This window comes from Bidens hawaiensis, unplaced genomic scaffold (assembly GCF_021521415.1).
Source record: "Bidens hawaiensis isolate Kalapana, Puna unplaced genomic scaffold, B.hawaiensis_p1.1 tig00021364_1, whole genome shotgun sequence".
NCBI classification, from domain to species: domain Eukaryota; kingdom Viridiplantae; phylum Streptophyta; class Magnoliopsida; order Asterales; family Asteraceae; genus Bidens; species Bidens hawaiensis.
Window position 1 is genome coordinate 189,398 of NW_027493315.1, and position 72,089 is coordinate 261,486.

At 37.1% G+C, this 72,089-nt stretch overlaps 1 protein-coding gene across 1 annotated transcript; it reads right to left on the reverse strand.

The window, feature by feature from the left end:
• Positions 1–33,531: 33,531 nt before the first annotated feature.
• On the reverse strand, positions 33,532–40,669 carry LOC143563348 (phospholipase D gamma 1-like). Its single transcript, XM_077050911.1, has 10 exons — positions 39,128–40,669; positions 38,925–39,041; positions 38,601–38,792; positions 36,812–37,060; positions 36,658–36,726; positions 34,989–35,136; positions 34,761–34,909; positions 34,431–34,607; positions 34,001–34,198; positions 33,532–33,928 (listed from the first exon to the last, which is right to left on the reverse strand). Exons 1-10 carry the CDS (start codon positions 40,667–40,669, stop codon positions 33,635–33,637), a joined length of 3,135 nt encoding a protein of 1,044 aa, XP_076907026.1. The 3' UTR covers positions 33,532–33,634.
• Positions 40,670–72,089: the final 31,420 nt, after the last annotated feature.

A 72,089-nucleotide genomic window follows, 5' to 3' on the forward strand; every position in this document is an offset into this window, starting at 1 on the left:
TATTTGGATTGATTTATGAAGATTCCATCTGTCTTCTACTGCACTTGCAATCCAAGGAAGAAGTTCATTTTTCCTATTGAACTCATTTTGTATTTTGACTTCATCACTTTTTCAAAATCCTTGCACATTTGTTCATTTGTTGAACCAAATATGATGTCATCAACATACACTTGAACTAATAGTAGATCTTTCTTCCATCTTTTGTAGAACAATGTCTTGTCAATTGCTCCCTTACAGAATCCATTGTCCAACAGATGATTTGATAGCTCATCATACCAAGCTCTAGGAGCTTGATGTAGTCCATACAATGCTTTGCTCAACATGTACACCTTGTTTGGATGATGTGGGTCTTCAAATCCAGGAGGTTGATTGACATACACCTCTTCATCTATCTTTCCATTCAAGAAGGCAGACTTGACATCCAATTGATAGACTTTGATGTTCATGGATGTTGCACATGCTAAGAAGATTCTAATAGCTTCCAATCTAGCCACTGGAGCAAAGACTTCTTCAAAATCTACTCCTTCTTCTTGTAAGCATCCTAAAGCCACTAGTCTTGCCTTGTTCTTTATCACTATGCCTCTTTCATCCTTTTTGTTTCTAAAGACCCATTTGGTTCCTATTGCATATTTTCCTCTGGGTTTGTCAACCAAATCCCAAACATGTAAGTCCCTTAATTGAGCTAACTCTTCCTGCATTGCTTCCACCCAACTGTTATCCTTCAAAGCCGGATTGATATTCTTGGGTTCAACTTGGGATAGAAAATAGGCATAAAGACAGATGTTTGCACTTTCAGATCAACTTGTTGTCACTCTTTCATGCAAGTCACCAATGATATTTTTTGCAAGATGATCTCTTTAAACTGAGGAGGATTGTATGATCTGACATGCCACAATTTCAGTGTCCAAGTTAGAGATGTTTTCAACAGGAACAACAACCTGAGTCTCTACTTCATTCTAAGCAGATTAGTTGTTGACATTTCCTGATGTAGATGCTTCAGCATTTCCAATTTGTAGTGAGTCAAAAAGTGATTGAAATTTGTCTTCAAATATATTTGTCTCTTCTGAATGACTTTGCATCTGATCACTTTCTGCTGCACTTGGACCATCATTTGAAATTTCAACCACAGGATCAGGTCCAGCACATTCAAATTCAACTAACTCATGTGTGCTCTTTTCAAAGTTGAATTCTTTGTCATCAGAAGCTACCTTAGACCATAGTCTATTCAGATCAATCTGTTTTTGTTTCCCTTATTCATCTAAACTTGTTCTGAACATGCTTTCTTCCATATCTTCAGTGTAGATCTTGAATGACTTGATTAACTTCTCTAGATCAAACCACCACTATGGTACATCAACATTGTTAAAGTGGTTTTCATTGGAAACAATGTCCGAGGACTCAATGACACACATATTTTCCTTAACATACACCCTGTAAGCCTTGGATTGAGATGAATATCCCACAAAGAAGCATTCCAAAGATTTGGATTGAAACTTGTTGTGATAGCCTTTTGTGTTCAGAAGTGAGCATTTACATCCAAATGGCTTCAAAAACTTGACATAAGGTTTTCTTTTGAACATGATCTCATAAGGAGTCTTGTTTTGAGTCTTGTTCAATACCACCCTATTCTGAACATAGCATGCAGTATTAATGGCTTCTGACCAAAAAGTCACTGATAAATTTGCATCAGCTATCATGGTTCTTGCAGCTTCAATGAGTGTTCTATTTCTTCTCTCTACAACTCCATTCTGTTCAGGTGTTCTGGGTGCATTGTATTGCTGGAATATACCTTTAGAAGTGCAGAATTCTTCCATTGTTCCATTCTTGAATTCTGTTCTATTGTCACTTCTTATTACCTTCACCCTTTTATCAGAAGAATATCCATTCTGATTACACATCCCTTGATCAACTCAGGTGTTTCATCTTTTGTTCCCAAGAAAAATACCCATGTGAATCTTAAATAGTCATTTGTTATTACAAGGCAAAATCTCTTCTTGCCAATGCTTGGGGCACTAACAGGTCCAAACATATCCATGTGTAACAGTTCAAGTACCTCACCAATTGAGTTAATCATTTTTTCTTTTATGAGAGGACTTGTGTTGCTTTCCTTTGATGCATGAAGAGCACTTTTCTTCCAGCGTGAATTCTTTTGTAGGAAGTCCTATAACATGCTCTCATTTCACCAATCTGTTAATGTTATTGAGATTGGCATGGCACATCTTTCTATGCCACATCTTTGTTTCATTTTCAGTTGCCTTAGAAACAAAACATGCACCTCCACTAGAAATTGTATTCTTCATTCTCAGTTCATAGAGGTTTCCATTTCTAGGAGCCATCATCATTATCATTTCTGGTGGTATTATGAATTCAGGCTTTAGAATGAAACAATGTGCATTATTAAAGGCAACCTTGTATCCTTTATCACATACTTGAGAAATGCTGAGCAGATTGTATTGTAGTCCTTCAACATGCAGCACATTCTCAAAGGATACTTTGCCATTAGTCAGTGTGCCTCTTCCTACAATCTTCCCTCCATTTTCATCACTGCCAAAAGCTACTGGTCCTTCAAATTTGCTCTCATAATTGATTAGTGCACTTCTGTCACAAGTCATGTGCCTGGAACATCCACTATCCATGTACCATATGTCATTCATATCAGTGGTTTGTCCCTGCACATTCAAAAGACAAGGTGATTAGTTAGTGTCTAGCTTGCAAACCTCAACTGTTTGCTCATCAGAATCATTTGACAATACAAGAGAGGTAGGAACTTGATCCTCATGCACTACTTCACATGAATCATCAGATTCATATCCATACTCAACATGTGCATTGACATTCTCAGTTTCAATTTGCTCAATCACAGTTTCTTTCACTTTCATCACCTCCTCTTTTGTTTTCCATTTGAAGCCTCTAAATTCAAAACCCTGCTTTAGGAGAAAATTTTCATCTCCATTCAACACTCATGGTTTTAATTTACCCTTTCTTTTCATGCTTGACTTTCTTCCCATGACAGTCTTGTCTGATTCATTTGATACTTCATTGATCTTCATAACTGACTTCAGTATGTTCTCCAATTTCAGTCTATGATCTTCATCATCAGATGGATTCTTTTCTTCATTCAGGTATCTCTCATACATCTCCTTGTATTCCTTCATGTCTATACCACAAAAGGTATCAGGAATTTCAAGTATCTGTTCCTCTTCTATCCAACACGAATTAGTGTGATGACCATATGCATCACACTTCTTGCACCACACTTTAGCATAACTTCCAAGATCTCCTAGCAGTTGTTTGTCTTTGATTCTGTCACTAGGTCTTGGAAAGTCAAAGCCTAAGGAGGTTTTTGGGTAGAGAGATTTACTGAGCTCCATCTTGATTAGTTTGTTCACTTCAGGAATTTGTGGATACTTCTCTTTCACAAACTTGATCAACTTTAGCTTTGTTGAAGTGTTTGATGAGCTTGTTTCCCTTTCATCTACATCTTCTTCTAGGAGCATATTCAACATCTCCTATGTCAAATAGTTCATGGTCTAAGAACACAGGGTAGATGGGAGCATAAAATTGATCATTTGAGTGGCCTCCAGATTGGTTATTCTTGTTCTTGGATTGAGGCCTCTCACAAATATCAAACACTTTATGTTCCTTTCTCATCTTCTCATGATGTTTCTTCATTTTGGGAGTTAATTTTGGCAGCCTTGGAATTTGTTCACTACTTTTCTTCTTTGAAGTCTTTTTTTTCTTCTTGTCATCTGATGAACTTTAACTTTTTCAGCTGCAGGTGCTCTCTTCACTGGAATATTCACTCCATTTCTTCTTGGCTTCAACCTGCTTCTCTTCCTTTTCAGATGGTTTAATTGTTTCCTTCATCATAAATACACCATTCTTATCAACAATAACATTGTCATACATTTCCACAACTTTTTCTTATCGTCAAACACATTCTTGAATTGCTTCAAGTATTCTTCTCTGCTCTCCTAGTCAACTTTGAGTGGATACTTGTCACAGAAGGGTGGTGGTACCTTCTTGTATCTTTCTTCTGGTTTTATCTTCTCAATGTGTCCAATAATATTACCAGTTGACACAAGGTTCTTGAGAAAATCTATTTGTATCTAAAGTCTGTATACAACTTCTTTAATACCTCAATTTTAACATTTAACCTTGACTGAGTATGATAAGCCTGCACACAATCTTCTTCCAGGCTCTTTATCTGATTGTCATAGGTTATCTCACTTGATGCATAAATATTTAAAATTGCTTCTTTTCTTTCACACTCGCTCTTCCAATTCTCAACCTCTCTGTTCAGATTATCAATAATAGTTAGAAGGTCAGGAATAGAAGGTTCAGTGGTTACCTGAGTGTTAGGAGATTCCGCAGTCTCATGAACTTTTGCCGTATATGCTACATTTTCCTTCTCAATGTCAACAGCATGATTACTCCAGTCAAAGTTCCATCTTGAGGCAACATTGTGACTGCAACATTTCCTTGGTCTCTATTCTGATTCACCACATTGGCAGCTCCTCTGTTCTGATTCCCCTATATCTGCAGCTGGTTGTTTCTGAACTGAGGCTGTGTTTGCTGTTGCTGGGGCCTATTTTGATGGTGATAAGGATTTTAGTTTGTGGGTTGATTTCTCTGTTGATACCCCTGATGATTCTGATGTTGGTTTTGATAGAATTGAGCTTGATTCATCTTATTTCCAAACTGTTTTGGAAGACTACATTCTCTGGCGAAGTGTCCAGGATTCTGGCAGTTGTAGCAGATGGCTTTTGATTTATCAAAACCGATTCTATCATTAGGTCCAGAGAAGGTTGATCTTCCTGTCCTGTTGTACAGTCTTTTGCTTCTCATAGCCAACATTGCAGCATGCCACTTCAGATCCATGTCTTCAAGATCATCTGCATCAATTTGTTCTAAATCCTTTTGCACAACACTTGTGTGTATCAGATTTTTTGCAACAAAGGCATTGTAGGAATCTGTAAACAAAGAGAATAATGCTTGGTAGTCAGTCCCATGACTTGAATTCTGAGCATAGGGAGGATGTCCACTAGCTGTTGAGGCATTGTCATCTTCAATCATTTGGATGTTGAATATAGGCTGGCTTCCTCCACAGACTGATCCTGTCTCTGATGGTTCTTCTATGATTGGTTGACTCTGATGATTCTTGACAAAGAGATTGTTCATTGGTGCCACAAGACTATTTGTAACAGGAAAGCTTAGCTTCTCCTCTTTAATCATGTGGTTCTTTATCATCTCATGTTCAGCAACTTGGAGAAAGGATATAACATCATCAAGCTTGAAATTTGGAAAGATCACTCTCTCTTTTATAAACTTGCTAGATGTATACCATTCACCAGATAAAGAGAAAAGCAGTTTCTGGTTGAGCTCAAAGTCAGAAATCTGCATATCAGTTGTTCTGGTTTCATTAACGATGGTCATAAATCTCTGCAGCATTGACTTCAGTCTTTCACCCTCTTTAAACTTGAATCTGTCTAGCTGTTGCTTCAATCTGTCCTTTTTATGTCTCTCAGCTCAACATTTCCCTCAAACATCTCTTTGACAGCATTATACATATCCTTGGCATTTGTGTGATGAGTCTTAGTGGTCAATATTTCCCATGAGAGCCCTAATTTCAACATAGACAATGCTTTCTCGTCTCTCTTATTCATTTGTCTTTCAACTGCTTGATTGTTCCCAGATGATTCAGTAGGAACATAGGGTCCATCTCTAATAGAACACCAAAGTTCTGTTTCGTTATAGTTCATAGCAGCTTCAAACAATACTTTTCATTTAATGTAATTTTCTTGACCGAGTAACCTTGGAATCTTGTTTATAGACAATTCTTGGTCATCCATGTTCTCAGATCTGGGCTTTGACAAACGAAAACTCTGTATAGCTTCAAACTTTATCTCAAAACCTTCAGTCCTGTGGCCTTCAGCGAGCTTCCAGAGCTCTGATACCATTTGTCAGGAACATTCCTGGTGCAAACCTTATTAGGTTGACAAGAACACACAGATCTAATAAAACCAAAGGCCTCCTGAATATCCCGGGAGAATCAGTATATTCAGGGGATGGGAGTGAATGTATGAAATATATAACGAAACAATAATAGATTATCAGTAATAGCAATAAACAAAGACAAAGATTCACTGCGTTGTGTCATTAATGTAACAGTGAAAGAAATGTCTAGGGTTTCGTGAAGGCGGCGACGGTATGAGGAGACAAAGGGAATATTCGTTAGAATGTTTGTGCTCTCGTAATTTGTGCCTTATTCATGCTTACAATAATGGAAACCTGGGACGCTATTTATAGGCCCCGACATTCCTTCTAGAATACCCTAATCATTAAATAATGAGTAACAGAATAAATACAAGTGTAAAACAAGTCTTCGAGTATGATGTATCTTGTTCGAGCAGACTTGATATGCACAGCATGCTCGATGCAATTCTTCGAGCACACTTTACTTAGAATATTTTCAGATAGAAAATATTCTCCTCTAGCATGCTTCAATCTTCTTGACCAATCCTTGATTTGCTCTAATGAGTCACTCGAGCAAGCATGTTCTTCTTGATATCTTCAATCCTGCCTTGGAGACTTATTTGAACAATCTTCAACATGCACGAATGCAAAGCTTGCTCGGGACAGAACCATGCTCGAAGTCTATACTTAGAACATTTGATATCTTAATTATTGTATCCATGCTCGACCCACCAACGTGCTCGGATCACTTGGTTTAAGATGGATAGATCAAGTTGTTTGCTCGATTGGAAATCCTTACTCGATGAAAAGAACTCTTGCTTGAGGAAGTGTAGCTTGCTCGAAGCCTTCAACACTTAGAAGATTTCTCTGAATCAAGTCTTATATCTATTAGACACCATGCTCGAGGTAGTAAAACCATGCTCGATGGTCCTAGCTTGCTCGTAGTCCATACTTAGCCGTTTCTTTGAGGAGGTTGAGAAGATTCCAATCTTCCTTTGCAAATATCTGACTCAACAATCTCCCCCTAGATTGATTTTCTGGAACAAAATTTCTTCAACCAGGGGATGATGTGATTCTTGATTTTCTAGAAACTAGATTCAAAGTAGTAAGTCATAGAATAAAAAATTACTCATAATCATCAAAGTATAATCGAATTATATCATTAACAAACGTCAGAAACAATTCTGCCAGCATACAAATTTCAATCCAAACTTATGTAAAGCATGTTTCTAACAATCCTTTGGCTTTAAATCACCAATGAATCATTAATCACAATAAATATCCATATTTTTTCCATTAATTACAGAAGTAGTTTTAGATCATTTAGGGGTTTTATGTAAGTCGATAATCAACACAACAACAATGATCAACATTAACCAATCTTTCATCTTTTAACTTTTAATTGTAATTTCATAGTTTACACATCATTTGGATAACAGATTTTTCCCCTAAACAAAAGTATAAAAATATAAATCGAATCATTAGACAAATACCACTTGATTATATTTAATGAAATTAATAAATCCTTTAACACCTTGATCTTAATCCACCAAGTGAGAGATATGTATGTGTGTGTGTGTAATATGAGAGAAAATGAAAAATGAATAATGTATGTGTTTGTGTAAACTTACCGCCAAAGTGAAATAAAATGCAAGCCAACAGTTAACCAACTTAATTGGTCATAATTTAGATCATAAACTCTCATAATTGGTTGTATAAATGTCATACTTAATGCATTCTCTTTAATTATTCTTTAAATCATCTTATACTAACATTAATTTAATATAAGTGTGATATGTAACATCTTTTATAATACCTTTTCTCTATGAAAACAACATTGCATAACTATGTAATACACATAACATGTAACATGTAGCAATGTAACAAACGAAGTCATGCAACATTCTATAGCATGTAGCACATGTAACATTATATATATAACCAAGTTCACGTATAACATGTAACACTTATATATATATATATATTTGTATATACTCTCCATTATTCTTATTAATAACATATTTCTCTTGTTAGGTCACCAACGTACTCGGACTGACTCGTGTGTATGCTCACGTGACATGTGACATGCATGTGTATTTTCTAACGGATTTAATGTCAGGACTGGACTTTGTGCAAACCTTAGTAGGTTGACAAGAACTCACAGATCTAATAAACCCAAAGGCCTCCTGAATATCCTGGCAGAATCAGTATATTCAGGGGATGGGAGTGAATGTATGAAATATATAAACGAAACAATATAAGTAAATCAGTAATAGCAATAAACAAAGAAAAATATTCACTGCATTGATTATATCATTAATGTAACAGTGAAAGGAATGTCTAGGGTTTCGTGAAGGCAGCGGCGGTACGAGGAGACAAAGGAAATATTCGTTAGAATGTTTGTGCTCTCGTAATTTGTGCCTTATTCACGCTTACAATAATGGAAACCTGGGACGCTATTTATAGGCCCCGACATTCCTTCTAGAATACCCTAATCATTAAATAATGAGTGACAGAATAAATACAAGTGTAAAACAAGTCTTCGAGTATGATGTATCTTGTTCGAGCAGACTTGATATGCACAGCATGCTCGATGCAATTCTTCGAGCACACTTTACTTAGAATATTTTCAGATAGAAAATATTCTCCTCCAGCATGCTTCAATCTTCTTGACCAATCCTTTCTTTGCTCGAATGAGTCCCTCGAGCAAGCATGTTCTTCTTGATATCTTTAATCCTGCCTTGGAGACTTATTTGAACAATCTTCAGCATGCTCGGATGCAAAGCTTGCTCGGGAATGAACCATGCTCGAAGTCTATACTTAGAACATTTGATATCTTCTTTATTCTATCCATGCCCGATCCACCAACGTGCTCGGATCACTTGGTTTAAGCTGGATAGATCAAGTTATTTGCTCGATTGGCAATCCTTACTCGATGAAGAACACTCTTACTTGAGGAAGTGTAGCTTGCTCGAAGCCTTCAACACTTAGAAGATTTCACTGAGTTAAGTCTTATATCCATTAGACACCATGCTCGAGGTAGTAAAACAATGCTCGATGGTCCTAGCTTGCTAGTAATCCTTACTTAGCCGATTCTTTGAGGAGGTTGAGAAGATTCCAATCTTTCTTTGCAAATATCCGACTCAATAGTTAATGTATTTAACTGAGTCAAGTTAACGGAGTTAACCTAACAATATCGGGTGTCACATCATCCCCTTGTTGAAAGAATTTTCGTTCCAAAAATTTGTATGTTCCAGTAAGTGAACTAAAAGACTTCCCGTCTATATCTATGATCAAAGTGAGCTCGTTAGACTTCCCGGAAGTCTATATGTATGATCAAAGTGAGCTCGGTAGACTTCCCGTCTATATGTTTGTACCACAAATGTTTGGGCAGTGTTGTCAGTATTTGAGCAAAATTTTTGGTTCGTCACATCATCCCTTGTTGAAGAAATTTTGTTCTTGAAATTTGGATTATGATATATTGAAACTATAATCGTAGTTTACTAATAGTGAAAGCTTCAGAACGCATGATAATACAAATATGCTGAAACTGCTTTGCATTAACGATTATGAGGTCGTTTGCTGAGAGGTTTTCTTTAAGATTATCCAACCGAGGTTTGTAAAAGTTGACACACTCAACTATGACTTTTTAGGACTTAGGGAATCCATTACCAAATAAGCATACATGAATGTAAAGAAAATGAAAAAATTCCAGTAGGCATGAAGGTGTTGAGTCTCGATAGTTTGATCTTTTTCAATGGTAAATTGTACTTTGTATCATGCCTGATAGAAGGTACAACCATCATTGCTGAAGTGATACTAATGTTAACGATTAAGCGAATGGAGCTACTATAGCTCAAGGAATAATGACACATCAAATTGAATTTGGATATCGAAGTTTCGAATACCGACAAAGTCAAGATATCGAACAAAAAATACTAATACGAGTCGTTTTGTATTTGGTCTGAAGCACAATTTGCGCTCATGGCGGCTCATTAATGAGAAAGCTTATAACAGGTTGTGATAGCTACACGTGTTTTCACAAGAGTCAGAAAACTATTATGCCTTAGTAGTGGTTGTAACGACTCGGCTTTCCACGTACAACTTATATCCATTTCCCGACCCGTTTTATGGTTCAAGAAATTTTAACATTTGAAAATATCACGTTTATCGAGGAATTTCTATAAAAGTTATATTTATATAATATATTTACTTAAAATATATTTAACTTTCAAAAATGTACATATTTGGCCCAAATGTAAACTTTAAACCCATAATGTTTCCACCTTTAATCTACAAGAACCAGTTTGCAATTTCTGCATATTAGGTTAATAACCCATTTACCCAGAACCCGTATCCATACCCGAATACCCAGATCCGTGACCCGTTTAGTTACTTGAAGCATAATTAACGTTGTAAATTAGGAATTGAATCGTGTTTATGAATCATAACCAATTAAGAAACAAGATCAAATATAACTTATATTGATATAATTTGATAAACCGACTAAACATAAACAAGTTATATAACCTCGGATTAGTAATAATTCAATTCATCGCATCTGAAGCACCTTTATACACCAACGATCAATAGCTGTAAACTTAATTACCCTAATTCTGGCCGCTACCCTCTATTCGGATCCCTTTATCGCCGCAACTACGAGTTCGTCGTTCTCACTTAATTCATCATCTTTTGAGGTAATTAAATCATGTATTCAGTTCATCTAAACTCGATTAACAATAACCCTAACATTAATTGGATGAATGATGAACAGATTGATTGATTTCATATTCTAGGGTTCTTAATCAAAGTTTGGGTTTTTCTGTTTCTGTATATAACTTGTAAGGCCCCGAACCCCGGGAACCCTACAGTTGGTATTCATATAAAATACTTGTAAAAATGTTTAAACTTGAAAATAATTCATTTCATTAAAATAACCAATTCAGAGTATAATTCAGCGGAAAACATAAATAATAAAATAAGTTCCCAAAAACCTGGGAATTATGCCCAGAACCAATTTAAATATAATTTATAAACTTTTTAAAATAAAATGTTCAATGATGAAATCTTCTATCCACGTATGCCCTTCACTGTCCAAGTAGCTTCGCGCACGTCTAAGCGATAAGGCATCCTCCTCCTAACCTGAAACTCACACTAACATGCACACAAAGTCAATTTGAGCTGAGTGAGTTCAAGTTTTAATAAATAACATCAATAATAATACTCATAATAGTCATTCCAAGAGTTTAAAAGTAAAACGAGTACATCAGTTAAGCCATCATGATTGGTAAATAATCATTCTTATATATATATATATATACACATACATATATATAAACATCCTTATAAGTACATTCCTATATATACATAATTATATATATAACATCCAAGTAATAACATCAGGGTCGAGCAAACGTACAACCCAAACACGTAACATCTCATCAACGTATGCAAACACAAAGTAGGCATACGTAACATCCGTAGTCGATACGACTACAACATCGCCGAATATTGGCCATACAATAATATATATATATACACACACACACACACACATACTATAACATCCCAAGGCCTACCATATACTAGCAAACCTATATAAAATGGTTTAAACGTTTCATCAAGCAAATCGCTTAGGTGTGCATGCTAGCCCAAAAACTTAAAAAGAGTTCAAAAGGTGGCATCATGAACTCACCTGACACGAGACACGGATTCACCCCGAGCTAGAGAATCCCTAAGTAATCCCAAGACTCAAACACCTGCCGGTTTACATTCAATCAATACTAATAACATCAAGATGACTCGTTTATCCTACGAGACGTTTTAACGGGGCTCGGGTCACCTACAGCCTCGACCTCATCAAACTAAATCACAAAAGCCCCCGAGGCCTCACATTCACCAAAATGACCCTTAGATACTCCCGGGAATAAAGAATTCCCAAATTACCCCCAGAAGCACTAGGTGATACCAATACGCACGTTTAAATCCCTCAAAAAGAAGTAAACGGACAAACACTCGTATCCCACATAGTCAGGATTCAATCTCGAACAAATCAATCACCAATTGAAGAATAATAGCAGTCTTCAACTCAGTCAAATGTAGCTTTGCAATCACGTTTTACCACCCAAATTGCAGTAATTTTCAAGAAACCCTTGCAAAGGTAGGAAGATACCAATCGAATAAACTCATTGAAATTTTTATCTCCCCCTTTTCTTAACAAATTCGGCAAGGTCTTGAACAAATCTTTTAAAATCTTCAATAAAATTCTCGTTAACTTAGTCGGTTACTCCCCCTCGGCCCCTCGATATGCGTGAAAAGTCAGCAGGAAAATATATCATCAAACTTTTCAAGAAGAGTGTCCCGCATATTTGAAATATCCCCGAAAAATTTCGTTTAAGAAAATTTTCCGAAAATACTCTTTTACTCCTCATACGTTACAATGTTCTTCATTCGTTTGAACAGTAGCACATTCATACACCTTGGTCTTCATTCGTTAACCATGATTTCACATTCGTTACATTTGGACGAATGGGTCTCATTCGCTAAACCCCATAACGAATGACTTATACGTTAAATCCGCATTCATTACCCTTGAAGGAATGGGTCTCATACATTAAATCCACATTCGTATGAACAATACACAAATGAGGTCTCCTTAACGAATGAATCTCACATTCGTTAAACCTTTAACAAATGAGCTCATTCGTTAACACTCCGTTAACGAATGAGTTGTTAGGGCGGTTACTATAGCACCTAGCTGGAAAAATCAGTTACATTCATCGGAAAAACGGTTTTCTCGCCAGAAAACGCAAATCTTCAAGCTCTAATAATGGCAGATTGATCAAATCTTCATAACTAACCACCAAAATGTATCCGTGGCTCGGAATTTGATTAGGAACACGAATGTAACATCCAATTCATCATTCATTCACAAATTCAATTCAATTTCGATCAGATTCATACTTCCATGAAGAACACGAAGATACGTATCACGAGCAACTTCCAGCTCTAATACCACTTTTAAATCCGTTATAGAGCCTAGAAATCTAGTCGCAATACTGATACGTGATTCGTGTTAATGCATTAACGGAATACTTTATTGATCAATACATTAGAGGATGAATACATTAATGGAGGTTTGGAGAAAATCCGGCATGGTAACAATACTTTAGACATAAATATGACATGGATCTCTAGGTAATTCGTTATGGAAGGCCTATATATAGGCAGGTCTCATTCGTTGTAATGTTAACGAATGAGGCCTCTCATTTGTTAGAATAGTACAAAAGAATGAGGCTTCCCCATAACGAATGACCCCCCATTCGTTAAACACCCTTAGCGAATGGGTATACCTTAACGAATAGCCCTAGTCTTTATGAACGAGACCTCATTCGCTAAACATACTCAGCCTTTATACATTAAATGTGAAGACTAAGCTACCCCTAGCCTATTCGAACAGCTGTGGACATCAAATCTGTGCACTAACAAAAATACTATTTTTATACCCCAAGCCTACATACTATTGTGATAAACCAACCCTTTAAATATATAATGATAGTCAACTGAAAAAATTTCTGACCCCTATGAGAATTTCCTGGGTTCGTCACTGAATTTAGAATACTCCTGGGTTAAAAAATCTACATACTTTTAAGTATCAAAATAGTATAAGGACTTGATTGTAATAGTCGAATAGTATAGGGTGTCTTTGGTTAGTTGTTAAACTGGTTCTGTACTTAAAGCAGTAAGAACGAGTCTAATTTAATTGGTATCTATGATTTGAGATTACTTCTTCTTCGATCTTGTGCTTGATTACCAAATTGTATCATAACAATGGTATCAGAGCTTACTTTCCTCTCAACCGTGTGGGTTAGAGTTAGGGCAACATATTTCTACATCAATAATCAAAATTAGGGCAAGAAACCAAACGGATTGGGCCATCAATTTGATCTTTCACAATAGCATTCAACAATCAAGAAATCATTTGAACAACATGGAAATGGCTTTGGAAAAGATTATGTCAATATGGCAACAAGGTCCGGTAAATGAGTATTGTGATGAATTCTAGTTTCTATTCGATCAAGTCAAAAACTCAGAAGAAATTAATGAAGGTTATGCAACAGGTCTCTTCATTTTTGGCCTTAAACCAGAAATTGGTGATACTCTTATGAGGTATCACAATATGCCTAAAGGTTTAAAGTTAGAGCATGCGTTTTCTTTGGCTAGATTACAAGAAATGATTCTAGATGGGGTTTCAGTTCAAGGGTCAATTCAAGGGATATCATCAGATCTTGAGGTAAACACTTGTACTTTACAGCTCAAAAGAAGCACTGTTACTTCTAGTGAGAGTGAAAAGGGTTTTGAATCGCCATATTTCCCTCAATTTACAAAGATTAAGACTGCACCCAAGGTATATGATGAAATGCCTGGGAATGTTGATACTGAAATAAAGGAAGTTTTGGGTGCTGATTCAAGTAAAAATGAAACTAATAACAGGAAAGATGTGTTTCATATTAATCTTTCTAATGATACACATGAAAATGATGCTTTAAATCATGACACGAGACTTGAATTAGAAGTGAGTCTCCCTAATGTAGCAGTTTGGAATCAAGAAATAATGGAAATGAAGTAAAAAATAGTGGGTGGAAAGATCCAGTTATCTCTTTTGTTAGATAATCTTGTAAAGTTGAATGGGTATGTTAGAATCTTGGTTTTAACAAAAGAATTTAGTTTAGGGAAAAAGAAGGAACAATTAAATTGGGTGGATACTGGTTGGGTTTACAACATGAAATTTAAGGGCAATAAAACTGAAGATGCTACTGATATATCTTCAATGATACGCCGCTTTATTTTGTTAAAGATATATAATGGATATTACCCTTATGATGCTTATGATGCTGATGCTGATGCTGATCTAAGACATCTAATTTTTTTTACTGTTATGGAAGGGCAAGCTTAATGCACCAGGGAGGGTTTCTGCAACATATAGAATCTATGATGAAGGAAATTCAGTTTTTAAAAAATAGAACTTTCATTAGCAGAGAAAAAGAAATTGCAGAAACTGAAGTTCTTTGTGGATATGGGAATCTTTAAGAAAAAGAATTTGGATGGTCCCATGGTTTAATGTTGTTGATACTAATAGAAATCAACTAATTGATGTGATCATGAAAAATGAGGTTGCTCATTTTGAGGTTAGCATGGAAATAAAGGCCATGTTAGGCTACCAAAATTATGATGAAATTGGTTTGTATTTGTGGTGCACCAGGGGTCTTGTACTATACATCTTTCATGGGAGAATTTTTCTAAGGAATGACTGGTAGGATGGAAACTGGTATACAAGCTTCTTACCAATATATTAGTATCTCATTGGAAAAGAGTAAGGAAGAAAAAGTGGGACAAAAAGAGCCAGGAAGAACTTATATGCAAGTATAAACCGAAGTTTGCTACTGTTTTGTAATGAAGATGGCATCCAAGCTTTAAGCATGCAAAACTGTTCAAGTGAGTCACCCTTAGCTGGCATATTTGTTTTGGTTATTGGTGTTGTTGATGGAAAAGCACTTGCTTATGGAGCGAAATAGAAAATAACCAGAATTAGTTTCAAAACTCACTGACTATCAAGTACCATTATTGGGTCAGACGAGGGTTAAAGGAGCAATAAATTAATGTGTTGTTGGAGTATTGGTATAGTGACATGGAAAGACATGAGTGTGCACTTAGTGATCTAAAAGTATTTCAAGATGCAATTGAATTAATGAAGGTCTCATCAAATGACAAAAATAGGTTGCAGTGAATGAGAGACTATATATTGTTTTCACAATTTGGGTTTGATACTTTCGATTAGCAATTTTTTTTCCTTTTCCCTTGTGATGTTTGTGGACAAAAATATTTTGAGGGGGAGGTAATGCTAGGTATCAAAATAGTAGGACTTGATTGTAATACTTGAATAAGTATAGGATATCTTTGATTAGTTATGAAACTGGTTCTGTACTTAAACAGTAAGAACGAGTCTAATTGGTATCGATGATTTGATATTTCTTCTTCTTCTTTTTCTCTTTATCGATCTTGTGCTTGATTACCAAATTGTATCATAACAGATACCCTGTATTTTTCTTCTAAATTCTCTTACTTCTTAAACTTATGTAGTTCTGAGCGTTCCTATTCCGACACAATAATTCCCAAATGTTTTTTTTCCCTTTATCCTTTTCCATGCATTTCTTTTGTTAAATATTAGGTTAATTAAATTTGAAATTTTTATAATAGAGGAACTTCAGACAAAATAAAGAAAATCAAATTCAGTTGTGTAATGGTGAGAAGCGATTCCGTCATCACGTACTACAAGCAAATTAAAAGAAAGTAATTACCTTCGCGCTGTTGGATGCTGAACCTTCATCTGAAGCTTTTGAGTGTTCCTTCAATACAAATTACCACAATGGGAAACAAATTTGTAAACACAAAAGTAATTATGAAAAAATGATTAAAGAACAAAAACAAAAGGCGTGCTTACGAGATTTGTGTGTTTCCGCTTAAGTTCCAACAACTCCTCAAGTTCTTTGATGATCTGATCCATAGTTGGACGTTTCACCTGTTGTTGATTCAAGCATTTATAAGCTAAGTCTTTGAACTGTCTCAACGATTCTGTGTCCATCTGTTTCCTTAAATTAGGATCAATTAGCTCTTCTGGAATGCCATCGTCTGTAGTCACTGGTTTCCTCCCACAAAGGACTTCAAACAATAGCACACCAAAAGAGTAAACATCATACTTCGGTGTCATATTGTCGGTGCCAAAGTAGCGTGAATAGAGAAGACGATGCCTCCAACTTTGAGGATATTTTGTGGAAAGTTCAAAACCATATATCTTCGGTTCCCAATCTTCATCTAAAAATATTTTTGAGCTGTTGATATCACAATGTATGATATCATAATGGATGTAATTTAGTGCGCATGCAACACCTAAGCATATTTTAAGTCTTTGGGACCATGTGAGAGTTTGATCACTTGGATGTTGGTCAAGAGTTCCGTGAAATGCTTGCTCGTAAATGATGATCTTTTCATTATTCTCATCATAATGCCCAAAAATGGAGCTGATATTTTCATGTTCGAGGCTCTTAAGCATTGAAACCTCCGTTTGCATCTCATCTCCTTGCACGTACGTACAATCTAACCTTCGTACGGTAAAATTCAACTGAATCCCATCCCATGAGAGCTGTCCTTTGTACACCTTTCCTAATGTACCTTCGGTAATGAGATTTTCATGAGAAAAGTTGTTGGTTGCGGATAATATCTCTTTATGTCTGCATTTCTAAGGAAACCAAGAGGGAAAAATTTGAAGGATATGGATGAAAAGGTAAACACTAATTCACTACATTTATTGTTTTGAAACAAAAAAGATTAAATATCTAAATATTTGTTATGTTTTATATGCTTCAAATTCTTAAATGATTCTTAATATCTATCTATAATAAAAATAAGTGAATGAGAGCGTCACTTGTCATAACTGTGTAAGCCCCCACTTATTTTTACTGCTTCTCGTGATTCACTTAATAAATAAGTTTGTTTACCGTTTCTCTGACGGTTTGGTATAAGTGGCAACTTTGACAGTTTGTTACAGATAATTGATAGCAATAAAAACTTAAGATGTTGCAATCCGCCTAAGTTGCCTCATGGTTTTGATTTTTTCACATCTTTGTACCTGTATCAAGTAGAAAGGTTAGTACCTGTATGTCATCTATAAACTGTAGTGGCCCCTCATGTGCGAAAAGTAAAACTCTTATCTTCTCCTGCAAAAGAAAATATCGCTTTATATATACTTTTGATTCAATTATCTGGATTCCATATATAGCGAACACATTCACAAGTATGCTTACATAAGTGGGTACTCAATGACAACACACGTAAATGAGTCACCACAAGTTGTTTAGATTGAAGGTATAACAACAACAAAAATGGTTATGAAATTTGAACTCTAAATCCTTTAAAAATTATGGACCCCTTGAGATTAGCAGCAACAACAATATTCAACAAATCCCACAAATATGCTGCATTTGAACTTAAGTTTTTTTTTTCTTTTTTTTTGGCTTAACTGAACAAAACGGAACCTACATATACTGTGTTGGAAGTATGCATAGCGCCTGCTTGATAAATTGTCTGTGCCAAAATTGCATGGTATGATGGAGATGATATGAACTGTGAATATGATGATTATTAGCTTGGTTTCTCACTCTAGCTAGAATTTTCAAATTGGAATGAACTTGGGGATGTCGTCTGTTATTATTTAAGAGAGTGAGTTTGTGCATGTGATATTTGTAAACCAGAAGTAATTTGATAATATATCAGTCATTTAAAATATTTTAGTGTTTTTTGGTAATTAAATATGTTCAGAATTTTATAATTTCTCCCGAAATTTGGCTGTTTTAAACCATTAGTCACACTCTGGGGAGTTAAAAGATAGTTAAGTTTATCCTAAACATAGGTTGTAATCATGATATGTCTATTGTCAAAGAACCATACAAAGAATAATGCATAAGTAGAGATCAGACTTCTATCATGTCATATCATGTGTGGTACCACAATACACAACCATTTTAATGTCTTACAAGTTAATTGTATGTGAACTGTGGTCCTAAGGTCAATCAATCATACCCAGTGGCTAGGGGTATTCTTCGGGCGTTTTTCGGGTTTCGGGTTTTTCGGGTTTCAAAGTTTTAAATCTTGACCCGAAACCTAACCCAAATCTCTTACGGGTTTTTCGGGTTCGGGTAATTCGGGTTCGGGTTTTTTCGGGTTGGGTTAATCGGGTTTCGAGTATCCTAGAAAACAAACAAAACAAAAGAAAAAAAACACAAAAAAAGAAAAAAAAATTAAGAACGACAATGCTAAAATTAAAACAACATATTCTTCTTTGCTTATAACAAAATAATTAAATAACAAACCAACATAGCTTGATAAAACAATTCAAAAGAAGAGTAAAACTAACTCGAGCCTTAATCATATTCAATCGGGCGTGATTTGGTTGTTCAATTTCGGTTGCTATTAGTAATAAACGGAAAACATAAATTAATAATAAACAATCGATCCATAATAGTTAGAATGACAACAGTCAATTAGAACTAGATTATGATAACTTTAGTGGCTAAGACTTAGCTTATTATACATAAAGATATATTTAATTTTAAAACTAGAAGTTTATTCGGGTTTTTTGGGTTGACCCGAAACCAATGTTGAAAAAGTCGCTAGGCGGTTGACTGGGGACTTGGGTGTACTCGGAGTATTCGGGGAGTACTCGGAGAGTACTCGGACATGGTAAATAAAAAAAAATTAATTCTTGGATATTATATATATGTCAAATATCATTATTTTACTAATATTTATAATAAAATATGTAAATATCAATAAAATAGAAGAAATACACAATAAATTATTCTATGAATTACTAATCATTAATTAAAAAAATGATATTTGTTCTTTAATATTATATAAATAAGAATTATGTTTTATTTTTTAAGTCAAAATCGGCTCAAGTCCACCGACTAAATGTGACTCTGGCTGAGGTCGACCATCTTTGATTGATTCTTAGTAACTAAACGGAGTTAAAGAAACTCCCATCGGTGACGTGCCTTGTAGCGAGTACTCGGAGAGTACTCGGCCTTGTAAACCTACTGTTACAACATTGCCCGAAACTTATAAATCAAACCCGAGAACCAACCCAAATTACTTCGGTTTGGGTTCGGGTTAGTCTTTTATCGGGTTCGGGTTCTTCAGGTCGGGTTAGTTCGGGTTCGGGTATGGGTTTTTCGGGTCGGGTTTCGGGTTTCGAGTAAAAGTGATAGCCCTACCAGTAGCAATCCCATCAATAGCAAAGCTATAAGTAGGGTTTGGGGAGGGTGGGATGTAGGCACACCGTACCCCTATCCAATAGAATAGAGAGGTGGCTTCAAAGAGACCCTCAGCTCTAAAAATCACATGCATAGGAAAATATACAAGGCAATCAGCGTTTAACAGTAATATATTTAATAATAGCACTTAGTAGTAGTAGTAGCACTTAGTAGTAGTAGTAGTAGTAGTAGTAGTAATAATAATAATAATAATATATAGATATATTAAAATACTAAGAATAAAATACAAAAAAGAGACTACACAATATATATGAAAAGAAAATAACATAATGCCGTGCGACCAAAAATAAGGTAAAGAGAAGCCCCTAGGGTATTATTTTCTCCCTAAAAGTCAATAGCCTTAATTCTACGTCTCCAAGAATTCCTATCCTCAACCATGTCCTCAGAGAGGTTTAGGTCTAGCAAATCATGCCTAATCCTCTCATCCCAAGTCAATTTAGGTCGGCCTCTACCCCTCCTCCCCTCTATAGTAATGTTTTCTACGGATCTAACAGGATCCGTTGCCTGTTTTCTCTTCACATGTCCAAATCATCTCAATCTCCACTCTCTTATTTTGTCTGATATGTTAGCCACCCCTAATCTCTCTCGAAACACACCATTTCTTATTCGGTCTATCCTTGTGTGCCCACACATCCAGCGTAACATTCTCAACTCTGCTACCTCCATCTTCCGCTCTTGTGCCTTCTTAATGGCTCAACAATCTGTTCCATATAACATTGCAGGCCTAACTGCGACCCTATAAAACTTTCTCTTTAGTTTAGTTGGGAATCTCCTGTCGCACAATACACCTGTGGCTGCTCTCCATCTACACCATCCTACCTGAACTCTATGGGCCACATCACTGTCTAACTCCCCATCGCTCTGGACAAACGATCCTAGATACATGAACTTCGTTACTTGCGGAACCACTTGCCCTTCAATGGTGATCTGGACGTCCTCATTGTCATTTACTCCACCAAAATCACAGTGAAGGTACTTCGTTTTAGAGCGACTACACGTGACACTATTTTTGTGACCATAATAACATTAATTCATTAATAAGCCATGTAACACAAGTTCAAATAAGAATACAACTTGAAATCAAATCATAATCAAAACAAATGTCTCGTTTATTAAATAACCTAGGTATTCTAAGCGTCTTCTTGTCATTCATCCTCTAATCACGGTACCTGTAACATATATATAAAATATGGTCAACTATAAATATAGCTGGTGAGATTTCCACAGTTTAAATACTACGAAAAAACCATACAATTCCATGAAAACTTGTGAAAAGCACATAAGGGTTCTTTACACTCGATGCAATGGACCTGAGTGTAAAGAACAAACGAAGGTCCTTTCCAGTTGGGCTACCAACATACTTGGATAATGAGGTCCCTTTTCCACTCGATACAAATGAACCTGAGTGCAAAGGGGGGCGTATGATCATACTTAATGAGGCAACCACTTGAATTCCACGTATATAACAATTAAAAAAATAAGCACACAAGTCCATGATTGAATTGTAGTTTGTAAGTAATCGAAGTAATAATACTTGAATTTCATAATGGATACATATGCCACCCCAAAACATTAAAACATTTAAAAAGGGGTTGTGAAAACTCACCTTAGTAATTGAAGTGAAAAATGAATAAGAATAACTCAAAGGCGTCAAAGGAAACGGAAGCGGTCAATCCGTACGAACTATAAATAAAAATAAACACGACTTTTAACGACTATTCTAACGGGATTTTAAAGTTGGTTGAATGAATAGATTTAGAAGTTAGTTATTGTTTTATTACAAACTTTACGGCTCTTTGATTATTATATTATTATTTATGTTTTAACGGAAATCGGTTATTTTAAGTATTTTAACGGCGAGGATAGGAAGTTTGTATGTTTGAAATACTTGAACTAATGTTTACAAGTCGAAAAATATAATTTTTGTTTTAACAAAATGATTTTTAATATATTAAAGTTTACGTCGCAATTAATATACGATTTTTAGTTACGGCTTACGAGAATGAAAAACTCGATTTCTAAGTGTAAAATGGTGAGATTTGTTTTATAGTTAATTTACATAATTTTTATTTAATTTAAAAAGGGTTTTATAAATTTATTTTGATTTTTAAATGATTAAAAGGATTATAATTAGTTATTATAATAAACTGAAAATTTAAATTAAAAAAAAAAGTGAGTGACCAGGGTTTCGAACCCGGGTCTCTGTGAAAGTCATGTGTTTTAACCAAGCGTTATGAGGAAGATCATCCGCTATGATTTGGTTTTCAAATATATTTATATACTAACCAGTTTAATTAATAATAATAATAATAATAGTATATAACCTGCTCAAAAAAGAATAAAGGATGCGTGACCCGGGTTTCGAAACCGGGTCTGGAGCTTGTAACGTGAAGGCCTTAACCAGTTGATCTGTGTGAAACATTCATTATAGGTTTAATAAAAAATATATACATATAATATTTCAGGTTCTTCTTCTTCAAGAAGAACCCTAGATTTGCAATTGAGTAATTCGTTCTATGTTTGATCAAATTAGTTTAGGGTTATTGATTATAGGTTAAACGACATTAACAAGCATATATTAGTTACCTTATAATGTTTTGTTTTGACCGAAACCCAGTTGCCGGAAACGAATTAATAAGAACTCCCAATTACAGATTACTCAGTGTATTAGAGGGGGATTGGAGAGAATGAGCAAGTTGTAATGAGGGTTGGGTCTCTATTTATACAACGAATTGGAGCGTATACGCGTTAATTACATTGATTTGGTTCTCGTAAATTCCGGCGACAATCGCGGGTTTGATTCGCGGCTACAAGTGTTATACGATGATTAATATGATAGATATCGATGTTATTTGACGACAAAACGCGTTAAACTAAAGGTTCGGGTCAAATATTAAGGTTTAAGGGGTGTTTGGGCTTTGCCGACGCCGCCACCGACGACGGCCGGAAAAACGGGCAAGGGGCAGGGTTAGGGTTAGGGTTAGGGTTGGGTTAATTTTAAATAATATAATTTAAATTATAATTACAGTTTTAGCCCCTCAAGTTTCATAAACATTATAATTGAAACTTAATATCTTTAAGTTAAAAAAAAGTATTTAAAGTTTACATTTTCAACCCTAAACTTTATAGTTAAATTTTAAGGTTTTCGATTTTAGATTATTTACGTGTCTAAACAGTACGGCTCGATTATTTTAAGGTTCGGAACTTTATAAACATTTGAATGACAACGAACATTGAACGATCAATATCGGGAACACTTTTATTAATGATCAATAATACAACGAAACGACCCAACGGGTCGGGTTAACAAATACAAATACGAATCGAAAATTGACGAATGTCACAGCATACCCAAATAGTTAGATAGATCAGCTGGTAATTCATGTTGGTGTAGTCATTAGGACCTGGACCCGGGCTCGAGTTCATTAATGATCAATAATACAACGAAACGACCCAACGGGTCGGGTTAACAAATACAAATACGAATCGAAAATTGACGAATGTCACAGCATACCCAAATAGTTAGATAGATCAGCTGGTAATTCATGTTGGTGTAGTCATTAGGACCTGTGCCCGGGTTCGAGCCCGGGTCATGCCATTCCTTGTATTTAATTTTTTTTCTTAAACATTCTAGCTTATTATAATAATCAAATAAAGAAATATATATATATATTAAAAAATCATAACAAATCAATCATTAATTAAAGATCAAAATAATATAAATAAAAATTATTTTTAAAAACTAAATAAAATTTTATAAATTTAGTATAAATTACATTTTATCTTTTCCACTTAAAAACTAACTTTTCATTTCCGTTTCGCGACAAACCATTAAATATTATGGCATCTTATTTATTTTCGTTGAATATCTAAAATATGTTAAACAATCTTGTTCATGATAAGTCTTAGCCCGGTAATATACATGTTCATAAATAATATATACTAGTTTTTTACCCGGCGCAACGCACCGGGGCAGTTGTTACGGTTTCGTCTACGAGTGTTGCTAACACGAATACCTGCATGGATATGCAATAGAGGATCATGCCATAAAATGGAGTAAAGGTAGTAACTGTTAGTTCAAAGTAGTTCAAATGTTGTATTCAATACGGAAACTGGATTTCCTACTTTGGCACAATGGCACAGAGTATTCAGGATATAACTTAATAAACCTTTTTGATTCATGGGTTCGAGTTTTGACCACATTTTATGACACAAGTAATCTGTTTAGGAATAACTTTTCTATAGTTAGTTTTTCTAGCACATACATCGCCAACAGTTAACACGGAACGTTTCAACCACATTTTAACAAAAGTAATATGTTTAGGAATAACGTTTGTGTAGTTAGATATTGTGGCCCATTTGGGTTCAGCAGGCAGCACATGATATGGTCAGTGCAAGGATTTTGGCGCTTCTGGTTTGCTAATATTTTAGATTTATACTTTAGACAAATTATTTTTATGATATAGATATAAAGGCTAGGTAAGATTGACATGCAGTAGCGATTATAGGATATAAAAAGTGTACAGATATAGAAGTTTCTGTTGTTGTAATATTACCTTGGTATGACGCCGGTTACGAAGGTGTGATCTTGAAGAATTGTAGAAGTCCTTTGATTCTCCCATTTGCTCAACAACCAAAAATCACAGCCTTACTGGTTAAATCTGAAACCCATGCGTTCAATGGCGGAGACTAAAGAACGTTGAAAGAAATCTAGTAGTACCAGAACCTGCAAAAACCAATAACAACAAAAGAAGGTAAATGAAACGGTTATCCACATATGGCTAAAAGTATATACAAGTGAAAATCTGCATACCATCATCAAATGCAAAGATAACTGCCTTTAGAAATCGGATTAAAATATATACAAGTGAAAATCTACACTAAAAGTATTTGTATGTAATTATTGACCTACATCCTATTCCTAAACATCACCTACAAATCAATAAAAAGTAGCAAAGGTCATATGGCTAAACCTATTGTAATCTCCGATGAGTTTTCTCTTAATCTCTTTAGCTCTGTAATTCTTTCACACTAATTTTTCTTTGAATAATGTTTTGTTGGGGCAATTTAGTGTCGATGTCGTTAAGTAATTTACAAAGTATAATAATACCTTAACATCATAATTTTTGCACTGCTTATGTTAGTAGCTAAGGTTTATGGCAGATGGCTGCTATTATATGACACAAAATGGGGAGTTGTACTGTTCCATATCAGTATGGTTTGGTTAGATGAAGCAAACTGAACAAACAATTAAACACACCCATGATAGAAAAACCAAATTGTTTTAGATATATTTGAGAGTTCCTTTTGTTACCTTTCTTTCAGGGTATGGACCTGCAATAAGAAACATAAAAATCATCATATTAAACTTTGGAGCCATCAAAATTACAGGTTATGTAAGAGCACCAAGAGATTTTGATGAAAGCGAAAAACGTGCGCCGCTGGTCAACTGTGTGCAAGCAGTTGGAAAGCAATCAATACTGAACTTACAAAATCAAAGAAATCAACCACCGGACCAACAGCTAAGCTTTTGTAGAGAAACAAAACTACTCTCATATATATGAAAACATAAATTATTCTGTGACGCCAGCAAGTGATATTTATCTTATGTATATAATTTCATTGTTAACCAAACTTGTCATAATCGCTAATGTTTCGTTAAATTCATTAATATTAATTATTAATTCCGTTTCGTGAAACTCATTAGACTTATAATTCGTTAACGCTAATTTATTAGATTTTGATTTGTAAACGCTAATTTTACTTCGTTAACCATAACCCGTTTGAATCGTAACATGCTAGCTTTAAATTCGTTAACTATATAATTCATTTGATTTAAATTCGTTAACTATAATTGAATAATGTAGTTATAATTAATACAAGATAAAATCCTTATTTAAAACCCGTACCTTGGATTTATCGTAACCTTCATATAAATGTTAAAACTATTATATTAAAAATGATATTAGTCCATTAAACTCCGTTAAAGCTTTAAAACAATATTAAAATATAAGAACGCCGCAAAATGTGAATAAAGCATATTAAAATAACGCAAATCCCTTTAAATAAATTATTCTTCAACTTTATTAATCCCGTTAGTTAGATTTGTTCTTGTTTTTAATTATAGTTCGTGAAGTTCGATTGCTTCGGCTTTCTTTAACGCACTTTCGGCTGCTTAGGTTTCGTTATCGTGTTTTGGGCTATATTACAAGCTTATCTTCAATTTCGAGGTGAGTTTCTCACAACCCCTTTTTAAGCGTTTTCGTATTTTGGGGTGGCATATGTATTTATTATCAAACTTCAAGATTTACAATTTTGCTTACAAACTGTAATTCATATCATGGACTTGTGTGCTTACTTGCTTATTTGTTATATACGTGGATTTCAAGTGGTTGCCTCAATAAGTATGATCATACGCCCCCCTTTGCACTCAGGTCCATTTGTATCGAGTGGAAAAGGGACCTCATTATCCGAGTACGTTGGTAGCCCCAACTGGAAAGGACCTTCGTTTGTTCTTTACACTCAAGTCCATTGCATCGAGTGTAAAGAACCCTTATGTGCTCATTTCACAAGTTCATGGAATTGTATGATTTTTACGTATTATATCAAACTGTGGGAATCTCACCAGCTATGTTCGTAGCTGACTTTATTTTATACATATGTTACAGGTGTAGAGATACCATGATGAAAGTTAGAAGACACATAGCATGCTTATAGGATATTCAAATAAAACTTATCATTTTGTTTATTTATTTGTTACAACTTGTATTATTTGATAAACTTGTGTTACATGAAGATTTAAATGAAATAATGTTATTATGGTCACCTAATAGTGTCACGTGTGTTTGAGCAATCTGTACGTCACACTCAGGCGTTTCCGCTTTAGCCGGGGTGTTACATCATGCGAGGTGCAAAATCTTCGAATCTTGGAGCTTTTCCGGTTCTATTTTCAAAAACCGGGGTTCTAGTGCACTGGCGAAGGTCATCCGACACTTGTCCTTCGTGGACTGGATCATCCAGAATTTCAGTACGACGGGATCTTGCCGGAGCAGCAGAAGGCTGTTGGTTCTGACTCATCTTCAGATCACAGTGAATCGAAAAAACCGTAAAAAATCGTGTATCTAGCTAAACTGGATGGCGCCAATGAAGAAACACTAAGTCGAACTAGGTAGTCCGATTAGATATTTCCCCTGATGTGAGTATTCTGAAGCGCTATGAGAACAGATCCAAGCTAGTGTCTGCAAAACAGAACACCGTTGAGTCTCATTACGGGAAGGACGGAGTGGGGGGTCTTCCCGTAACCACCCTCCGGCGTGAGAATCAGTACTGTATTCTGATCGGAATTAATACGAGTACCGGTATATTGCGTGAGGCTTGAGAGTATGAGTGAATACCTTGAAGATATGATCTTATTTATAGCCGAAGGTGGAGGAAGGTGATTGGTAGAGTTGTCACTATTAGGTTATTCCCTCTCTACCTGAATGGACACATGTCGAGCCTTTATTGGATGTGACAGCCTGGACCCGTTTATGGTGTAGCCATTACCTGTGCACGTTGTGGGATGGCTATTACGTGTCCAGGTGTCTTCTTTCCATTGGTCGATGTCGCCATCAGGAGATATTGAGGGAATCTTCTAGAAATAGTTTGTTGCAACTGCTCTTCCATATCACATGGGAATCATGTGCGTGATGAATCCCTTGTGTTGCTTGTGGATTCCTCCCGCGGATGCTTGTTGGTAATCCGCGGGTTACGACTGGAGATCCGCGAAGGGTGTTTTGGATTGTGGACGTCTTTGCCAGTCCACGTGTTCCTCGCATGGATGTCTTTTGACGATTCGCGGGTTGGATAATGGATCTGTGGGTGGCGGATTTCTTTTGACGATCCGTGAATCGGATAAGAGATCCGTGGGTAGCTTTGCTACCCTTCCTCTGTATGAAAGTAAGACATCGAGGTATAAAAGGCGTGGTCATAAACTAAAGTAAGATAAAATAGAAAAGTTCTTAAAAGAGAAATAATGCGTGACTCACTATATCAACCCAACCTTTTCTTATAGGATAATAGCAATAATTTTCTACAAGTATTCAATGAAAGATCTTATCATTCTAAAAATATTTCAAAAGAAAAACTACTGATAGCAATAAATAAGTACTTTTCATCTCACAAGAAATATTTGATCCCTCTAATTATCCTCCCAAATTACACATGATAATCCTTTCTTTTATGAGCGGCGAAAAGGATTATATACCAAAACTACATGAAGAAGTGGGTTTGGACTTTTCACTTGGTCCAGTGAAAATTAATGACGTAGGTGGGTACACCACCAAAAGGCAGAAGCCTCAGAGCCCAACAATCAGCATACGTTTATACCTTCAACAGATGAATTGAGAATGGATGTATTCCCTACTTTTGAATCGAGTTTGATAAATTTTGAGACATTAAAAATGGTGCGATGAGGTTATGAGAATTAAGTTAGAGACCAAAGATTTCATAATATGAAATAAGATGACGTAGAGTTTGGGTTTTGATACATATATGAATTGATGCGAAAATTATGTTGAATCGCACATGATCTTAAACACAAAAGCTCAGGAGACTTTTAGGGTGTGAACAATTGAATATGCTATAGCAATACAATCACATTTGAAATCGTGGAAACATATCAAGGATAAGAATCCTTAAATCACATAGGTTTGTCATAGAATTTGAACTTGAGGTAGGAAGTAAGATTAAACCTTGAAATAAAGGTGTAGATGAAACAACTCATAAAAACGAGTGGTCATGAAATGTTATTGGTTTTGAAATGAATTTGTGAGGTAAGTTGTCAAAATATGTGAAGTACCATTAAGGATGTGAAACAATTATATTGCAAGAAAATGATATGTGAAGAATGTGAAAACTCGGAATTAAAACAACGATTGATCGCAAAGATAACTTGGAATGTTATTGGGTTTGAGTTTAAAATAATGTAAACCAACATAAATCGCAAGATTTGACAATGTGATGATATGGGATCGTGGAAACAATCATTGTCAAAACACATGAAATCAACTTCAAAGTTTTAAATTAAAATACACATGAAACACCATCAAATCATGTGAAATATTTTGGATTCAAACCACATGAAAATGCAATCATTCTTATTCAAGATGATTACTATGAAATGATAATCAATTGGAAATTAACATGAAAATGTAACTATTTTTATTTAAAAAGATTACTATGAAAGGAAATCTACATAAACACCAATGAATCATATTGAACATTTGAGATGAAACTCACATGAGAATGTAATCATTTTTATAAAAAATGATTTCTATGAGGTAGTAATGAATTAGAAATTTTACAAGCAATATTATGAATCATAATGAATCAAATGAAATTTACATGAGAATGCAATCATTTTATTTAAATGATTACTATGAAAACACATGAGAAAATATTGAACTAAAAAATTGAAGTTCACATGAAACTTCATAATTCTCATGAAATGAAGTTGAATTTAAATTTGTAATATCTATGGATCCACATGGGCTTTTATCTTACAATAAATTTGTAATCAAATTTTATATTAAAAAATCAAATGAAAGAAACTTGAATTGGATATTTGAGTATCCATGAATCACCATGAGTTTTTATATTATAATGAAAATTCAATATATAATTCACCAACAATCACATGAAAAGAAATTGAATTAGATACTGAAATATACATGGATCAACATGGATTTTTCGTAATTCAATAATTATCCAATATAAAAAATGAAATCGTGAAATCGTCAAAAAATCATATGAAAAGAAATTAAATTTGATCTTGGAATATCCATAAATCACCAAGGATTTTTATATTTCAATAGAAATTCAATATATAAATCAACAGAAATCACATGGAAAGAAGAAGCATGACTAACGACCTTTCTCTGATACCATGTTATCGTCGAATAAAAGAAGAAATGAAGAAGGGAAGAAAATTTTATTATCTCATAATGAAAAATTACAAAAGACAAAGAACAAGAAACTATATATATAGACAACACACATCCGGCGTATATGTGTTGGGCGTATAAGAGTTATACGCAATGTTTTCAGACCCGGACCGGGCATCGACTTGGACGCCTTATGGGTCACAGGTCGGACCGTCCCGGGAGGTCGAACCGGACATTGACCAGGATAACATCATTGTGTGTGTGTGTGTGTGTGTGTGTATAGGCAAAGTATAGAATGAAAACCCATTTGAGTTGTGAAAACCCTAAGTAACATCGGTTTTTTTTTTGTTACATGTAATATATGTTGTTACATTTAATACAAAACATCGAAAACATAAAAAAATGTTTTGCTATTTTTTTACATTTTTTTAGTAATTTTTTATATATGTTTTCAGGAGAGAGAAAATGTAAATAAACTTCTACATTTTTTATTAACTTTAATTGTTGACCACAAGATTTAATATTTAATTAAAACATGTGGTTGAAAATGGGTTTCTAGAGTTTTCACAACTCAAGTGGGTTTTTATTTTAACCTAACCCTATATATATATATATATATATATGTATATATAGGATTAGGTTCATTCGAGAAGTATTTTTAGAGCGATAAGTGCGAGAAGTCATTTAAACCAATCAAAAATTTTCTTTTTATTTTTTCTTTAAAATATGTACAAGGGTATATTAGTAACATCTCCAAACATTTTATTTGATAACTATTAAATGAAGGAAGTTTCAAATCATATTATTTTTTATTATTTGTTTATAATTCAATAAAAAAGAACGTTCACATTGTCAACAATGGCTAATTAAGTTATAATTCAATTCAAACCCACATCCTAGTTATTTGAAATTTATATTTCTTCTCCAAATTCAGTTTTATTTAATAGAAATGGTTGAATTAACACAACTCATTGTTCATATTACACGGACTTGTGATGACTATTATTATCGAAATATTTGATTTTAAAATATGTAAAGCCATAAACACATACACAACATATATGTATAAAATCAGGAAAAGATTTATAAGTAATAATGTTTAAACACTCTGTTAACCATCAAAATCATGCCATATGGATTTTACAATCATTAAATAAAAAATGAATAATGTTAACAAGAAACTAAAACGACTGATAATTTTCACTATGGAATGTGAATAATAATTTTTTAATGTCATTGTCCTTCAGTGTTCGTATCTTTGCTTTTTTAACCAAAGCCAAGCCTCTACTTGCATTGAAATCTTTAAACGCCAAATGTCTCGAACTCTATACAAAACAAAACAAAATTTAAAGAAATCAAAACAAACCAAATAATAAAATTGAAAACATACACGTCTAATTCATGTAGTATTTAAAATAATGTATACTTACCCAAGCCAAAAACACAATCAACAATAATCAATAAGATTCCATAAACCCTATAACTAATATACACATTTCAATAAAATACCTTACATACAACAATTTCAAAAACAGTAAAAAATCAATCATTTCGACATTATTATTATTATTAAATAATTGCATTTACATAAGTTGTTGCTACTTACATACAATAGTATTTACTCTTAAAAAAACAATATTAAATTACATAAACAGTTACATATTTATATCTGTTCGTACACTGCGTTATCCCCTACACACTCTACATGATTCTTACATTGTCGAATAACATGCCTACATAACTTACACAATTTGCAAATAAACCTTACATGGCATAAACAACTTGCAAATAAACCTTACACAACCTACACATAATATAATGTATACTCAAATTAACACCTACATAATTTGCAGATTAGCCCTACACATCCTACACAATTTGCAGATAAACGCTACACAGCCTACCTACACAAGATACAGAATTTGAAAAACCTTACACAACCTACACATAACAGAATGTATACTCAAGTTAATACCTACACAGCCTATACAATTTGGAGTTAAAACCTACACAACCTACTTACGCGGCATACACAATTTGTAGATAAACCTTACATGACCTACACATAACAGAATGTATACTCAAATTAACACATACAAAACCTCCATAATTTGCAGATAAACCCTACACATATAAACATACATACCATTACACTAACCAAAATTGTTGACTATTCTCTTAATCTTACACAGGTTGAACATATACATGTGCTGGTGATTACACTAACCAAACAGTAGTGTAGCTTTATATATTAAAAAAAATCCTAAACAATGTTTCATAAAAATAATTATCAAACTAAAAATCAAAGAAATCAACACCATAAATAATTATGTTTACTAGTGTAGTTTCAGATGAAAAACCAAGAAATTACCCCAACTATTTTTATTTAAAAAACGTAGTTTTCCCCCAACTCATTTATGCAATAGGGAATTTCATGCTCAAATCATGAATCTAGTATATTGATTCCTAAAGACTGAGGTGTATTCTGTTAATACAAAAATAAAATAAAATAATTATATGATACTAACCTTAGATATATAACCAATCAGTGTATTGGAGATTGAGATTATGAAAATGGATCGGTGGATTAGAGATTAAAAGTTGTTGAATTTCAATTAGGTGTGTAAAAAGAAGGAGCTTCACTGGAAATCGACAATGACGATGGGTGTAGATTATAATGATTAGGGCATGAGAAAGGGGAATTGATGCTGTTAATGTACGTTACAATTGTTAACCCTGCATCCAAAAGACTAGTATACCCTTTTTTCTTAAACAAACTGTCTTGATAATTACAATTATACCACTATTAATCCATACCAATGATTGCAATAATCAAAGGTCCAGATCTATTTCTCGCACTTCTCTCTATAATAACACTTCTCGCATGATCCATCCCCTATATATATATATATAAACTTTCATGAAACTTCAATAACATACATCAAAAATCCAAATCATACTTAAAGTCACGTATGTGCACATTTTATAATTGATAGAAAAAAGTGGTTAAAACTTAAAAGACCTGTCTTAAAAAAATAACTTTTTCAAAATTGTCGTTTGACAGTCGGTTCGCCGGTTCCGAGTCAACCAGAAATTGCGTTTCTTTTTATTTTTTCCCTTTAGTTTTATTTGTTTTTGTTTTTTTAATTAAATAAGATTTTTGTGATAACTTTCATAAATGCCGATCAAATATGTAAAAAGGGTGTAGCAGATGAAGCCGATGCGAGTTAAGGACTATCATCAAGAACAGGTTTTGTGTACAAAACTTTTGAGTTTTTGATTGCATGCTAGTCCCTCAAATACGTAAAACAAAGGATTTCGTTAAATGCTTGTTTATGTGGATATTGAAAGAAGCAAAATTCCGCAAAAGAAATTGAACAAAGCTACTTTTGGACGGCTTACCGATTTGGCATAGTCCATCTCCATCGATTTAGCCTATTTGTTTCATAAAATTATCTTTCCGGGCTTACAAGTTTGGCCACGTTATTTGGCCTAAACCATTTAAGAAAAGCTACAAACAAACATCAAGCAAGCAAACACATACAATAACATTTCACTAATAGCATGGTCTGAGAAGGATAAGATAAGGGCAAACTTACCCAGGCTCAGATTATTAACATGCCTTAAAAACAAGGAATTTAAGGGGTTTCGTTTTTTTGAATAAAAAGAAGGTAGTCAAATGTACATATATGCAAAACACAACACAACATGAACATCAAACCATTTGCGTCTACTAAACCACAACCAACACTCTGCAAAGAATATATTTGACCTCATAAGCTATACCAAAAACAAGAAATCTCAAGAACCCTAATCTTGAAAAGTGAAAACTCGCCAAAACGCTCATCAGATAGTCAAGTCCTCTTGAATAACAGTAAACGACCCGGTAATTTTACCACCAACATCAGGGAAGTTTTCACATCCTGGAAGAGATTTTACCTTGCCCTTTGGATCCACTTCAACAGGGTATTTTAGTAAATGTCCTCTCATTTCGGACACCTCATCTGCTGCAAACTGTCTCCAGTTAGCTTCAGACAGCAATCTCACATGTCTTACACATTCGATTGATTCGGGCTGCGTAAAGCGATCATCCACGAGCCCAAGATGTTCGGCCCAAAGAGACATTCGGTATCCATATATCTATAAATAAAAAGGGTTAACAAACTTTGGTCTTTGTATTATAAAAAGGTGTTGTAATTTAAGGATAAATACCTGTCCTCGTGGATACGAGAGCTTTGTGGCCCAAGTATGATGAGGTTGGTATGCCCCCATTGCAATCTCGGTGTCTCGGGTTCCATCCATGGACCGTTGATTAATGTTTGCAGATCCAATAATTACATACTCATCATCAACTATCATGCCCTTTGAATGAACATAGATCATGAACCGTCGATTCTTACGGGCAAATCCCTAAAACAATAATATTAGATTAGTTATATAATTATCATACCAGAAGCTATCCAAGTGTAACATTATTATCTATATAAAGAGCCCTTTATATTGTTTATATACACAATCAATATAAAATATTATTCGTTGTTTATCTAATAATATTAACAACAACAACAACAACAATAATAATAATAATACTCAATTCTTTATCGGTCAATGCAGATAATATAAAGAGACGAGTGTGACCTACCTGGGGAGTATTTACAGAACCAAGGTTCTCCTGACGTACATTATCATATGGATCGATGGCTTCACGGTTTCCAAGACAAAAAAAGTTCAAATAATCTCGCGGTGAATGTACTCCGTCAAGCCCAACTTCTACCAAAGCTTTGTAAACCGTCTCATACATCATTTCCATAGTCTTGTTCTGAAAAGTTAAAAGATTATACATAATTCTCTACGAAATTTAAACTTTAAAATAAACTTGTAACAAGACGTATGAAAAACTGAATCCGAAATGTAATATGTTTGACCATAAAGTCAAACTGCGGATTCAGAACTACATGTGTATACGGTATACCTGCCAATATAGAATGCGTTGTGTAGCAAAGCCTGAAGGGACACCTTCTGGCCACATAGGAATCAGGATATATGCAGCAAACCTTTCACGTGCTCTAATTTTACTAGCAATTTTAAGGGCAATTTCCATTGGAATCAAATTGTCGGCACCTAAGAGACGGAATCAAATATGAAAATTTATGATTAACAAAATCTGACGTTGAGTACATGTCAAAGAAATGATCCTTACCTAGGTCACTATGTGAACTCCAATTATATGATGACCCAAGAAAGTATTGGTTCTCGATATATATAAAATGTTGAGCAGAACGAATAGCCTTCACATACGCCGTGTGTATGCTCATATCAATCATCACATTCTTCCCACAAACCAAATTCTGTTCATAAAAGTTTACTTGTAAAAAATCTATACATTTATGAAGATTACTGAATTCTGGTTGTGTTTTATCCCATATGGGTCAAATGAACAAAATTAGCCCATGGTCGATTGGTAATGAATACAGCCTCATAGTCTGTTTAACTTTGTTATTGTAACAAATTCCGTTGTAATCAGTAATCCTAAACAAACCTATAATTAATATCAGAATGTACTGTCAAATGTATAGAAAACTAGAAACCTTAGATATAAAACCTATAACAGGTCTGTGGGCTAAAGACAACTAAACCCTCATAAATAATACTGGCTAGTAATAATTATAATTATAACTATAACTATGATTATAATTATAACTAACAACAATTTGTTTTTAAAAGAATAAACCTTGGAATACAACAAAAAATAGGAAATAGCACGCTGTGCTATTTTAATACCAGAGGTGATAATTTTGAGACTTTTGGCCCATTTTACTTATATACTAAATAGGTCAAATTGGTCAACCAGTTTGGAAGGCGTTTGAAGTCTATATGTTATGCATACAATCTCAAGAACCATTTGGTTTAGAGATTTAGACTATTTTTGAAAGGGGCAATTGTTAGGGATTTTGAAATAGCAACCTGGATAATTCAGAGAGTCGTGTGAGAACTTTCAGATTAAAAGTTATTTTGGTGGTTCTCCAAACCACTTTAATCGGATAAAACACTGAAATCAGACAAGAATTTAGTATGGAATTTGTGAAGAAGATGAACCATAGAGAGCGTCAATCAAACATGAACTGTATATTATCTCTAGGGCAATTTCCAATTTAGATAACTGCTTGAAGCAGTTATCTATTAAAAATTTTAAAAATATTAATAAATAAACTCCAAATAATACTTATGATTATATGTGGCATAATCATAAAAGCCAGGGGCAGAGTGCTGCCACCCCTAGGACCCTGCAACCGAGGGCGCTGCCCCCGAACCCCCGTTCATTAACATCATAGTAGACTAAAGCAAGCGTGCACTCCGCACATCCCGAACTTGCTTAATGTTTGTTACGATTACATTGATCGGTCAGTTAATCCAATTACACTAAAATACTAACGACAATGGCATATATCCCCCTCTAAACTTGATTAACTGAAGATATATACCCGACACAAAATTTAAATTGCAAATAATCCCCTTACTTATTTAGTAAAATAGCAAATTTACCCATTTTGACTTATTTTAATTAAAAACACATTATAGGACTATTTTACCCTTAATTTTAACTAGCTTCATGTTATACCTTTTCTTTTATTTCTTCATTCTTTCTTTTTCTTTTTTTTTTTCATTTCTCAAATGATTTTTGCAAGTTCTTTTTCATTTTGTTCGTTCGTTTTTTTTTTCTTTTTGCCTATGTTCAACTCAACCAGATCCATACTAAAATATGACCCATTTAAGCCCAGCCCAACACTGCCGGAGCCCAATTTGACCCGACACAATCCGCCCGACCCACCTACCTTTACAGACACAAACAAAAATTTCATATCTCATACCTTGCTTTGAGCTTCCCTTTGGTCCTTTGAAAATCCTCTAACCGAGTTCGAATCAATCGAACGAAATATCTGCATTCAGGTCAAGAAATTTATGATACAGAAACCATTAATGAAAAATCCCGATTCCCGATCAAATTAGTATCAATTTGTTTACCTGTACATGCCATCCTTCGGGATCCTGGTCATCAATGTACGGTTGATCATTTACACCCAAAAGTTGTGGCAGCCTTTCTAAATTGAGCAAAGAATCATCATACGAAGATTTTAGTTTTTTCAAACCATGAGGCTTGGAAGCCTTCAGCCATCGTTCCTGAAAGTTGGTCAAGACATCGTATGCTGCGGGACCATCAATTTTACTATGCATGTCGTGCCATGGTTCTCTTGGAGCACCCACAAGATTACCCTATAATAACAACATGAGCGGGTCAGGAGGGTTGGATAATGGGTCAAAACAGATAATTTAAAACCCTAAAGCATCTACCTTTCCACAAATTGGAGTATAGATGTTACACTACACTTGTCATATCATAAGTGATTTACTATCCAAGTATCCTTAATTAATTCCAAATTGTCATAGAAATTACCAAAAAAAAACGATCTTTATGGTAGTAAGAGTATAGAATTTTGATCTTTAGGTTATACAAATTTTAACTTTATGACTTTCTTTTGATCTTTCTGGTAGTAAGATTATGGTTGTATGATTACTAGTCGAGTGCCCGTACAATGTAACGAGGAATAACATTTTAAGGTTGTTAGCGAGCCAAGGCTAGCTCGACTCGAACTTTAAAGCTGACTCAGCTCAGCTCCAAATTAAAGTTTCGTTTTGTTTATTTTGATATTTATATAACTTGAATACTATTAATCATATTTTTATAAAACATATAAAATGGGAAAAATAAAAAAGAATAAAGTTGAGTAATAGTTGGATATACCCAAGGGCTCAAAGTTTTACATTAAATAATAGAATATATTGATAAGTATGTAATTATATGACATTGTGGAAACTTATTTAACTGTGACAAGTTTATTTATGTTTTTTTATTAAATAGATAAGGGGTTAGATAAGGGGTTTTTTTATCAAATAGATAAGGGGTTAGATATCGTGGAAAATTTTTTAATTGTAAACATTTATCATTTAAAAAACTCGTACATTCATGCAGTAATAACTTGTACATATCAAACCGTCAATTTGATTTGGAAAAAATTATATCGAAACGTCGACAAAAATAAGCCAGTTTAAATGGGTATGCTTGGAGTTTTTTTAATCATATTTTTGTAAAACATATAAGATTAAAATGAAAAAGGATAAAGTTGAGTTAAAAGTGGGTAAACATGAGGGGTCAAAGTTGTAATTATTTCTTAAATTAACAAAATTTAAGTAAATTTGATGTACCATAATTGTAATTATATTTGTTGAAATTGGATTGTGTTTAGAAGACCACTTTGTCACTTTATACGCATGTACCTTATGCATTGGAAATTGTAAATCCCTTAAAACAAACGTCTTAATTTGCCCTTTACTTATGTATTATATATAGTATATAGATATAGATATAGATATAAATTAACTCTTCATTATTCCCTTTTGATCTTCATAGTAGTAAGATTATAAAATTTTGATCTTTATGATTGTAGGAGTAACTATATTTTAATCTTTTATGATTTTTTTTTATCTTTATAGTAGAAAGAACAGAAAATTTGAATCTTTATGGTTTAAGGTTTCCAAATTTGCATCTAAGTTAAAAAGAGATATTTGATCTTTATGGTAGGATGATTTTAAAAATATGACCTTCATAACCGTGTTATTCTGGAACTTTATAGTAGGCAGGATTCGAAACCTAACACACAGAATCTAATCTTCAAGTTAAAAAGATTTAGAAATATAACAGACCACTGCAATGTTTCTAAAACTAGAAATAATACTAAAAGATCAAAGTCATCACCGAGAAATTAGGATTATGGAAGTCATCTGCATGCACTGTTTGTGAAGTCCTAAACAAGGGATGTTGTGGAGTATCATAGCGGCCATTACACAGATCAAGTCCTCCAACAAAAGCTTGAATTCTTCTTTTACCATATCCCGCATCCGTGTCAACAATCACAGTTTTCTGGTGGTGTGTAAAGATTACAGCTTTCTAAAACAAATTAAGAAAATGAAAATTAGGTATAGAACGATTGTGAGTTTATCATACTTCTAAAAAGATTGAATGGCCAAGCAGCGGATACAATTTGAGGATATATTTTGATTTTATTCAGCTGTTGTATACCTGCTGCTTCACCCAGCTATGTCTTTTTCCAGCCACACGAGGAGCAAGAATTACTTTCACAGAGGAGTTCTTAAAAAATCTCCGAGTATCTTCATCATGGGTAGCCATTTGTCCATCCTGAAAATATTAAGATAAACGTGAAACTATTAACTACTTAGCCATACATGGCTTAAACAGAGCTTGTAAATAACAAAATAAGTTACAAATTTGTAGCCCAAAATGCTCCTTGAAGAAGGATCATCCCAAACAAGAAGCAAAACTCTAACGCCTTCTTGTGATTTCATTCTCAAAAGTTCTCCAAGACTAATTTCATTTTTCACCCCACGGATTAATTTCACATTGTGCCACACGGACCAACCTGTTATATAAATAAGATGTCGGGCGTTACATATTGCTTCATATATATCATTCCAGCAAGACCCGTGCACATAATGCCTGTCTTGATCAAGCTTAAAGTCAGGTAGAGACACGGGGTGCACATGTGCATCTTGATATAAAGTCACCCGCCCACCTCGCCTCAACGGGAAATAAGTACCGGGAACTCCTAAATACTGTGGGCCCGCTCCGACCCCATTACGATATAAACTCACTTCTTCTAATGGAAAGTATTGAATTTTGAGTCCCAAAACCGCTCCAGCTTTGCATTGTTTTCCATTTGTACCAACTATCGGAAACAACCCTTCGACTCTAGCTCCCGAGTATATCTGTTCAACCGGGATTGATACGGTTCCTATAAGTTGGAACCCAACAACATCACTATCCTTAACATAAAAATCAACTTCCGCAGCATGATGCGCAACCGGGACGTAAAAATGTTGGTTCCAAACAGGATTTTCACTATTACTAATCACATAAGTTCTTCCAATCACTGCAGATTTTAAAGCAATAGAAACGTACGGATCGCTAGTTATTTTACTTTTATTTCCCTGAAACGCATTGAAAAGTTCTCCTATTGTACTATGAAACGCGTCCATATTTGGAAGCTTTTTCGCCTCGTGAACCCATATATCCAAATTCCCGTGTAGGAGTAGAACTTTTAACGCCTTTTTCGGAGGCGCGTACGGGACCATCTGATACTGTTGATTGCTTTGTGGACCGGAAAATGAAGGCGAATGTGCAAAAGCAGCATGTTGAGATAAATCAAGAGATCCGCTATGAGAAAGAGACCCTTCGTAACTAGAAAAAGAATCACTCGGACGATGTGCGTGAAAACTATCGGATTCATATTTTGAACTCGCGCTATGATAAATTGGGGCGGTAGGTGTTGGTGTCACCACCGCGGCTGGTGCAGGTGGAGAAGCAGGGGTAGACGATACATTTCCCGCCATAGACAAATTAGCAAACTGATCATCTATAGGAGGGTACAAAGGCCCGGAGTTGCTTGATGAATAACTCGTGGCGGTCCCACCACCACTTTGTTGGTAATAGTTATTGAATTGAGTTTCTGCAGGCGGTAAAGGAGGAGCCGAGCTTTGGTGATGGTGCTGTGGTGGGTACCCGTATGCAAGGTATTGGTACGGTGGTGGCACAGTGGAAACGGGTACTTGTGGTGGGTAATGGTACTCTGGTTGAGGTGGATATTGAGCATAGTTTGACGGAGGCGGAGGTGGATACTCAGGCGGAGGATATTGAGTGTAATTCGATGGAGGCGGAGGATATTCGGGATGATTTACGGGCGGTGGATACTGAGCGGAACTTGGATGATGATGATATCCATAAGGATATGGATTGTAATTATGATCCATTTAACAAAGAAACCGAATTCCAACGGAACCTAGGGTTTATAGATTCAATCAAACTGAATTGGGGCTTCTAATTCAACTTAATCGACAATCAAACGAAACCTAGGGCTTCTAATTCAAGTTGATCTTCAAACAAACCAAGAGCTCAACTAATTCAATTGTAATTCAAGTTAATCTTGAATCGCTAGGGTTTTAATTCAACAAACCTGATTACGATATAGAAATAGGAAGCGTGTAGTAGTTGCGATCGAAAGTAATGTATTTTTCTCTATAATAAGATGCTTGTTTCTTGTGGACATTGAACGAATTAATTGCTTGTATGTGAAAGCTGAAGGAAGGAGTCAACGAGGTTGAATTCATGACCAAACTACATTTCAACTGCCTTGCCTTATGGCATTTCGGTAGCTGTTATTATTATTATTAACGGTGCATACCTTTTTTTTCTAGAACGGTAACCAATTTTTTAAAACTGTTCTAATTAGGTCACTGTTTCATATTTTTTTCAGATCGGGTCACTAAATCTTCAAATCAAGTCTCACCGATTTTTTTGTGCGTCAAGAAAAAAATGGAGGATAAGATGTGGACGTCGGAATTTGCAATATATATAGTTAAATTTAAAAAAATTAAAAAACGTTAATTATATTAAAATTTAAAAATAAAAAATAAAATTCACGTCGCCACTCAGCGTCAACTTCAAAAAATTAATAAAATGATTTCCTATGTGAAACAAAAAAGAAAAAGGCTAAAAGAACATGTTAAAACCTTTAATTTAATCAAACATGAAAGTTGAGTGACTTAATTGGAACACTTTTTAAAGTTTAGTGACCTAATTGAAACACTTTTGAAAGTTGGTTACTATTCTATGAAGTTGCCCCTTTTTTAGACATGTGGACATTGTTAACTTCGTACAATTTTTAGACGTTATTGGTTTTTTAACATAATTGTGTGTGTATGCTTTATGTTTTTTACAATGGGTTTGAAGGGATTACAATAAAATATTTTCATATTATTTTATTTGCTATACTGGTTATCCCTAATATTTCCCTAATAATGTAATTTCTTAATTGCCCGGTCTAACTTTGTGTGGACACATATCCACCTTAGCATCCTTATCAGGGGTGTCTCTGATAGGGGGCAGGGTTGTCGACGGTCTCAGACCCGATCACCCAGATACGCTTGAAAATCTTTAAAAACAAATTATATATATTTCAGTTATACATGTATTCTTTATTCTTTAAATAACTGTATTTTTAATCAAAGAAACCACACCAACCAATTTTTAATAAAAGAAATTACAATTACTAATGTATTATTTACTTTTTTTATATTTAAGTTAACGAATATATACTTTACTTAAGGCTTAAATTTTTTAGTTGTCTTTGGTCCAAAATTTTTTAATGATTCTCAGGGATGACCCATATCCTCATCTATGATGCCTCTATCCTTTTAACGGGGTTAATCTCTGCAATTAAAGCAACGATATCTTTTCATGGGAGTCGTCCCAATTTTCCCGGATATCATACCATCGGGCAACGGCACATTAGTTGAGATCTTTCTTTTGTACTTAAAGCTATTGACGTGAATGGGAATTTAAAGCTTTTGATACCATATCATAATTTATAAAATTGCTCTTCATTTTCATATATAGCTTTCCTGATTCAGCATAGGGATGTTGATGTTGATATACCTGAAAACCAAAAGCACCACATAAAAGTTTTGGATTATAGCAATATCACAATAAGGAAACTTAAAAGTATACTAAAAAAACGTGTAGTAAGTTGTTTATGAACATTAAAAATTTACGCTATAAATAAAATTGTTCTTTTATTATTAACACAATCCCAGCCCCCACCCTCCAGACTCTGACCTTACCACATTGCCATTCTTCACTTTCATATATACATATAATCTTCGTATGTACAGAGCTTCAAAACCATGTGGAGTAATGAATCATAACCGGTTGAGGTGGCCATTCACGCAAGAAGAACGCCCATGTCCCCCCCATTGGACATGATCTCTGAATGCGTTACCTCTTCTCCTTGAAACAAACAAGTCGAATAAAATAAAAGCATTCAAAAATGCGATAAAGCTTGTAATGATGATATTGTGCTTAAAACACTAATTTTTTTATTCTCATTTCCAATAATTTTTGTTTCCTTTCGAAGGAAATAGAAAAAAAATGAATTTTATGCAGTATGTTTCAAGATAAAACATTCGGTAAGAATGTAAGATCATAAATTGTAATTTACAACCTTGAAACCCATGATTTCTATAGAGTTATGGAAGCCCATGAAGACTGAAGTTTGAAAGTTTAGAAACATCAATGGGAAAGGAAGCCCAAATACCTAACTTATATATAGTTTACATATGAGTTTCATCTAAAAAACTTGTTAACCCGTAAAGGACATTTGGCTGGAATGCTGGATTGTTAACACGACATGATCTCTCTCAAATGCAATATACCTTATAATCATGGTTCTCGTATCTTATGGTCTCAAGTTCGAAACCTGACTCATGAGAGTATTTCCGCAGTGGTGGATTTCCTCTTTAATGGTGCCCTTGAGTGTCAAAATCAGTACGGACGGTTAGCATCCCGGTCTCATAAAGTATGCTCATTTAGGTATTTGGGTAGTTCCAAACGCTATTAAAAAATGGTTCTTATATATGCTTTTGCCGGCATATTCGACTAAAATTCGATATTATATGTATACTATGTTCTACATGATTATTACACAAATATATTGTAGTATATGATCAGCTTCCACACATTATAAATTTTTGGTGATAAAACATAGATGATGAAATTTTAAATTTATATCATAGTGAAAAAGAATCTACACTCCGTAAAACAAGCATGTAACTGGACATATATAGGTGTATAATATTTTTGTTGCGTGTCATCAACACCTACAACATGATATGGCATAAATCGTGGTTCAAATAAGTTAAGAGCGTTACACGATATCATTTGTGTGATTGATGTATCGAATTATCCAACGGTTGACATTGTGATTCAAAACCCCCATCAATATGTTTGGATCAAAGTCTTAGTAACATAAATGATACATTTATGATCTAAACCTCGTATATTGACAAAATTGTTTTGTTATTAATTCTCACCTAGGGATGGTAAAAACACTGCGAGTCTGGCGGGTATACCCGAAACCCGAAACAAATGGGAAGGGTATACCCAAACCCCGATGGGTATGAGCTGGGTATGAGATTAGAATTTAAAAATTTTTGCGGGTACGGGCCGGGTATGGGATTAGATGATACTCGACCCGATTACCCGAAAGCACAAACCCGTTTACCTGAATCATATACCGAAAAATTCTATGTATTTCGTAGGTTGTGAAACATATATATAAAAAAAATATATTGATATTATTTATTTATTGTCACACTTATATATAGGAGTGTATTATATTTAAATTTATAATAATTGTTGTATAAATAAAAGATATAAAATAATTATAATGATAAAAAAGGGACCTGCTATTTAGACACCCTGAAGAAACACTAGATCGAACTGGATAGTCCGACTAGATGTCTCCCCAGATGTGAGTATATTGAAGCGCTATGAGAACAGATCCAAGCTAGTGCCTGCAAAACAGGACACCGTTGAATCTCGTTACGGAAAGGACAGAGTGGGGGGTTTTCCCGTAACCACTCTCCGGCGTGAGAATCAGTACTATATTCTGATCGGAAATAATACGAGTACCGGTATATTGCGTAAGGCTTGAGAGTGTGAATGCATACCTTGAAGAGATGATCTTCGTATTTATAGCCGAAGGTGGAGGGAAGGTGATTGGTGGAGTTGTCACTATCGAGTTGTTCCCCCTTTACCTGAATGGACACGTGTCGAGCCTTTATTGGATGTGACAGCCTAGACCCGTTTATGGGGCAACCATTATCTGTGCACGTCATGGGGTGACCATTATGTGTCCATGTGTCGTCTCTCCATTGGTCGATGTCGCTATCAAGAGGCATTGAGGGAATCTTCTAGAAATAGTTTGTTACAACTGCTCTTCCATATCACGTGGGGATCATCCGTGTGATGAGTCCTTTGTAATTGTCTGCGGATTCCTTCCGTGGATGTTCGCATGGTAGCCCACAGTTTATAGTGGGGAACCACGAAGCATGTCTTAGGTTGCGGATGACTTTACCAGTCCACGTGTTCCTTATGCGGATGTCTTTTGACAATCCGCGGGTCAGATCAAGGATCCGTGGATGGCGGATGTCTTTTGATGATCTGCGGGTAGGATAAGGGATCCGTGGGTGGCGGATGCCTTTTGGCGATCCGCGGGTCAGATAAGGGATCTGTGGGTAGCTTTGCTACCCTCCCTCTATAAGCCCCCTAGTCCATTGTTGCTTCCGTGATGCGATATCGCGGGTGGAATTATGGACTCTATTGTGGCATTTTGTCGCGGGTTGCAACTGCTGGCCTTTGGGATTCCTGTGTCTTTTGAACTGGGGTACTGTTTTGATGTCTGAGATGTGACATCTCCCGTCTGAATCATGTCAGGAGTGGTGCTTGAGGTTGGTGCACGAAGTTTTAGGCGGCTGATTCAAAATTATTTTGTTTTGTCAGTTCCCGCCTAACGTGTCACCTTCTGATTTGGCGGTTTCGGCGGTGAGCTGGATCCCTCTCTCTTCGCATTAATTGCGATGTGTATATATAGGGAGGGACGTTCCCTTTTTCCGGATTACTTGCAATAATTTCCTTTCTCATCTGTTCATCTTCATCTTCTTTCTTCTGCGTTCTTTCTCATAATGTTTCTGAACCAGAATGGCCGGTGGTAAGAAGGAGAAGAGGGGTTGTGAGAGTAAGAAGTGTAAGACCCCCAAATCCCGAGAATCCTACAGTTGGTAATCACATTCAAAATTTCACAATAATTTAAAACCAACGCATTTCGTTTTATTTAAAACAATATCAGAGTAAATAAACAGCGGAATTTCATAAGTGTCACGAATTCAGTCACAATCATTAAAGTCAAAAACAAGTTTAGTTTATAAAAAGACCGTTTCAGAGTTAAATAGACAGCGGAATAACGAGTACCACGATTCCCAAACCGGGAAAAGTACCAATCCATAATTGGTAGAAAACATTAAGTAATTGAAATTTCCAAAACTATAAAATAAAATAATTGTCTTATTGGAAGTTCCCAACTAGAAATGCCTTCAACCCTCCGAGTAGTCTCTAGCACGTCCAAGCGGTAATCTCCAATCCTCAACCTGAAAGTCAATCTAACATACACACAAAGTCAGCTTGAGCTGAGTGAGTTCAAGTTTTCAATAAGTAACATCCACTAAACAATTTAACTCCATAGGTATAAAATGTAGGAGAAAATTTTAAGTAAGTAGATATATAACTTTCCTTAGTCAAATCATAAGTAAATAAAATAATAAATAACTCTTCTTGATCAAATCATAAGTAAATAAAATAATAAATAACCCTTCTTGATCAAACACGCAACACGGGCCTCCTCATCCTGGGTCTTCCCTAAGTAATATATTTGACCCGGTCACTGTTTAACAAAACCAAAATCACGCAACGAGTCTAAAATATCCTTAAGGAATATACGACCACAACGAGTCTAAAATATCCTATGGCATAGAATATTATTCATACATAGTTTCATAAATCCACAAGTACGAATAAGGCTATGTAATACCATCCAAATAGTTTAAACGAGTAAAGTTGGGTAAAATTGTAATAGCATGTGTATGCTGGCCCAAAACGTAAAAAGGTAAAAAGGGGCATCATGAACTCACCTAACACAAGGCATGAATTCACCACGAGCTAGAGAACCCCTAAGTATCCCCACAACTCAAACGCCTGTCGGTTTACATACAATCATTACTAACGACACCGAAATGACTCATTTATCCTACGAGACGTTCTAACATGATTCGAGTTACCTAAAGCTTTGAATTCATCAAACTCAATCATAACAGCCCCCCGGGGCCTTACATTTATTGACACGACCCATAGATACTCCTGGGAATAAAGAATTCCCAAATTACCCCCGAAAGCACTAGGTGATACTAACACGCGCGTTTAAGAGTTGTTTAGGCAATTAACATCCAACTCAGCCTCATGTGGACCCAATATGATAAATTCACAGCCAACAAGCCCACACGACGCTACACAAGTCAAATGGGTCGGTAACTCGCAAGCACAACGCACCAACTATTCAATAAATGCGAATGCGCGTTGTATCGACCCGTTTGAGTAACCGACAACCAATTCAGCCCCAATACTTATAAAAATCATTTTCCAACATCCCGTACATTAAACCGAAGCTATCCAAACTGAATTGGTCATCACTTGCTTCATCCCTCGCGTTAAACGCAACAAAACACTATTCTAGACAACCGAAAACTAGTTTTCAATCTACAACTAGTTGACCAATCAAATGAACACCAATGGACATGATTATAAAGTATGATATACTAGACGTACCTACGAAGATTTTGGTGCAAAAACCCCAACCAAAACAGTCCCGAAATTGCTCAATTGGACAGCCACCCAGTAAGCCTAAAAACAACCGTTTTTCGACGAATAAACGAGCCATATGGATGAATTAAGGTGAAAAAGAGTTGAAACGATATAGTACCGACCTGGAACGAACCTCAGGAAGTTGGATGGTGGCTTCTTGCATGCAAAACGAGAAGAGGGGGGGTCTAGGGGGCGCCGATCGGAATAGAGCTAGGGGGTTAGCTTTATTTTCTTTTTTTAATATAATAACTATTTTACAGTCTAGCCCCTCCACTTTACTAATGGTTGAACTTGTATGAAAAGTTAAGTATGATAGGCTTACGAGGGTGGCAAGGAGCTCCTGGGAGAATGCCGGATCAAGCCCTAAAGGTGTACACAACACTACAAGGTTAAACCCTTTATCGGAAATTACGGACGTTACAAGAAGGACGGCTCAAAGGGTGCCGCGGAGAATATTTTGATCAAATTGGAAGGCTACGGACTTCCAAGACATTGTCAATCTGTACGGATTGGCACCGAAGTGGGGGCCAGAACTCCCTTCTCCAGGATCGACGGCTGATCAACCACCAGCCGGGAAGATTGCGTTGTGTGGTGAGTCTTTCACCACGGGCAACTTCCGGTTGCCGATCACCAAGTTTGTTGGTGATTTTTTGAATGTATCTAGGATTCATATCTCCCAGATGCATCCTTTTGGGATCTTGAGGCTTCGACACTTCGAGTTTTGTTGTAGAGCCTTTGAGATAGAGCCTACTGTAGATCGCCTCCTCCCGATCTATAAGATTCAGGTCCGCGGGAGCTGGTTTAGCTTCATCGTTCAGAAGAATCTGATAGGGATCGAACCCCCCACGGAGCGCCCATTAGTGGAAGAACAAATTTTTCTGGGTCAACGCTGACGTTATCCCCGTGGCGATGACCCGTCGCTCGCTAACTTACAAGTTCGCCCACCTTCCGGTTGCTGATACGGAAGGTCAAGAATGGTACGTGACGCTGACGCGGACTCCAACCCCTATGGGCCTCATTCCGGAGTCCGCCATAGTGCAGGTGGGAATGAGCCGCCTATGGCTATATCCGGATGAGCATCCCTATTTTTCTCGTGATGATGGCAGTGAGCTCCTAAATTTGAGTTTCTGTCGGTGCTTGTATTTTTTCTTGTATGTCATCTTTTTTGTCTATCTTTGTTTCAGAGGGGAATTCGCTGTTTGATGTTCTCGTTCCTACCATTGCAGGAAACATGTTCCGGATGCCCCTGGAGATCAACCAGGAACCCGTCCTTGACCATACAAAGGGATGGTTCCTCTTTCCGGCGCGTGGTCGGACCGAGCCCGTCGTCAATGAGTCTGCTATGGCCCGGATGGGGCTTGTTGGCTGTGAATTTATCCTGAACCCTAAACCTCTTACTGTTATGCATCCGGATGGGGCGATGGTCCTTTCTTCTAGTGAAGAGTCCTCTAGTGAGGACTCGACTAGTGAGGGTTCTCCGTCCGGAACCCCGGAAAGTTTTCATGCTGGTGTTTTGCGTGCTATTGCAGATCTAATTCGCCGCAACAAGAGGAGGGCAGATACCGCTGGTGTATCCGGCCTTAGTAAGGATTCTGATGCCGATGAACCCGCTGGTGGTGAGGCTACTATGGACAACGAGGATCCCGCTAGTGGGGAGGTGTCCAAGACAACTTCTGATCCCACCGGTGACCGGAGGTGTTAAGGGACCCGTTGGTGGTGAGGCAACCAAAGGCGTCTGTGATCCCGCTGGTGGGGAAGTTACCAAGGTTGGGGGTAGGGTCCTCCTCTTAAGAAGATCAAATTGGCCCGGCTCCAGGAACGGGTCAGGAATAGGACCACCATCCAGCAACCTGCAAGTAATTGAATGTTTGTCTTCATGGCTTCATGTAAATATTTTTAACTTTTGTTTCTTGATTTAACAGCCGTTACTATTGTTCGTCCGCCTTCTCCGCCTCCGGAGGTTTTGCAGGCGGGGCGTGACGAGGATGTGCTTCCTAAGGATGCTGGTACGTAGCCTCCCAAGGTGGTGGTGGAAATGGAGGTTGTGCCTCCTAAGGCAACTGCCGAAACTCCTCCTGTTTCCGCGGGCGAGAAAGGGGGATCCTCGAATCCTTTATCTCAGGATCAGGGGGATTCCCTTTTTCATCCCTTATGGAATCTTGGCCCGAACGTGCTTTTTACCGATCCGCGTGTGTGCCAAGAGTTCTTTGAGCATTGCCTACCACCCTCTGAGTGTAACAAGATACTCACAAACTCAGGCTAGTCTAGCGCAGGCACTTAGTTATCATATGGCTAATGTGTTGTCGACTAGCCGTGAGGTATTCAAGGGGTGGGTTACGGGGCAGACCGACCTTGAGCGCGCTGTCAGCCGAATGGTCGAGGCTGAAGCCACTAGGGATGCTACCCAAGCGGAGGCCAAGACAAGAGAGGATACCCTCCTGGCTGTTCAGGAAGAGAATAAACTCTTAAAGGAGCGGATAACCACTCAAGTTGAGTTCATCGCTGCCCGGGACGAGGATGTCCGGAGGCTTGTGGCCGAGGTGAAGGAGAAAGACGACCGCCTTGCCTCTGTTTTCGAAGAGAATGAGGGTTTGGAAAAGGCCTTCACCGATGCCTCGGACGAGAGGCGGTGGCTTCTCAAGTTTGGCATCCCCAAGGTAAATATTTCAACCATATTTTTCCTATGAAAATATCGTACTGACTTTTCCTTGGACCAAATTTTAAAGCTTATCAAAGAAGGACCAGAACTTGGGGATTGTCTTGCTGACTTGCTGGTCAGCTCGTCGCGGGTGTGTCGCCACGTTGGTTTTCTAAAAGGTTACTCCATGGCTCACGAGGGACGTCCGTCCTCCGAGTTTGAGCTTCATGGCCAGGATTGTCAAAAGGAATATGATGCACAGATGGATTCCTTTGATAACCTTTCTTTTGACATCCTGAAGTATATTGAGGAGAACCATCGTGAGCCCACCTATGTTGGGGAGCTGCGCTTTCACGTGAACCGGCTGCTCGCGGAAGCTGAAGGAAAGGAAGCTCCCAAGGAGAATTAGGAATAGGTTGTAATGTTGTTGCATGTATTTCCTTATCTTCTCTTGTAAATTTTATGTAAATGAAATGAAACTACCTTTTTTACTTGTTGTGTTGAACTTATCACACTTGTATTCTTTTACCTTTATTGGGAAGGTTGTTTAGATCGCGGATGACCTTCTTATCTATGACCCTTCCGCTTACAGTTATGATTTGTCTTTTTCTTGTTCTTTTTTGTAACTTGCGTTCCAGTAATGTCTGACTTGTCAGTCAAAACATTTAGTTTGTCTCGTTATTGTAGAACTAGCAAGCCATCAATTATTATCAGGAGCTGACAGATGTGACAGGTCTGCTCTGCGTAAAAGTAGGTCTGACAGCTGGCTCCAGTCGTACCTTGGGATTTTAAATTTTTGACTTTTGGTTTTCCCGCCTGACATGTCACGATCTGATCGGTAAATAGTTGCCTTTCACTATTCCACACATTAAATGTTACTACTTTATATATCCATCGATTTCTTCTCCTCTTCTTTACTGTTTTTTGAAGGACTATATTAATCTCGCCGGAATCTTTGAGGTAATCGTCGTCTTCAACTCAAAAAACTCTTCTTGTTATTTTTTGGCAACCATAGCTAGTTGTAGTCAGTTCTTAGCCGAGTACATGATGTCGACGAGACCTGACTATCAGACTATTGATAGTTTTACCATCGATTGGAACACAAAGGGTTTTCACGACGTCGTGAATGCTTATGGCATTGCTCTAGAATGGGAGCTAGAATTTCTGGCTCCTGGTTCAATGGCGAACCATCCTCCGGTGGGGAAGATGGCCATGTTCACCGAGTTCTTCAGCTCCGGGAATCTCCTATTTCTGGTTACCCCGGTTTCCGGGTAAGCTGATAATTAGAAATATGATTCATATTTCCCAACTTCATGCATCGGCGATGATGCGTATGCGCCATTTTGAATTTTGCTGTCGGACGCATGGCATCGTTCCTTCCATCTAAAAGTTTGCTGTGTTCTATCACTTGTATGGTAGGGGTGGCCGATATATTTGTCTTCCGACTGATCGGAAGGCTATTGCCTTGGACACGCCTCTTCTGGACCCGCATTGGTCTAGGAAGTTCTTTTGGATTCGGGAAGATGTGATCCCGTTGTCCATGTACTGGCGCTCGGCGGACCAGCCATTCCTTTCCCTCCCATACGTTGATCGTCCGGAAAGGCATGGGTGGTACCAGCAGCTGATCCATACCGCAACTCCAATGTGCCCGATCCCAAAGTCTGCCCTCGTGAGGGTTGGGATGAGCCACATGTGGCCTTATCCGGAACAGGTGCCATACTTCCGGAAGCCCAATGGATGTAGGTAAATTTAAAGTATGTTCCAGGCCTATCCCGGTTTCTAACCTTGACTTACTGTGCAGCTGAAGGTCTTTTGCTATCTGTTCTTATTGTGGGTGTGCCTGGGGTTATGCACCTTGCTGCCCGCGATAAGAAGGATCTTCCTATTCTTGAGAAGACCAAGGATAGTTTTTTGTTTCCTCAACGGATCCATCCAGAACCTGTGAGGATTTGTTCGCGACAGGTAACATGTTCTTCACACTCGATCTTGTGATCGAATTGCTAATGTGTGGTCTTGGTGTAGCCTTTGGTCGAAAAAGGAAGGAAGCTTTTTCCAGCAACGCTCCTTTGGTGGTTGCTAGTGGAAAGCAGGGTATGGGTCCTTCTCCTCCTCCCTCTCCTCCAGCTACAAAGAGGAGTAGCCTTCGTGACCGCGTTCCGGTCCGCATGCAGGACACGCCGGGTACTTTTTTTTTTGGAAAGTTGTGTTTTTGTCTTCCATAGATTGACTTCTACCATGTGTCCATGCAGACAACGTTATCCTCCTGGATATCCCGCCTGCCAAGAATGACCCTAGCGGATCATCTGCTGCTGACAAAGGGAAATCCAAGAAGGGTGCTGCTTCCACTACTGTCCGGAAGGTGTCAACGACGGAATCACCGCCCTTGCCTCCGCCCGTCGTTCACGAGACTAAAAAGCCAGATGGGCGGGTGTCGGTACCTCCTCAGCCTCCTCACTCCTCAGAAAGGGAGGAAGGGGGTCGTACGTTGCAGGGGGGTGTTTCCCGGCACGTTCTTGAATGGAATCTAACTCCCTCCTCCCGATTTGCGGACGGGGATGTGTGTTTTGATTTTCTTCATGAGGGTGTGCCTCCTGCGGAACGTGAGTACCAGCGTAACCATGCCCGGGTATCTCTTGGCAACTCGTATATATACCATCTGGCCAACTTGGTTTCCACGACCCAGGAGATGTACCGGGACTGGAACTTCATGGGCCAGAACTGGGGGTAGCAGGATAATCTCCTTCAGGAGCTCCGAGCTGAGAAGGAGAAATACCGGATTGAGGCTAACAACGAAAAGTGGAAGCTGAGAGATTCTGAACGGGCTCTAGAGCAGGAGAGGAGCTACCAAGCATCTGCATCCAAGGATTGGGAAGAGGCGTGTCGGCGTCAGAATGCTTCTATTGAAGCCACACGCGGTCATGTCCGTGCCCGCGAGGCTGATCTCGCGAAGGCGGAAGAGGCAAAACAGGCTCTAGAGGCCCGTCTTGTCTCTTAAGAGGACACCATCAGCGCTCTTCGTGTTGCTGCTGCTAACAAGGACCAGCTTATTAAGGACCTGATTAAAGAAAACATCCGTTTTGTTGGTGCGCAGGGCACATTGAAGTTGGAGGCTGAACATGCTTCCGCTGACCGAGCGTGGTTAATGACGGAGGGCCTTCCCAAGGTAAAGATTCAATCACAAGTGTTTGCTTATGTTAATTCCTGATATTTTAATTTAGTATATATAGGTTATCTCGCATATTCATGGAGGATCCACCCTAGGAGACTGCCTCGCTGATCTTCTTCACGCGTCAAGTGACCCGGGTCGCAAGGCAGGTTTCCAGGAGGGTGTAACCATTATCAGGGAAGGCCGCTCTTAGGAGGATTTTAAACTCCACGGAGTGGATGTGGATGGGAAATATGATGCGCAAATGGATGCTTTTGACGACTTGCATTTTCCCATCCAGGATGCTATCCAAGGGTTTGCTGGAGCTGCGGACAGTGTTCATCAACTCCGTAACTTCCTTCAAGAAGAAGAGTAGTTTCCTTGTATAATTGTCTTGTTCATGTAATCCCTTTTTTTGGTTGTATATATGACATCAATTTTACATTTTGTCTTGTATGGTTACAATATAAATGTGTGTGAGCTAAATCCGTTATGTATCCAAAATATAGGATTAGGATAAATATTGGCGCGCGGGCCTATCCGTACAGGAACTAAAATTCCAAAAGTTTAAAAATGGATAATTGTACGTTAACTATGTTCGTATTAACGTTAGTTCATAATAAAACGGAATCTGGTACGCAAACCAAAATAATAGGCATGCAGGCCAGCAAAGAGGCGCGCAGGCGTAAAAGAAAATTACATTGTTTTAGATATAGCACCTTCGTAGTTGTGCAACGTTCCAAGTCCTGGGAATAGGAGTGCCATCTAATTTTTTCAACTTGTATGTACCCTTTCCTAGTACTTCATCAACTTGGTAAGGGCCTTCCCATGTGGAGGCTAACTTTCCCGGCAATTCGGCGTTTGATGCCTCATTGTTTCGGAAGACATAGTCCCCTTTGTGGAACTCGCAAATTTTCACCCGCGCGTCGTAATACTTCTATAGTTGGCTCTTGTATTAGCTTTCTCGTATGGCTGCCAATTCACGTCTTTCCTCCAGGAGGTCTAAGTTCATTCTGAGTTCTTTTTCATTATCTTCCATCATGAGGATTCTTGCAGATGGGAGACCAATCTCGGCAGGAATCATTGCTTCCGTGCCGTATGTCAAACTGAACGGCGTCTCTGAGTTGCTAGTCTTTTTACTGGTGCGATGTGCCCATAGTACGTGAGGCAACTCGTCAACCCACCTTGGTTCCCAATCTAGCCTTGATGCTCTCTTTGATGCTACGATTGGCTCGCTCGACCTGCCCATTGGCTTGTGGATGAGCGACGGATGTGAACAATTGCTTTATTTGTAACTCAGATAACCATTCCTGGAGGTTGTTGTCCACGAATCGGGTACCGTTATCACTGACCAATGTCTGGGAAAGACCGAAACAACAGATAATATATTCCCACAGGAATTTTTTTACATTCGCTGCCGTTATATGGGCCAGAGGTTTGGCCTCTACCCATTTTGTAAAGTAGTCTATGGCGACCAACAAGAACTTGAATCTCCCAGGGGCTTCCGGTAATGGTCCCATGATGTCTATGGCCCACTTTTGGAAAGGGCATGCTGAAGTTACCGGCACCAGGTTGTTTTGTGGTCTCAAGGTTTGGGGTGCATGCCTCTAGAAAGCATCACATTTTTGGATTTCCTTGAGTGCATCTAGGTGCATGCCTGGCCAATAGTAGCCCGCATTCATTATTTTTGCTACCACCATCCTTGGTCCCGCGCGTAACCCGCAAATGCCCTCGTGAATTTCTCGGATTACGTAATTCGCTTCCTTGGCATCTACACATCTGAGCAGCGGACCAAGGAAGGATTTTCGGAAGAGCGTGTCACCGTGGATTTGGTAGCACAACGCCTTGTGACGGATCTTCCTTGCCTCCACTTTGTCATCTGGGAGAGTGCCAGATGACAGGTATTCCCTTAAAGGTGTCATCCAAGAGACTGTGCCAGCATGAATGACCATCACTTGATGTTGAGGTATGGACGGGTTATCCAAGACCTCAATCCTCACATCTCTGCCCATGTGCTCAAAGCTGGTGGATGCCAACTTGCTCAAATCATCCGCGGGTCGATTCTCACTTCTTTTAATGTGGACTACTTTGCATGAAGTGAACTGTTGCATGAGGTCTTTAGCCTGGGACAGATATGAGGCCATAACATCGTTTTTTGCTTCACAAGTCCTCGAGACCTGTCCTGCGACGAGCATAGAATCGACCCGAGCTTCCAAAAACTTCACACCGAGCTTTTTCGCGATCCGCAGCCTGGCCAAGAATGCCTCGTACTCAGCTTTATTGTTTGTACTTTTGAAGTTTAATTTGATGGCATAAGTGAACTCTTGGCCGTTTGGGTTGATCAACTTTAGACCCCGCCTGATCCTTCCCCGCTTGAAGCTCTGTCCGTTGACGTAGGCTGTCGTGGTCTACTAAAAAACAATTAATTAAGACTTAAATACCTATAAACTAGTACAGGTAAGTAAGGTCGTCTCCACAAGGACTCAAGGAAAATGCTAATTTAATATGACTAAATTAATTAATTAACTAAGGCGGACAGACGATGTCAAGCGGTTTTTAGAAAAAGATTTAATTAAAACTAATTATTACTTAAAAAGATTTGTAAACAATATTAATTAAAAGTATTCATTCTAGGTTCGGGTAATGTGACATTCAACTTAATCACAGATTTACTTGTCTTGATTGCGCAGTAATTACTATACCTAGTAGTTTGATTGTGATGACAAACGATACCCTAACCGAATTGTTGACACAATTGAACTCGATCTACACAATTACCAATTTATGTTTTATGACAACTAATTAAGTAGCATGAACCGATGATTATAAGTTCAATGACACAAGAGCCTAACCCTTAGTGTTGATGAAAAAAACCAAACAAGAGATGCACTAATCAATAATTGCAAATATAAATTGTTTAAACAACCAAGCAATCAATTAAACAAGATAAAAGCAATAACTCAAATCAAGTTCATAACTTTAAGCATAGCAAATCTGATCTCAAAAGGAATTACACAAAACCCTAGCCTAGAATGAACAAAGGACTTAGCCGAACATAATCATAATGTCAAAACACTTATCTTTGATGAACATGCAAACCCGAGATGAACCGGAAGCCTTGGAATGTTGAGAAGTCGTCTAACACAGCCTCTTTTGCCTCTGGAAATCGTTATTAGCCGAATTGGGAGGTTAAGGGGTTTATATAAGGCAAAACCTAAATTTTTGGCCGACTTAAGCATCTTCGCGTATCGCGAAGATGTCCGGGCATATTTCTTCGCGTATCGCAAAGGACAAAATAGTCGCGGCCGACATACTGCAACTTCGCGTGTCGCGAAGTTGCCCTTCTTTGCATCTTCGCGTATCGCAAAGATGTAAAACTTCATATTTTTCATTTTTCTTTTCTTGAATACCTCGTGATGCGTGCACGTCCAATATCTCACTTCTCGATCTTCGTTCCAAGCCCGTAAATATCCTCGTTAAGCTCCATAGCTTCCAATATCCTGAAACACATAAACAATGCTTGAAGTACCAATGTTCATTCGATTATTTAACTAAATATAACTGATTAATATATACTAGCTAACTTTTACCCAACCATCACATCCCCACACTTATCCTTTTTCGTCACGAAAAAGACTTTGCAATGGAATCAGAATCAGAGATCATTCTCAAAATACTTCATAGATTATCTTAATTAAGCACAAAGAACACAAAAACCATGATTGCGACCCACGCCTTAATACTTACCGAGAAAAATAAGGTGCGACAGTTTTATTAGTTCATATGATTAAAATGGAACCCACGCCTCAAAGCCCTGAAGCCGCCTTACCATGCTTCATTATAGTTTTACCGAACCAGACCACCCCAACTTGACTTACACCTTAAGATTAGACGATCAAAATTTTACACATTTGTATAATTTTTCAAGCCCATATGTAATAGCTAAGACAATCTTGGATATTTTTATAGAACCAAAACCCAAACTTAAATATTAAAGTCTACCAAAATGGCCATTAGATACGATTAAGGTGCAATTAGGTAACCAACTAGTAAATAGCCCCCACTACATGACATACCCCAGTTATCAAGCAATACCCCGAAGTCCATCACCATACGTGAGTAGGCAGGAATTCATCTGTAGGGCTTACATATAACGTGTCCCGTGTGGTCCGTTTCTTACTGGTAATGAGACGCGAGCATGGGGACCCCATATGACTAACAGCGTGGATGATCAAGTCAGTAGTGAATTTTTACTTTGAAAGCACTTTTTGTGATCATGTTTATTGACTTTGAATTGGCAGATAAACTGCGGGTTTGCTCTTTTTAAGCTTTTTTTAATATGAATAAATCCACTTAGGATTTACGCATACCAAATGATAAACCGCATACCGACCCATGGTCTCCGTTCCCCGGGACATCCCATTAATACAGGATTTAAGGCCATAAAACCATACGCCTATGAAGTGTTAGCCACTTAACTAGCAGTATTTTCATTTATGTTTGTATCACAAGCCATTTAGCATACTCTAATGTTAAGCCTATCCAACCATTGTACTATAGACTATTCATATTAAAATATATTTTTGGTGATCAAATTTAATAGAAATGCTTGAGTATGGCCTAATTTTTCATTCCAGTCCTTACACAGGTTTAGCTAAACAAACAAAACCCTAAAGAAGTTTCCCACTAAAAATCAAGCATTTAAAGTTCAATTAAGTCTAAAACCAAATTATCCTTTCATTCTCAAGGCTGAGCCTACCGACACATCCCAAATTAAGTGTGTTCCCGTTTTACTTATCTCATATTATATAATAATTTTGAAAAATAATCCCCAATTTTTCTATCATTTTTCATTTATTATGCAAAAAATCTTAATTCAAGGAACATTATACTTTTAAATTTTCAATTTCTCCCCCATCCCCACACTTGAGGCAAACAATGTCCTTAATGTTTAAAATTTAAGACATAAACTAGGGACGGGATTAAAATTCACTTCAACAATTTTAAAATCGGGCCTAATGTGATGGTGGTTATTACTAAATATACACAAATACAATTACACTTTTAACACAAAACTAATAAAACAAATAAGGTTATGAAAACAAAATCACCTGATAGAAAATAAAACTCTTGTGCCCTCAGTGATACTCTCGGTGAACTTACCTCTTCAACTCTCAAAATAAAATTTGCAAACTCTCAAACATGTAGAAGCAAGATTCTCACAAATGTTAAAAATATAGGTCTTTTAAACCGTTTGCAAAACCATTAATTTTAAATTCCCAACCGAGATTAATAAATTTCATAACCAAATTTGGTAAACAAGTAAAAATGTTAAAAGACCTAACTCACTTTCGTAGGAATCACGATTGCATTTTGCGTATGCAACAAGCCCTTTAAACCCCCCGGTAACCCGGGTGGACGAGTATGGTCTCGTGAGGGTTTATAGTGAACTACACCCACAAAGTTCAACAACAAAAAATATACATGTACTTGAATACTAGGCCGGGTTGCCTCTCAGTTAGCGCTAAGTTTTTGTTAAGGTCTTCAGCCAGACCGTTACCTCATTTTGCATTTATGGTGGTCTAATGGAGTGCTTACCTTCCTCCACCTCGTTCTTCTTACTCCTCCAACATAGTGGTGCACTGTCCATGACACTCCATCTTGACCCGAAACATGCCAATCTTCTTTGTTCATTTTCAAACCCCGGTGGCTTCGTCACCTTCTCTTTCTTTGGCGATTTCTCCTTACTTGTCTTACCTGTCTCTTCATGAACCACCTTTTTTCTTGCATGTTTGAAATCATCACCTGAGTTTGCCACCTCTGTAACACGTATCTCTACCGCATTTAGCTCCTCTTTTTCTCTCTCCCGCTTCGACCTATCAAACACAAGACTTTCTTCTTTGGTGTCATCCTCACTTATATGAGGAAGACACATGTTAGTAGCACATGACCTAAAAGATTTATTTTCACAAGAATAATCAAATGAATTTGAAAAGATATGCAAAACTAAGTTACGATTACCAAATGCCATGCACACTGTTCCGTCTCGGCAATTGATTTGAGCATTTGATGTTGCCAAAAACGGTCTCCCCAATATCACTCTCGGCTCTTCTTCATTCTCTACCGGCTCATAATCTAGAACAAGAAAATATTCTGGATAGTAAAAATCACCAACCTTTACTGCAACTCCAACCAACTTTCCTCGGGGCCGTCTTCGAGTGAAATCAGCTAACACCAATGTGGTGTCAACTTCTTGTAAAGGTCTTAACTCAAACCGGTCATAAACACTCCTCGGTAGAACACTTACACTTGCACCATAATCAACTAGCGCCTTGGTGGTCTTGAACTCGCCAATCTGAATGGGAATAAGTGGTGCCCCTGTTTCAAATTCTTCAACTGTGTCGTTCACCCCATGATCTTCCATGGTGATTGCACTAATGTGTACGTTTTTACCATTTGATGAACTGCTACTCTGATGGCTCGGGTTCTTCACAGTATCACTTGGTAGCTTGGATGGATTACTCTTCAAACTACCCACTTCTTCTGCAAGCTGGCTCACCTGTTTATCTCTCGCAGCATTAGCCTTCTCTTGAAGCTCTAACCTCTGATTCATGCTTTTATTCTGAGCCTCCTGATCTGTCTTCATCTGCTTCAAAAAGTTCATTACATCCTTAATCGACTCTTCCTGATTACCCGGAGAACTTCCTTGACCTTGTGCTGCCCCTTGACTTTGCTGACCCTGCTGATAACTCTTCTGATAAACCTTATTATAACCACCTGACTCTCTTTGATTACCTTGAAAATTCGGGTTTTGTTGCGTGTTCGGGTTTCCGTAACTGAAGTTGGGATGGTTTCGGAGGTTCGGGTGATAGGTGTTTGAATTCATATTATTATTGTACTTCTTCTCACCCTAAACAAAATTCACCTCCTATTCTACTTCTTCCTCTTCGTCTTCCAACACGACCCCACAAGTAGCCACTACATGGCCTATTCCACCACAGCCTTCGCAAACTGGATACTCTTTTCCTGATTTGCCTTTTTCTTTCACTCCCACACCCATCAACTGATCCAACTTTCTCTCCAACCTGGCCATACGATCATCCGACTCACCATCTCCACGGGTTTCACAACCGCCCTTTTTACCATGCGATTCGACTGAGCTTGCCTTTTTGAATTCATTGCATGCCTCTCCAAATGTTGCCAATCTTCATTCTCGTCATTTGTCAAAAACGACCCATTTGTGGTCGACTGAAGATCACACACATCGTCACTAGACAACCCGTCATGAAATGTCTTAATCAACTCCCACAACGCAATCCCGTGATGCGGACAAGTTCTCAACAACCTCTTGAACCTCGTAAATGCTTCATGAAAAGTCTCACCCGAACTTTTCTGAAAATTTCTAATGGAGGTTCGAGCCTCGGATTCTCTGCGGTGTGTAATACTCGTCTAAGAATTGCTGAGCTAGGTCTTGCCACATATAGATACTTGTTGATGGTAGAGAGAAGAACCACTGCTTTGCTAGATCTTTAAGGCTGAACTGAAACACAACTAGCTTGACTTCATCAGTAGTAAACCCTTGACTCGAGATGGTGGCACAAATCGCATTAAACTCACTCAGATGCAAGTACGGCTCTTCAGATGTCTTCCCATGAAAAGAAGGCATCCCGGTTATGTTACTTTGCCTTACTGAAAACGTTCTTCCTTCTTGGACCGGGATTACAATGGGAAGCGGGTTCGTGGCCACTTATGGAATGAAGTGGCTTTGAACCCCCCGAACGGGCGGTGTAACAAATGCCCTCGGAACCCCATCATCGAACTCATATTCGGGAAACTGCGGCTCGGGAATCTCTTTTCGTCTTTGGGCTCGGCGGTTTCTCGGTTGTTGAACGGGAGGGGGTTGTCGCTGTGGTCTTCTATAATACTAACCCCCCGATCATCCTCCATCTCTTCTTCATCCTCAAACTCATCAAAATCGTCAAATCCCCTCCGACGATCATATTCGAACTCGACTCTATTGCGTGGTGGTTCAGACCTGATTGAATGATCATCTCTCATTTGATATCTTCTTTGAGCTCTCGGGTTTCGGTTTTGGTGAATGGGTAGGTTGAATGGTGGTAGGTCATGGATTGGTGGGTTTTGTGGAATGTTTTGTGGGATATTTGGTGGAATGGGTTGTTCTCGATTGTGCAGCGGGTTAAGGTTATCGGGTTGAAACATAGGTGGAACCGGGTAGGGGTTGTCTTCTTGATGATTCATATCTTCTTCTGTTGGTCTTGAAGTTTCACCCCTTATTTGTTTTGCTCGGTTTCTTCTCGCGGCTTTCTCAATCTCGGGATCAAATTACAGCACCTTCTTGTCTCGAGCAAACCTCGTATGCATCAACCTAAGAGATTAACTGCACACCACAAACAAGCACACCCCGCGTAAAATCAACGAAGAAAAGAATTTAAACTAAAATTAAACTAAATTACGCTAAATTTAAACTAAACTAAACTAGCACTAGCGCGTTGAGTCCCCGGCAACGGCGCCATTTTGACGTAGGCTGTAGTGGTCTACTAAAAAACAATTAATTAAGACTTAAATACCTATAAACTAGTACGGGTAAGTAATGTCGTCTCCACAAGGACTCAAGGAAAATGCTAATTTAATATGACTAAATTAATTAATTAACTAAGGCGGACAGACGATGTCAAGCGGTTTTTAGAAAAAGATTTAATTAAACCTATTTATTATTTAAAAGATTTGTAAACAATATTAATTAAAAGTATTTATTCTAGGTTCAGGTAATGTGACATTCAACTTAATAACATATTTACTTGTTTTGATTGCACAGTAATTACTAGACCTAGTAGTTTGATTGTGATGACAAACGATACCCTAACCGAATTGTTGACACAATTGAACTCGATCTACACAATTACCAATTTATGTTTTATGACAACTAATTAAGTAGCATGAACCGATGATTATAAGTTCAATGACACAAGAGCCTAACCCTAAGTGTTGATGAAAAAAACCAAACAAGAGATGCACTAATCAATAATTGCAAATATAAATTGTTTAAACAACCAAGCAATCAATTAAACAAGATAAAAGCAATAACTCAAATCAAGTTCATAACTTTAAGCATAGCAAATCTGATCTCAAAAGGAATTACACAAAACCCTAGCCTAGAATGAACAAAGGACTTAGCCGAACATAATCATAATGTAAAAACACTTATCTTTGATGAACATGCAAACCCAAGATGAACCGGAAGCCTTGGAATGTTGAGATCGTCGTCTAACACAGCCTCTTTTGCCTCTGGAAATCCTTATTAGCCGAATGGGGAGGTTAATGGGTTTATATAAGGCAAAACCTAAATTTTTGGCCGACTTAAGCATCTTCGCGTATCGCGAAGATGTCCAAGCATACTTCTTCGTATCGCGAAGGACAAAATAGTCGCAGCCGACATACTGCAACTTCACGTATCGCGAAGTTGCCCTTCTTATGCGAAGATGTAAAACTTCATATTTTTCATTTTTCTTTTCTTAAATGCCTCGTGATGCGTGCACGTCCAATCTCTCACTTCTCGATCTTCGTTCCAAGCCCGTAAATATCCTCGTTGAGCTCCATAGCTTCCAATATCCTGAAACACATAAACAATGCTTGAAGTACCAATGGTCATTCGATTATTTAACTAAATATAACTAATTAAAATATAAAACTAGCTAACTTTTACCCAACCATCATCCGTAAACAAAGTCCATTGTTGACTTTCGTCGGAAGGGATCGGGGGTTGCTGTTCAAACAAACATTCCTAGACTTTTTCTGTTGGTACTTCTGTGATAAAATATGACAGGACCTGGCCTTTCGCGATCCTAGGTTTATAATCAGTTGAGTGTTCACCCAGTTCAACCGCCCACTTGGCTAATCTCCCGGACAGCTCAGGTTTGGCCAGCACATTCTCAACTTATAATCAGTTAACACATGTATCGGGTGACCCTGGAAGTACCTTTTTAACCTCCGCGCCGCATATACTAGTGCCAGAACAAGCTTTTCGAGCATCGAGTACCGAGTTTCGGCATCTGTCAGTGTTATGCTGACATAGTATATTGGCGTTTGGATGGTCTTTCGATCCGTCAGGAGGACTGCCCCGATTGCAACAACCGAAGTGGACAAGTACAATGTGAGAGGCTCTCCATTCGAGGTGCAGTCAGCATAGGAAGCTCCATTAGGCACCTTTTTACCTCTAGGAACGTTGTTTCAGCTTCTGGAGTCCACTTGAAATGTGCCTTCTTCAGGCAATTTCGCAATGTTGAGACAAATGGGTAAGACTTAGCCGCGTGATTTGCTAAGAATCTGTTCAAAGCGACTAGTCTTCCGTTCAATGTTTGAACTTCTTTTAATGAGGATGGGGAAGGCATCCGAGCAATAGCTTGCACCTTTTCTGGATTTGCTTTGAATCCTTCCCTAGTGACGATTACTCCGAGAAACTTACCCTCCTCCATGCCAAAGGAGCAGTTCGAAGGATTAAGTTTCATGTTTATTCTTCTTAGAGTGGAGAAAACATCTTCAATGTCTCTTAGCATTTGATCCTCTTCAATGCTTTTGATAACCAAATCATCCATGTAAACTTCGAGGTTCTTCCCGATTTGATCACGCAACGTGTTGTCCATTAGACGCTAATATGTTTGATCACCTCTACAACCGCATGAAAGCTCTGGCGTATGTGGCCACGTGAAACATCCGGCGTGCCAAAAATTGATAGCGGCAGATTCAAGTCGGCCACCGCCTACGTAAAACATCACCCTGATGGGTGGCGGAAGGTCGCGTGTATGCAAAGGCGGGTCAACGAAGGCACAGGGCAACGTGCATGCAACAGATTGTTTCGCGATTAGACCCTTTAGTCACCGCAGGTTAACGACTTGGGAGGCGGTTCGAATCCGGCCACCACAGACCACTCGCATACTTTGGCATGCCAAGAAGTTAATGGAACCATACCTGCGACCGGCCATTCCGCCGTAAAACCCTTCCGAACTCGGAAACTTGAGCAGTGGTATCTTCCAGAATGTGTGTATATATACATATATATATAGAATAAAAACCCACTTGAGTTGTGAAAACTTTAGAAACTCATTCTCAACCACATGTTTTTAATTAAAGATTAAATCTTGTGGTCCACAATTAAAGTTAATAAAAAAATGTAAAAGTTAATTTATATTTTCTCTCTCCTGAAAACATATATTAAAATTAGTAAAAAAATAGCAAAACATTTTTTTTTATATTTTAGATGTTTTATATTAAATGTAACAACATATATTACATGTAACAAAAAAAAACAATGTTACATTGGGTTTTCACGGGTTTTCACAACTTAAGTGGGTTTTCATTCTATACTTTGCCTATATATATATATATATATATATATATCTTGAATATATAAATGGGGTAGGAGGCAGATGCGGGGGAAAAGAGGTTTCCAAGAAATTGAAAATAATTCACAAACTTTCATAAAGAACCCCCAACTATGATGTCATATTTATTATGGAATAAAGTAAAGATTTGAGTTATTTACACTCTGCCCTTCTCACTTTACATCAAAATTGAAGTCAGCTACGGAAAGCTTCCTCATTGAGACAGTGTTGATTCCTAGCAAATTTGAGTGATGAGCTGAAAAAACTGGAAAAAAAAGTCTCACGTTAGAGGCGTGGAATCCTTGTAGACAAGTCTCGGAACACCAACAATAGCACATGTTTCATTGCTAGTTCCGCAAGTAAGTGAATTACTTCACAAGTTTTCTCAGCAACCTCAAACTTTTCGCCTATATTGATTTTGTTTGCATAACAAACATTGATTTTGTTTGCATAACAAACAAAATAAAACAAAACAAAAAGTTTGAGTATATAAGATTTGCATGAAATGGCACAAAAAGTTAAGTGCTTATATTAATGCAAAACTCACGGCTACGCGCCGAATACTATGTTGGGCTCACCTCATAATTCGCCTAGATGGAAGACATCCAAATATATAGGTTGGGAATCCTAATAAACCCGCACAGCTACGCGCCAAATATTAGGTTGGGCACACCTCATAATTCGCCTAAGTATGGAAGACATCCAAATATATAGGTTAGGAATCCTAATAAACCCGCATGGCTATGCGCCAAATATTAGGTTGGGCACACCTCATAATTCGCCTAAGGATGGAACACATCCGAATATATAGGTTGGGAATCCTAATAAACCCGCACGGCTACGTGCCGAATATTAGGTTGGGAATCCTTATAAACCTGCACGGCTGCGCGTCGAATATAAAGGTTGGGAATCCTTATAAACCCATACGGCTTCGCGCCGAATACAAGACCGGACGCGCTCCACTCCGCTCAACACTCCATCATGATTAAACCTCTTACAACCCAAAGAAGAGTAGACATATGTGCAAAAAAATACATTTGGGAAGCACCGGGTTAGAAAAACCGTACAAGCACTCCTAATAAGTCCAGAACTCCACCTAACCGCTTGCACGCCTAGGAGCAACACTGGACTGGGGGGACTTGTGGAGATAGGGTCCTAAATACCCGGTACGACCTTTTACTTATTGTGTTTTATATAATATCTGTTGTATTATTATTGTTTACTAACCAATGCCCAATGGGTTGGGGGGTTGTGGAGGTAACCCCTAACCGGGCTTGGCCCAATACGGTTAGGGTTTCATGATGGAAGTCATGGAGTTCCTATATAAAGGGTCTTTATCTTTCATTTGAGGGATCCCTTCTTGGACACTTGGCCTCCACATATATTTTTGTGTCTCTAAACAAGAGGAAACTCTTAGCAGGATCGAGCTACTGGAGAAGAAGACGAAGTCGTGGTTTGTTCATCTCGAACACCGAGAAACATCGATATAGATCAGGTCAGATCCATTTCATATTTCTTCACACCCTCTCATCCTTTAGAGAGGGTGTATGTAAAAGAGAAATCATGTGTAAAATGGGTTTACGAGTAGCAATGTCTGAATAGACAGTCCCTAAAATATACTAGAAAGTCCCCACGGGTATACCCAATATCCGCGGGTATGCTCGATACCCAACGGGTAATTACCCAGTAATACCTGACGGGTAATAGGCCGGGTATGAGACATGATTTTACAAACGGATATGGGCATGGGATTACTAATACCCAGCCCGTTACCATCCCCATTCTCACTTAAGATTCATGCTGACTAGATATAATACGCGAGTCCATGTCATGTGTGAATTGAAATTTTCAATTGGCCACACATTTGTTAGTAGCACGCGAGTATACGTCGGCATGGGTGGAGCCACCTTATGGGTGTCGGGTTCGCCTAACACCAATCTTTTTTCGGTTTTTTGTGTTTTCTCTATGCACATAAGAGGCTATTTATAAACAAACTCATCATTTTTGGCGACTAAACCTATTGCTATTAAAAAAAACATTAATAAAAGATATTTAAGCCCATAGTAAATAAACTTATTAATAAATAATGATATTGCAAAGCTGAAACCCAACAAGTCGTCCGTGAATTGTAACCCATTCATACAATACCAATTGATTTTTGAAATTTTAGTTTGCCGCTTTTCGTATTCATAATTATTGCCTTCCTAACTGTCTATCAAAATTCCACACGACCAACTCACCAGTTGGCAATGCCTCCTCCAGCTTAAACTCGATTACTTGACAAAATCTATTCCAATCGATAAATCCCCTTTGAAATCCGATCGAACTTGACAAGAATCGAATTCACTTTAATATTTTATTTTTTTCTTCTCAAGGTTGATTATATATGAATATTTGATGTTGAAATTTTATATGTTTATGTTAAAAGTTGTGTTTATACTTTATACTTTGATTTGATTAAATTAGATAAATTAGTTGCTATTAGCCTAATAATTTAAGTTGCTTTTCCCTTTTTTTGAAATCTGAAAATTAGAGTAAATTTGCCAACTCTTAAAAATAAACCGCTCAACTTTGATTCTTCATCTTCGTATAGCACTTCAAAAAAATTGATTTGAATGATCTTCCATGTGACTGATTTGAGTGTCATTATAGTGACCTATACTTGTATTATGATTTGCAATTTTATTGTGTGACTCGTGATCCAACTTGAAAAGTTTGAAATCAGATGCGTATAAATCCAAGCTTTAAAAGTTAATGACCCCATACCAAAAAATTTCTGAATCCGACACTATACTTCCGTTGTAATTTACGACATAATATTTGGTAACAATTCCCCTATTGCATAGTTATATTCGTAATTGTTCTCTCTATAACTAATATCAGTGAAAAAAACTAATTCCTTGATTATTTTTATAGAATATTATGATGGAAGATTATTATTTTTTTTTAACCACGAGATATAATAAATCACCGTTTTTATTGTGTCTTTCAAACTTGTCTATCTCATATATATTTTTAACCGAATGGCATATAAAGTTCTTAAAATGACATGCTTTTTATATCATTTTAGAGTTTCTATCTCATATATATTTTTAACCGAATGGCATATAAAGTTCTTAAAATGACATGCTTTTTATATCATTTTAGAGTTGGTTTTATTTTAGGTTATTAGATAGTAACTAATATATCACCTAAAAGGTTAAGATCTTAGTCTCCATATACTAGAACAAATTAGAAACGAAAAAAAATTGTTTGAGCAATTCCGAGCTGAATGAGTTTCGAATCAATAACAATACAAAGCGAGTGTGGTCGAGCCATCTTGTCTAATTCAAGCTGAAAGCTCGGCTCGTATTTAACTCGATCCAACTCATGAGTTGGTATATAACTCGTTTATAAATTTTGGTTATTTTAGAGCATTCAGAACATTCTCATTAATTCTCTTATCTCAAAATTTCAAAATCACAATAAAAAATGAAAATTGCTGTTTTTTTCTCTCATGTTCAATTTGATAATACTTTTTTCTACTTTTATTATTACCTTGTCTCTCTCCCATACTCACAATAACTTTAAAAAAAATATAGGATGCCACAAAAACGTTTCAAATATACAAAAAAATTATTGTATTTTCTCTATCTTTTCTACTCGTAACACCGTAAACCATTTCCTAAATTATAAAAACTCAACTCACATAATTTTTTGATGTGTAAGATGTGAATGCTCTCACATTCCATACACCATTTTCTACGAGTGGGGTTTTTATAACGTAGGAAGCTGTTTTGAGCATTGTGAGTGAATGAGAGAGAAAATGTAATGATTTTTCTGTATATTTAAAAAGTTCATGTTTCACCTTATAAATCTTTTAATATTTTTTGAAGTGGATGTGAATGAAAGAGAGATAAAAGATAAATAATAATTATAAATATATAAAACAGTATATTTTAATTGAAATAGAAATAAACAGTATAGTGATTTTTAGTTTAATTATAGGTTTGGAGATATATGAAGGAATATGAATACCATAATAATAAACTACTAATGAAAAAAAAAAGATATAAAGAACTGAAAACGCGTTTATAAATTTATATGAGCTATCAGATTACAAATTTACTTATAAATTATCAAATAACATAACCAATAAAAAAGTTAATATAAAAAATTATACAAACGAGTTTAAAATTTTTATATGAGCTAACTTCAAAGTTAATACAAACCATTCGGTTCAAATTAATAATTTAACAGTGTTTGAAACTATCCTTAAATTCCTAGTAAGTGATCCTGAGACGAAATGTCAATCGTCAATACTGATTTTGATACTCTAGGCATGATTCACTCAAAAATACTACCAAAAAGGAAACCTATCATTATGAAAAATATCCTTTAAATAAGATTTTGAACTTGAAACCTTAAGAACCTTAAACTTTAACTATCACATTAAACCAGAAGACCAATTGCCGATTGAAATCAAATAAGTTCACCTTAAGCTTGGACTTTTTACTACTCTAAGTAGCAAACATCAAGTGGATTGTTTCACTATTTGGAAAAAAAAATTAAAAAAATAATGCAATTGAAGCAAACTATTTATTGGTGCAAACTAATTTGCAAACCATTTTCAATCATATTCAATGCCACATGTTAACATTTGTATGGACCTCTTTTTAATTTCTTTTTCCTTTTCTTTCACATTAATTAGTTTTTACTATAATATTTTTTTTTCTAATAACTTTAATAATTAAGTTTTTAAAAAAATATAAGAACATTTTCTTTTTCAAATTTTTTTGAACGCACTGATATAAATTTTATTAAAAACGTAGTTTGTAAAAAGCTATATATTTTTTAATATAAAATAAATATTAAGCGTTCTTTATGAATAATAAATACTTTTTTTATATTTTAAAATATTCTTAAATTAAATATATTGTTTATTTTTAAATAAAGCTATTATCTTTTATATTTCAAGTTATTTTTAATAAAAAAAACAACATTATAAATTGTATGTGTTTAATAAAAAGTAGTGTAAGTTGGGTTGTTAATGAGTGGTTTGGTTGGATTGAATATGTGGAAATGAGAGAAATTAGGGGGTGTTTGAGATTGCTTATTTTCATCAACTTATGACTTATTAATTTTTTGAAACAGAATAAGATGTTTCGGATTAATTTTAATCTGAGAGAGAAAAGTTAATAAGTTATACTTCTGGAACTTATTAATTTAATGAAAAGTTATATAAAGGTAAATTAAAGAATCCCATACACCCCTAGTTTTATAAAAAAACATTGTGGGTTGAGTTGATTTGTGGAAGAGGATAACAACTTAAGGCTGAGGGGTGTGGGGTGCTAGCCTGGGCGCGTGAGCCTCTCCGCTCGCGCCCCCAGGCGCTAACACCACACCACCGGGGCGCGAGCCGGGGCGCGAGCGGGGCGCGAGCGCGGAAATCCAGGCAGGCGTGAGTGTGGTCGCGGGAGAAGAGAGAGGAAAAGCTGGTGGGCCCGCCCAAAAGAGCCGTTGAGCTCGGTTTTTTTATAAAAAAACCTTCAAAAACTCCTATATAATACCCCTAAATCAACCCATTTCAACCATATCAAACACAACTTCAATCTCCAAACTCATATATAATATCCCAAACTCCTATATAATACCCAAAAATGTCTGGAAATTGGTACCCAAACCTAGATTCAGATTATAGTTACGACGATTTATGGTCGTCACCAGACCAATCGATGTTTTATACGGGGCCGCAAGAAACATCCGGCTTTCAACCATCCAACATACAACCGTCTCCTAACTTTGTTGTTCCAGAGACACAAGAATCACACGGTGATGCTACGGGAGCAAGAAGACGCGTCCACCGGAAAAAACAACTTGCAACGGACGGGCCGGGACCGGCTTCGACTCCGAGGATGAAACGGAAAACCACTCCGTGGTCATCGGATGAGAAGGAAGCCTTGTGTCGGGCTTGGATAGTCATTTCTGAGGATCGGCGTTGCGGTAATTGTTTTAACGTTTTTAAAAATGATTTTTAATAAAAAAGTTAAATAAAAAAGTTAACTGGAAATCTAATTTAATTATTCATTTTGCAGCCGACTACCAAAAAAGCAAGGTTTTTTGGACAAAGGTTAGGGAGATGTTCTATACGCTCGTTGGGAGTACAGAGCGAAACGCCGATATGATTTCGGGTCGGTGGTCCGAAATCAGAAAATTTGTCGGCTTGTTTACTAATCTTTTCAACAGGAACGCCGGTCGTATGAGACCAAGTGGCAGTGATGATTTGGCGGTTTACAATTTCACTGTCGAAGAGTGGAGGCAGTAGTGTTTGCGGAGGTATGGGACGGTGAAGACGTGGGACGATTTAAAGTTGTGGGAGATGTTGAAAAGGTGTTCCAAGTGGGTTGAGCTTGTGGCGCCGGACCATGGTGCGGAAGTAGGGCCGAAACGGACTAAAACTAGTTCGTCTGGAGCGTATAGCACTTCTGCCGGGTCGGATTGCCGCGTTGGATTCGACCTAAACATTGCGGGGGAGGAAACGTATTCACCGCCGAGGAGGCGGCCATTGGGACGGGACGCCAAGGGGAAAAAACCGGCTGAGGGGGGAGCCGTAAACATCGTCGATCTTGTTGAATCCCTCAATAAATTCAACAAAACCATGGAGGTGGTCTCTAATGACAAAAAGGAAAAAAGTCGAATGAGAGATTTGGACTTCCTTACAAGAGACTTCAGTAACCTAAATCCGGTCGATCAAATGCTGATGGAAAAGCAAAAGGAACGTATCCGAAAGAGGTTGATCGAAGAAGACCAAGCCGAAGAATAAGAATAATGTTTTTTTAGTACTTCAATTTTTATTTTATTTTTAGATATTAATGTGTTTTTTTTTAATGTGTGTTTTTTTTAATAATTTATGAGTTTTTTTAATAATACGTTTTTTGAATATATTTATAAAAAAATAAAAAAAAAATCCGCTGGAGCCCCTGCTGGAGCCCCTCCACACCAGGGCCAGGGGCTCCAGCGGGGGCTCCAACACCCATCTTATCCAGTTTCTCTCTCTGCCACACGTCACAATATTATTGGCTGGAGCCCACACTCGCGCCCCCGTTAGAGCCCCCCACACCCCTCAGCCTAATACGTTCTGGTTACCAGGCATCAATAGTTATTAGGCTGAGGGGTGTGGGGGGCGCGAGAGGGGGCGTGAGTGGGGGCGCCATCCAATAATATTGTGACGTGTGGCAGAGAGAGAAACTTGATAAGATGGGTATTGGTAGTGGTGATAGCGCCCCGGGGCATGGTGTGGAGGGGCGCGAGAGGGGGCGCGAGCGGTTTTTTTTTTTTTTTTATAAATGTATTACCCAACGAATCCGGAATTTCTCAAAAACTCAATCGGAATCCGGTCAAAACCTCAACGAATCCGGTCTTCAAAAACTCAATCGGAATCCGGTCAAAACCGGAATTTCTCAACCCGGAATCCGGTCAAAACCATGGCACCTTCACTCTCTCTCCTCCTCCTCACCACCACCGTAACCTCCACCGGAATCCGGTCAAAACCATGGCACCTTCACTCTCTCTCCTCCTCCTCACCACCACCGTAACCTCCACCGGAATCCGGTCAAAACCATGGCACCTTCACTCTCTCTCCTCCTCCTCACCACCACCGTAACCTCCACCACCATCGGCGTCACCTACACTCGGTGGTTGAATTGAAGCTTTTCTGCACGAATATATATATATATATATATATATATATATATATGCTG

Coding starts and splice junctions, on each gene's coding strand:
- LOC143563348 (XM_077050911.1), bottom strand. CDS start 40,669: ATGGATCATAATTACAATCCATATCCTTATGGATATCATCATCATCCA. Junction 36,727..36,811: donor CCGAAGGATGGCATGTACAG/GTAAACAAATTG, acceptor ACCTGAATGCAG/ATATTTCGTTCGATTGATTC. Junction 33,929..34,000: donor TCTCGTATCCACGAGGACAG/GTATTTATCCTT, acceptor TTTTATTTATAG/ATATATGGATACCGAATGTC.